Source organism: Elephas maximus, chromosome 1, assembly GCF_024166365.1.
Source record: "Elephas maximus indicus isolate mEleMax1 chromosome 1, mEleMax1 primary haplotype, whole genome shotgun sequence".
Taxonomy (NCBI): Eukaryota; Metazoa; Chordata; class Mammalia; order Proboscidea; family Elephantidae; genus Elephas; species Elephas maximus.
In genome coordinates this window covers 146,302,630-146,374,718 of record NC_064819.1, presented here as the reverse complement: position 1 = coordinate 146,374,718, position 72,089 = coordinate 146,302,630, and positions in this window count along the sequence as shown.

Genomic DNA, 72,089 nt, shown 5'->3' with positions numbered 1-72,089 from the left:
AGTGAAAGTTTACAAATCAAGTCAGTCTCTTGTACAAAAATTTATATGTACCATGCTATATACTCCTAGTCACTCTCCCCCTAATGAGACAGCACATTTCTTCTACCTACTCTCTATTTTTGTGGCCATTTGGCCAGCTCCGAACCCCTTTGCCCTCTCATCTCCCATCTAGACAGGAGCTGCCCACATAGTCTGATGTTTCTACTTGATCCAAGAAGCTCATTCCTCACCAGTATCATTTTCTGTCCCATAGTCCATTGTAACGCCTGTCTGAAGAGTTGGCTTTGGGAAGGGATCCTGTCTCTGGCTAACAGAAGGTCTGGGGACCATCACCTCCGGGGTCCTTCTAGTCTCATTCAGGCCATTAAGTCTGGTCTTTTTATGAGAATTTGCGGTCTGCATCCCACTGCTCTCCTGCTCCCTCAGAGGTTGTCTGTTGTGTTCCCTGTCAGGGCAGTCACCCATTGTACTCGGGCATGATCTAGTTCCTCTGGTCTCAGGCTGATGTAGTCTCTGGTTTATGTGGTCCTTTCTGTCTCTTGGGCTCATAATTACCTTGTGTCTTTGGTGTTCTTCATTTTCCTTTAGTCCAGATGGGTTGAGACCAATTGATGCATCTTAGTTGGCCATGTGCTAACGTTTAGGACCCCAGACACCACTGTCCAAAGTGGGATGCAGAATGTTTTCTTAATAGATTTTATTATGCCAGTTGACTTAGATGTCCCCTGAAACCATGGTTCCCAAACACCTGCCCCTGCTTATGCTGGCCTTTGAAGCGTTCAGTTTATTCAGGAAACTTCTTTGCTTTTGGTTTAGTCCAGTTGTGCTGACTTCTCCTGTATTGTGTGTCATCTTGCCCTTCACATAAAATAGTACTTGTCTATTTTTTTTTACTATCTAATTAGAGAATACCCCTCTCCTTCCCTCATCTCCACTCTCGTAACCATCAAAGAATATTTTCTTCTGTTTAAATTATTTCTTGAGTTCTTATAATAGTGGTCTCATACAATATTTGTCCTTTTGCAACTGATTAATTTCACTCAGTGTAATGCCTTCCAGATTCCTCCATGTTATGAAATGTTTCTTGGATTCATCATTCATCATCATTTATCGATGCATAGTATTCCATTGTGTGAATATACCATAATTTATTTATCCGTTCATCCGTTGATGGACATCTTGGTTGCTTCCATCTTTTTGCTATTGTAAACAGTGCCGCAGTGAACATGGATGTGCATATATCTATTCATGTAAGGGCTTTTAGTTCTCCAGGTTATATTCCAAGGAGTGAGATTGCTGGATCGTATGGTAGTTCTATTTCTAGCTTTTTAAGGAACCACCAAATCGATTTCCAAAGTGTTTGTACCATTTGACATTCCCACCAGCAGTGTAGAAGTGTTCCAGTCTCTCCACGGCCTCTCCAACATTTATTGTTTTGTGTTTTTTGGATTAATGCCAGCCTTGTTGGAGTGAGATGGAATCCCATTGTAGTTTTGATTTGCATTTCTCTAATGGCTAATGATTGGGAGCATTTCCTCATGTATCTGTTAGCAGCCTGAATGTCTTCTTTACTGAAAGGCTTGTTCATATCCTTTGCCCATTTTTTAATTGGGTTATTTGTCTTTTTGCAGTTGATTTTTTGCAGTATCAGATAGATTTTAGAGATCAGATGCTGATTGGAAATGTCATAGCTAAAAACTTTTTCCCAGTCTATATAGGTAATCGTTTTACTCTTTTGGTGAAGTCTTTGCATGACCACAGGTATTTAATTTTTAGGAGCTACCAGTTATCTAGTTTCTCTTCTGGTGTTACTGCATTGTTAGTAACGTTTTGTATACTGTTTATGCCATGTATTAGGGTTTCTAGCGTTGTTTATCTTTATATATTGTCTTTTCCTCTTATTCATTGTTGTTGGTATTGTTTCTTCTGAGTCTCTATTTTTTTCTTGTGTTTAATTTTGATGAGTAGGATTGTTAGCCTCCTTTGTGGTTACCTTAATATTTACCCCTCTTTTTCTAAGTTTAAACCTAATTTTCTTTATATTGCCTTGCCTTCCCCTCCATATGAAAGATCTATGACTACATTTCTTAGTCCCTGTTTATTGTTTTAATATTGTCTTCTTTTACAGAATGACATTGCTGTTTCCCTGTTTGGAGCATTTGTTTTTTTTATCTTGATTTATTTTTGTGACTTCGCTATCTGGGCTGACATCTGGTTGCCCTGTCCTGTGTTCTAGTCTTGGGTTGAAATCTGATAGTATTGATTTTCTAACCAGAGAACTCCCTTTAGTATTTCTTGTAGTTTTGCTTTTGTTTTTGTGAATTCCCTAAACTTCTGTTTATCTGGAAATGTCCTAATTTCACCTTCATATTTGAGAGGTAGTTTTGCTGGATATATGCTTCTTGGCTGGCAATTTTTTTCCTTCAGTCCTTTCTATAAGTCATCATATTGCCTTCTTGCTTACATGGTTTCTGCCAAGTAGTCCAAGCTTAGTCTTATTGGCTCTCCTTTTTAGGTGACTTTTCTAGATGCTCTTAAAATTCTGTCTTTGGTTTTGGCAAGTTTGATTATAATACGTCTTGGTGACTTTCTTTTAAGATCTACCTTATTTGTAGTTTGATGAGCATCTTGGATAGATATCTTCACATCTTTCATGATATCAGGGAAGGAATTTTTCTGCCAACAAATCTTCAACGATACTGTCTGTATTTTCTGTTATCCCTCCCTGTTCTGGTATTCCAGTCACTTGTAGGTTGTTTGTCTTGATAGAGTCCCACGTGATTATTAGATTTTCTTCATGTTTTGCAAAATTCTTTCATTTGACTTTTCTTCAAATATTTTGGTGCCAAGTGTTTTATCTTCAGTCTCAGTAATTCTGGCTTCCATTTCCACAGCTCTGCTCCTCTGACTTCCTGTTGAGTTGTTTAATTCTGTAATTTTATTGTTGATCTTCTGAATTTCTGATTGCTGTCTGTCTGTGGATTCTTGCAGCTTATTAAATTTTCATTATGTTCTTGAGTAACCTTTTTAATTTCTTCAGCTGCTTTTTCTGTGTGTTCCTTGGCTTGTTCTGTGTATTTCCTGATCTCCTTCCTGATGTCTTGAAGAGTTCTGTTTGTTAGTGTTTTGTATTCTGCATCTGGTAATTCCAGGAAGGCACCTTCATCCAGAAGGTCCCTTGATTATTTGTTTTGAGAGCTCATTGAAGCGATCATGGTCTGCTTCTTTATGTGATTTGATATTGATTGTTGTCTCCAAGCCATCTATAAGTTATTGTATTCATTTATTTTATGTTTGCCTACTGTATTCTAGCTTCTGTCTTTGTTAGGTTGTTTGAGTGAGCTTGCTTAATTATTTTCACCTTTGAAGTCCTAATGTTCTGTCACCAGATGACTAGAGCTGTTATCAGGTATATGAGCCTAGGAGTTCGTTCACTTTTCTTGTATGGATTCACCTCAGGTGTCCAGGTAGTTGGTCATTAAGTGTGTGGTACAGGTTCTGTCTTACAGGCTTGAGGGACAGGGGTGATTGGTGTAGGTATAGCTATCTGGTTACAGCAGGAGGTCACGGCTGACAGCCGTCCCCGAGTGTCTGTGAGGAAAGTGTGTCCCTGTTCCCTAGAGCACACAGGTGGGTGTGTTCTGTACATGGACCATGGGCATGCAGTGCTTTTGGTTGTAAGGACTGGGAGGCACTAGTTATCATTGAACCCGTGTTGCGGGTGGCTGGGTGGCATGCAGTGGAGCCACCAGTCCTTAGACTCCTGATGTGGGTAGGTGGGGACCCTGTTTAATATGCAAAGTGTTGTCCAACATTAAACACCCGCCTCTCTACCACACAGCTGAAACAGTTGCAGTCTGCCAACAAGGGCCTGTTTTCCTGAAATAGGCCCACACGTGTCCATGCAGGGGGGAAAGATGTTCAAAGTCCATGGACCATTTATGCCTGGACTGGGGCCGCTTCTGTCCTGACCTCCCCGGGTTAATGGAGCTGTTAAATTATTCTTTCCCCCAAATGTGAATTTATTCCTTCTGCAACGTTGGAGAGTGGCTCAGAACGCTCAGCAGAACCTACCTCAGGTGCAGGGAAATCAACAGCCCCTGAAGCTGGCTTGGGGGTGGGGGGCACGGTAAAATATACACAAGTACTTAGCTTTTGCCGAGAGCACCATCACTGTCTGGATCCAGAGGTGTGAGTAGGCTGGGAGGCTGGCTGTTTCTCCCAGAGGAAACTGAAGCCAAACACTACCACCAGCCCACCACAGTTGCTCCAGGAATGGTGTCTGAGGGTTACCGGTGATTCATTTCCGGGAACTCCTCTCTGCTTCTGAACCGTGTCTCGCTCCCTTGCTGCTCATTTCATTTTCTAACTTTGACTTTGATGTTCAGTACTGTTAGCTTGTCATAAATATAATTGTTTCACTTGATTTTTTCGTGGCTTTGTTGTAAGAGGGATCACCAGAAGCGTCTGAGTACTCCACCGTCTTGGCCCTGTCTCCTCAGTAAGATTAAATTTTAATGACATAGAAACTTATTAGCAATACAGTAAATCCACATCATATTAGTAATACAATGAATTTATATCGTAGGAAATCTTCCCAGTAAAGAAATCATTCATTTTAATTTAATCAAATTCCATTCAACCATTACTGACTGCAGGTTTGTCATGTGGAGGGTGCTGTGCTGGGTGGTATGGGAGATACCATGAGTAAAACCACTTCCTGCTCTCAAAGAGCAATAATTACACATAAAATAGGAGTAATTTAAATCAGGAGCTTCTCTTTCTGCTGTGGGGAGATTGGAACATAAGAAACTGTGACACTAAGCAAAAGATGGTGATATCAGTGAAAGAAAAGCAATCTGCCTTAGGAGTTCAAAGGACAAGACAGAGCTCTGAGTTGGTAGGATTGGGAATGACGTCATGGAGGTAGTAAGCATGACATGAGCCTTGAAGAATATATAGTGCTTAAAGAAGTCAAGAAGTTTAAAAATAGTAATGGGCAGAAACAAAAATATTTGAGTTGAAGATGTCTTCATGAGTTGAACTTTCTGTCAAAGGTATCTGTAAATCACCATTTTATCAGTGAATGACAAAGTAGACATTGCTGCTAAGTGAATGCATGAGAGTCATAAAACTATTGAAGCAGAAGAACTCTAGATTTTGAAGATCTGGCTTCCTTTAATTCTAAAGTATTATGATCTGGTGTATTTCATCCAATTTTCTTAGGAAACTCTGGTCTAGAGAAGTGCCAGTTCCTAAACCTTGACAGTTTGTGAGAGAAGTCAGACTCAAAGCATGTCTTTTTATTTCCAGGCGAGTGTTGAAATAAGTTTACAAAAAAAAACAAAACAAAAGCTGTCACTTGCAACCTTGCTTACAGTTCTAGGAAGGGTTCCAGAGCCTAAGATCACTGCCCTCCCCCTGCCAACAACTGCTTTTTGGCAGAGCTCCTCTGTTGGGTGACCTCAGTCATTCCTCCTTCACTAGTGGCACCGCTAGGCTTCCACATGGAGTCTGCTCCTGTATAGAGGCTACAAGTAAAGATACCTTTAAGTCTTTTAAGAAGCAATGGCATCACTCTATGGGGCAGTTCTATGCTGTCCTATAGGGTCGCTATGAGTCGGAATCAACTCAATGGCACTGGATTTTTACTGGGGCATCACTAGGGGGGTGCAAACCACACCAGGTGACACTGTCAGAGGAGGTGACACCAAAATGACTGTCTATAAAATTTTTGTGCAGTTTTTCAGCAGAAATTTATTATTTTTTATAAAAATATACCTGTAGTTACAACAATAAAAATGTTTTTGTAAGCCCAGCTTTCATGTGTCAGTGTACCTACAAGGCTAAATAAAACTCTATGGTAATTTACTTGAAAAGTCCGATGTGCTCCGGTCAGAGCTGTCATTATTATCCAATTATAATGATGCCTTGAATCACACAGTTTCATCTGCATGCGTTATAAGCAGGCGCTATTGTTTTTAAAAAAAAAAAAAAAATTTTATTGTCTTTGTTGCTGCTGGTTCTTTACAGTTACCGATTTTGCCAATTTTTCTGATGTTTTAGCAAAAATATTGTGGCAATTAGTGAGGGGAGAGTGACGCTATGAGTTAACTGCACTGGGTGACACCAACCCTAGTGATGCCACTGTTAAGAGGGGAACTTTACTGAAGACTGAATCTAAAAATATTTGCAAAAGAGGAGTCCATAGGAAGTGAAATTTTCAGTCACACATACAAACAGAGAAAAAAGCAAAATGGAGACTTCCAGAATAAGGTTTCAAATCTAATGACAAGTGTCCTGATAAAGATGGGAAATTTTCTCAGCATATTGCTCTCATTTTATTTTTAATTACAATAAGTTACAAGGTTAGTCCTGCTCTTTGGTTGCACTTTAATTATTCTTCCAATGCTGACTTTCTGTGTTATGATCCCTTTAACAAGCAGGATGAAATAGACATTTAATTAGCCAGATGTCACTCAATAAATCTTAAGTGTTATTCTCTGTGTTGGAAAACCAAATGCAGACCAGGAGAAAAAGGGCTTGGTTTTAAATTTATTAATTTGTTATAGTTTAGAGTTTTTATGATAATACTCTTGAAAGTAAAATCGAGAAAGCCTTTTAAAATGCGGGGTTCAAGAGTGTTTCCTTTGGGTCAGATGAGCGATACCATTAATGGAGAATTAAATCATTATAGTCTTTATCTTTCTATATATTCACCATTGACTTATTAGCTATAGTTTGTTCCTGACGCACCTGTTTCTTCTAATAAAGGAGACTGATTTCAGAAAAAGACTCAATGAGAATTGGTGGTAATTAGGAAGGAAAGGTGAGAGGTGGCAGGACACTTTATGTTTGAACAATCGCCATTGAAAATAGAACCTCGTTGAAGATAGAACTATAATTTTTATTCAGCCTCTGCCTGGGAGCCTTTACTTGGAGTATAGCTGAACTCTCCCCCAACCAAAGAGGTGAATTCTGAATACTTTAAACCAATCATAGTGGTCTCATTCAGTTTTCCAAGTGCTTGGTTGATACATGTTCATGTGAAAAAGTTCTGGCCAATGAGACATGAGGAAAAATCTACTTAGGGCTTCTGGGAACGTTTTTTTAATTACTGTTAAAAGGAAGAAAAGATAGGGTAGATGTGTGTAATGCCTCATAGAATTCTTGAAGCTGAACCAGACATCTTGGGGTTATGAGTTTGGGATGGAGCAGGGAGGAGGCACCCTAAAAAAGCAGCCAGTATTCTGGGGATCTGTGGATGGCAGAGCAGAAAATGAGAGCAACCTGTTTTTTTTTTTTTTTTAACATGTTATTGTTGAGTTACTGAACATACGTAGAATTGATATACCTCCAGACTTCTAGCTAATAGAGATGGAAGATGCTCTTATTTTATAAGAATTTTTGTCTGAGTTTTTTCTAGCTTTCAGGTGAAACACTCTAATTGATATGTCTCAACTTTTCTTTCTAAGATTTTCTGTGGCTGCTCCTCAATTTGAACTCATTCCCACCTTGATCCTATATTCTCTAAAATTCTCTTTCCTTGCTTCTCAGACCATCCCGTCTGGCATCTCATATTCTACTTGAAATCCTCCACAGAATTTCCTGTAGGGAGTCCCTTTTTCTGAATTTCTAGAGCAATGCTTCTCAAACTTTGATGTCCACAGCAGTTACTGGTAATCTTGAAAAAATGAAGGTTCTGATTTAGTAGGTCTGGAGTGGGGCCTGAGATTCTGCATTTCTAAAAAGCTCTCAGGAGTTGCAGTACTGTTGAACCATGGACCATACTTTGAGTGACTAAGGGCACTCCTAGCTATAACATTCATTTTGTACTCAGTCACACATAATTTTGCATGTTGTTTAACCTTTTTTGAGTCTATGTCTCATGTTTCCAACTAGATTTCAGACTTTTTGAGGTAGGGACCATGCCTTCTCCCCTCCCCCCCACACATTTTTTTTTTTTTTATTCTGTAACAGCGTACGACATAGTGCCTTACACAAAGTATATGTTAAGCAAATGAAGGAATGAATGAAAAGGAGATAAAGTTAATTGTAACAATGTTTTTGATAAAGAGGAATTTATTATCTCAAATGGCTGCTGAATTCAGTGAGATCAGTTGGTTCTGTCTCTGGTAATGGGCAAGTGCTACTACTAACAGCCACAGATAACCACAGATAACTAAAAATTCTGAACAAAATATAAAAAATAACTACCTGAAGGCATTAAAAAGTTATCAAAAGCAGACAAATACTGGAGGGTACCTGACGCTTGGAAGGAAGGAGTATCATTTGATGAGATTTTTTGCTTTTTTCCCTAGGGCAGGTCTCAGTTAGCCATACAGGTCCAAACATGCAAGTCCTATTTGAAATGAAACCCCACACAATTTGACTAGTTTAAAGAGGTAGAGGACAGACTTTGGAGGAACCATAGCCACTGCAAAATTAAGATGAAATCTTGTAGAGGAAAGAACCAGAGAGGCAGAGTCCAAAATTCTGTGTACAAACTGCCCAAATCTCTGGCTGATCCCAAATCATGTACAACTGGGGCAGATTCCAAACAGTCCAGTTACGGTTAAAGGAATTGAACTGATATTTGAGCTGCTACTCTGTCAGAAGAGATTTCCGTTTAACTGTTTTAACAACAAAAACATACACAATCAATACCCTTCAAAAGATTATACCTGAATCAAGTCTGTATATCATTCACAGTCTCAAGATACAGTCCAAAAGTACTTGACATACAAAAGAAACAAGAGAAGTTGACCATTTTTATGAAAAACAATCAACAGAGAATAAGTCTGATATAAGGCAGATGTTGGATCAACAGATAAGGATTTTAAAGAAGTAATAAGGAAAATATGCTCATTCATGAATTAAAAGGTAACAAATCTTAGCAGCAAAATATGACTATAAAAAAGAACCAGATAGATATTCTGGAACTGAAAAATACATTATCTGAAATTTAAAAATCCGTTGAATGGGTTTAACAGCAGAATGCAGATGATAGAAGAAAGAATATATTTTGAAAATAGATCATCCAAATTTAATGTATTGATTTGGCTTTATAGTTTCTAGGCTGAGTCTCAGAAACAGAGTTATGACTGGTCTGAAATACACTTGTGGAAGGCCTGTCTGTGGACATTACCATTTCAAACATCTCAGGAATCCACTATTGTTCTAGCCCAGTGGCCTTGAAACTCAGGGAAATTCAGAGATTTCATTGGCTGAAAATCATGAGTGAGCTCATAAAAGTCCCGCCAAGAAGGATTTTCTAGGTATCTGCTTGATGTCAGCCCAAGGTAGGGAAGCGCCAGAATGAATGACACCAACCTAATTAGATTGATTAGAATCTGATCAGTTCTGAGAATGCAGTTAACCAATACCACTGCTTGGTTAGTGTTATATCAATTCCAGAAAACAGAACTGTTTGATGTCACTGAAAGAAGAGGGCGAACTTGCTGTGTGCCGTGGAGTCAGTTACCACTTACTGTGACCCTATACAGTAGAACTGCCCCGTAGGGTTTCCTAGGCTGTAATGTTTACAGGAGCACTTAAAAGGCATCAAAAAATGGACAGATGACTGACAACCACCGTATTAATAATGGTTTCAGGCAAGAATTAAGAAAAAATGCTAAAACTAGTGGGTAAAAGTTTTATTACAAACAGCGTCAAAGTATCTCCTCAGAAGATATTAATTACAAAAGGGAAATGAGTTGTTTGACAATGGAGAAACCTGACAGACACTTAACTACTAATAACAATTAACATCTAAGAGTAGGACATAGAAATATTTTGTGCATCTTACTATTATACACTGGTAAGGATGAAATATGACTTCTGTGGTATTTCTTCCTAAAATTCATAACCTAAATCTATTCATGGGAAAACATCAGACAAACTCAAATTAAGGGCTGGTATACTTCTTGGAAACCCTGGTGGCGTATTGGTTAAGTGCTACAGCTACTAACCAAAATGTCAGTGGTTTGAATTCACCAGTGCTCCTTGGAAACTGTATGGGGCAGTTCTACTCTGTTCTGTAGGGTCGCTATGAGTCGGAATCGAGTCGATGGCAGTGGGGTTTTTTTTAGTATACTTCTTGAGTGTAAAGCTCACTGGAAGTCAAAGAAATGCTGAGAAACTGTAAGGAGACTAAAGAGATTTGGCCACTAAATGAAATGTATAATCCTGGGCCAGAAAAAAAAATAATAATTTTTTTCTTTCGCTGTCAATGACATTAGTGGAAAATTAGTGAAATTTGAATAGAGTGTGTAGATTATATAATAAAAAAGACCTGTTGCTGTTGAGTCGATTCCGACTCATAGTGACCCTGCAGGACAGAGTAGAACTGCCCCATAGGATTTCCAAGGAGCAGCTGATGGATCTGAACTTCAGACCTTTGGGTTAGCAGCTGTAGCTCTAGACCAGCTGTGCCACCAGGTCCCCAGATTAGATAATAGTACTGTATAAATGTTAAGTTTCTGATTTTGATAATTGGACTGTGTTTATGTAAAAGAATGTCTTGTTTTTAGGAAATACACATTGAAGTATTTGGTGGTAAAGAGGCATTGTGGCAATATAATCCTCCCTAGTTCAGGAAAATACATATATGTTGTAGGTACTAGGCACTTGTAAAGTAGTAGCTATTAGTAGTGATTCCACCTTTTTCCTAGCTTCATCTTCCCCCATCCTAATCTTCAAATTCTCTCCTTCTGTTTTATAACCAAAATAGCAAGGAGTAGTTATTATGGCCAGGGTTGGTGGGAAGAAGTGAGAGAAACACATTTCAATTCCATATGGTCTGACCATAAATCCTAGAAGAGGAGTTTTCAAACTTGTTTGCACATTGGAATCATCTGAGGGGTTTTAAAAAAAATGATAACAGGTCCATTACTAGGCATTATGTTTTAATTGGACTGGGCTATGATCTAGATTTTTAAAAGCTCTCCAGGTTATTTCAAAGTGCAGCCAAATTTGAAAACCACTACCTTGGAGTTAGCTTGTGATTTACATATGCAAAGAAAACATTGCGGCATGGAAATTGGGTCCCGGATTTATAAAATATTTAAATCCTAGATCAAATAAACCTGTAAAGGCAGGCATCTCTTGTTTTTGAGGAAGGCAAGCACAAAATGATTCTTAAACCTGGCCTGATGAGCAGGATCACATTGTTTGTTGTTGTTAGGTGCCGTCAAGTTGGTTCCGACTCATGGTATCCCCATGTACAACAGAACAAAACACTGCCGGCTCCTGTGCCATCCTCACAATCATTGCTATGTTTGATCCCATTGTTGCAGCCACTGTGTCAGTCCATCTCGTTGAAGGTCTTCCTCTTTTTTGGTGACCCTTTACTTTACCAAGCATGATGTCCTTCTCCAGGGACTGACTGGTCCCTTCTGATAATATGTCCAAAGTACCTGAGACAAAGTCTCACTGCCCTTGGTTCTAAGGAGCATTCTAGGTATACATCTTCCAAGACAGATTTGTTTGTTCTTCTGGCAGTCCATGGTGTATTCAATATTCTTCACCAGCACCGTCACTCAAAGGCATCAACTCTTCTTTGATCTTCATTATTCACTGTCCAGCTTTCAAATGCCTATGAGGTGATTGAAAATACCATGGCTTGGGTGAGGTGCACCTTAGTCCTAAAGTGACGTCTTTGCTTTTTAACGCTATAAAGAGGCCTTTGCAGCAGATTTGCACAACACAATGTATCATTTGATTTCTTGACTGCTGCTTCCATGGATGTTTACTGTGGATCCAAGTGAAGTGAAATCCTTAACAACTTTGATCTTTTCTCTGTTTATTATGATGTTGCTTACTGGTCCAGTTGTGAGGATTTTTGTTTTCTTTATGTTGAATTGTAATCCATACTGAAGGCTGTAGTCTTTGATCTTCATCAGTAAGTGCTTCAAGTCCTCTTCACTTTTAGCAAGCAAGGTTGTGTCCTCTGCGTATCACAAGTTGTTAATGTGTCTTCCTCCAATCCTGATGCAGCATTCTTCTTCATGTAGTCCATCTTCTCGGATTATTTGCTCATCATACAAATTGAATAAGTATGGTGAAAGCATACAACCCTGACGCACAGCTTTCCTGACTTGAAACCACACGGTATCTCCTTGTTCTGTTTGAATGACTGCTTCTTGTCTATGTACAGGTTTCGCATGAGGACATGAAGTGTTCTGAAGTTCTTATTCTTTGCAATATTATCCATAATTTATGGTCAATAAAACACAAGTAAACATCTTTCTGATACTCTCTGCCTTAAGCCAAGATCCATCTCACATCAGCAGTGATATCTGTCATTCTGCATCCTCTTCTGAATCCAGTTTGAATTCCTGGCAGTTCTCTGTTGTACTACTACAACTGTTTTTGAATTATCTCAGCAAAACTATTTGCCTGTGATATTAATGATATTGTTCAATAATTTTTGCAATTCTGTTGGATCACCTTTCATTGGAATGGGCATGAATATGGATCTCTTCCATTTGGTTGGCCAGGTAGCTGTCTTCCAAATTTCTTGGCATAGACGAGTGAACACTTCTGACATTGCATTTGTTTGTTGAAACATCTCAGTCGGTATTCCATCAATTCATGGAGCCTTGTTTCTCACCAATGCCTTCAGTGCATCTTGGTCTTCTTCCTTCAGTTCTATCAGTTCTTGATTATATGCTACCTCCTATAATGGTTAAACATTGACCTTTTTTTTGGTACAGTGACTTTGTGTATTCCTTCCGTCTTCTTTTGTTGCTTCCTGCGTCATTCAGTATCTTGCCCATAGAATCCTCAGTGTTGCAACCAGAGGCTTGAATTTTTTCTTCAGTTCTTTCAGCTTAAGAAATGCTGAGTGTGTTCTTCCTTTTTGGTTGTCTAACTCCAGGTCCCTGCACATTTCATTATAATGCATTGCTTTGTCTTCTTGAGCTACCCTTTGAAACCTTCTGTTTAGCTCTTTTATGTCATCATTTTCGAAGGGGTGGGGGTGGAGGATGGGGCAAGGCCTGATGGCTCAGTGTGTGTGGGGGGTTTCTTCCAGCTGATCCTGCTCACCAAGGGTGGGGGATGATATGTGTGTGTGATACCATGAATTATGGCACTGGGTGGCACCAACCCTAATGACACCACTGTTTTGAGAAACTCTTCCATGGGGGAACCATAGATCTACTTCAGAAAGTCTTCAAGTTTGCAGTTGTGTCCAAAATTTTGTGCGTGTGCCCATGTACATTTTTCTAGGATGAGAGGCCTTATCTGTTCATCGGATTCTCAAAGGGATCAGTGACGCACTGCTTTTGATAGATAATTTGAGTGTCGTGCAATATGTAAAGAGTTAACAATCTAATAGGGAATTGGGAGAAAATAAAAAAAGGTAATAAGCCATGATCTAAATGTAGTCATAGATACAAAATACCGAGGGGCTGAAAGAGGAATAAAATTAATTCAGTACTGACTGGATTACAGGTTCCACACAGGCTGCTTTACATATGCTGTCACATATTATTCTCACAACAACCCAATGTGGCAGGGTTTATTTTCCTCCTTTATAGATAAGGCTAAGTCATTTGCTCAAGGGCAATTATTGAAGTCTGTTTTATTCTATCTCAGTGGTTCTCAAAATGTGGCCATAGGCCCCTGGGACTCCCCAGGACCCTTTCAGGGGGTTTGTGAAGTCAAAATTATTTCAAAATAATACTAAGATGTTATTTTCTTCTTTCACTGTATTGACATTTGCAGTGATGGGGCAAAAGCGATGGTGAGGGAAACTGTGGGTATCTCAGCACAAATTAACACAGTGCCAGCCTGGTGGTATAGTGGTTAAATGCTGCAGTTGCTAACCAAAAGGTCAGCAGTTCAAATCCACGAGACGCTCCTTGGAAACTCAATGGGACAAGTTCTACTCTGTCCTGTAGAGTTGCTATGAGTCGGAATCGACTCAACGGCAGTGGGTCTGGTTTTTTTTTTTACCCATCTATACCAGAAAATATTGTATCCTTCACTGCCATACACTCATAGTGAAACAAGTGCCAGTGCCAGTTTTGCTTAAGAATGCCCTTGGCTAAGCAGTAAAAATTATTAACTTTATTAAATCTTGACTCTAGAGTATGTATCTTTTTTATTATTATTATTGTCGTCATTGAGAATATGACAGCAAAACATACACTAATTCAGGAGTTTCTTCACGTACAATTCAGTAACATTGATTACATTCTTTGAATTGTACAACCATTCTCACCTCCTGAGTTGTTTCTCCCCTATATTCTGTGTTTGGAATGAGAAGTTCATACAAAGCACTTTTGTGAAATACTGAAGTACAGTGGTCATCTTAAGGAAAAAGCATTTGTGTAGTTTTTTTTTTTTTTTTTATTGTGCTTTAAGTGAAAGTTTACGGTTCAGGTTAGCTTCTCACACACGTTGTTATGTGACCGTAGTTACTCTGCCTATAATGTGACAGCACACTCCTTTCCACCCTGTATTTGCCGTGTCCATTCAACCAGCTCCTGTCCTTCTCTGCCTTCTCATCTCATCTCTGGACTAGAGCTGCGTGTTTAGTCTCATATATCTACTTGAGCTAAGAAGCATACTCTTCACGAGTATCATTTTATGCCTTAGAGTCCGGTCTAATCTTTGTCTGAAGAGTTGGCTTTGGGAATGATTTTAGTTTTGGGCTAACACAGAATCCAGGGGCCATGTCTTCTGGGGTTCCTCCAGTTGCAGTGAGACCCCTAAGTCTGGTCTTTTTTTCTAGAATTTGAGTTCTGCACCCCACTTTTCTTCTGTTCCATTAGGGATTCTTTGTTGTGTTCCCTGTCAAGGTGGTCATTGGTGGTAGCTGGCTACCATCTAGCTCTCCTGGTCATAGGCTGGTGGAGTCTCTGGCTTATGTGGCCATTTCTATCTCTTGGGCTCATATTTTCCTTGTGTCTTTGGTGTTCTTCATTCTTCTTTGCTCCAGGTGAGTTGGGACCAATTGATGCATCTTAGATGACCACTTGCTAGCTTTTAAGACCCCAGACACCACTCATCAAAGTTGGGTGCAGAACATTTTCTTAATAAACTTTGTTATGCCAATTGACCTAGGCGTCCCCTGAAACTATGGCTCACAGACCCCCACCCCTGCTTCTCTGTCCCTCAAAGTGTTTGGTTGTACTCAGGAAACTTCTTAGATTTTGGTTTAGTCCAGTTGTGCTGACTTCCCCTGTATTGTGTGTTGTCCTTCCTTTCACCTAAGCTAATTCTTGTCTACTATCTAGTTAGTGAATACCCCTCACCCTCCCCTCCTCACCCTCATAACTATCAAAGAATGTTTTCTTCTGTGTTTAAACCTTTTCTTGAGTTCTTATAATAGTGGTCTTGTACAGTATTTGTCATTTTGTTCAGTTGTTTTTTTGTGAGCTAAGTTAGCTGTGTTTTTTGTGGCACATCATTTTTACTGGAAGAAATGACTAACAGATAAACTATGATTATTCAGACATGGGTTTAGACATTTTCTCAAAAATGAATTATTGCTTCAAATAAAACAGCTAACAGTATTTGTTGCCAATGATAAAACTCAAGCTTTCAAGTAAAAATTATAATTTTGAAAAACTATATTTTCCACCGTAAACTTGACAGCTTCTCAATAGTTGAAGACTTTTATGATGAGATAGGTGGTGATATTAATGCGATTTTTTAATATTGTATAATCAAATATGGCAACATTTGGAAGATCTGCATAATTAATATTTTCCAAATGGCCAATGCATGATTATTACAAAATTATGCATGGGTGAAAAGATTTATTCAAAGTACAAAGTAGAACAATAATTTCATGTAACCACAAAGTATGAAAAGTTACTTAATATTGCTTCATATTCCATATTGCAACTAAATTTAAGAAACTACTAACTTTAGAGGAAACCCTGGTGGCGTAGTGGTTAAGTGCTACGGCTACTACCCAAGAGGTCGGCAGTTTGAATCCGCCAGGCACTCCTTGGAAACTCTGTGGGACAGTTCTACTCTGTCCTGTAGGTCGCTATGAGTCGGAATCGACTCAACGGTAGTGGGTTTGGTGGGGACTGCCTCCAGATACTCTTTCCTTTTCCAACTACATATCATGTGATGCCAGGCTTCTGCCATGTCAACCAAAATGATATATTGCAACATATTGAGTACAGAAGCAGATATGAGAATCCAGCTGCCTGTTCTCGAAGAAGCCAGACATTAAAGAGATTTACAGAATGTAAAACAATACTGCTGTATTCACTGTTTTTTTTGGGAGGTGTGGAAAAAAAGAAAAAAATAGCTGTTTTTAATTAAAATGTTATTTATGCCAATATGTAATGAGTTTGTTGATTTTAAAATGAATTAATAAATTTTTCTTTCAGGTTTTCTAACATGGTAAAATATTTTTAAAAAATTTTTTGTTGAACTTAAGATGAAGGTTTTCAGAATAAACTAGCTTCTCATTAAACAGTATATATATTGTTTTATGACATTGGTTAACAACCCCACGACATGTCAGCACTCTCCCTTCTTGACCCTGGGTTCCGTATTACCAGCTTTGCTGTCCCCTCCTGCCTTCTAGTCCTTGCCCCTGGGCTGGTGTGCCCGTTTAGTCTCGTTTTGTTTTATGGGCCTGTCTAATGTTTGGCTGAAGAGTGAACCTCAGGAGTGACTTCATTAGTGAGCTAAAAGGGTGTCCAGAGGCCATAGTTTCAGGTTTCTCCAGTCTCTGTCAGGCCAGTAAATCTGGTCTTTTTTTGTGTTAGAGTTTTGTTCTGCATTGTTTTCCAGCCCTGTCCAGGACCCTCTGTTGTGATCCCTATCAAAGCAGTCAGTGGTGGTAGCCAGGCATCATCTAGTTGTACTGGACTCAGTCTGGTGGATAATATGGTAAAATATTGACAGGTATAATCCATATGAATAAATAAAACCTCTTTGGGATCTTCAGTAAGATTTAAGAGTGTGATGGGATTCTGAGACTATATGGGTCTATCAACATTCATGGGAAACCAAAAAAAAAAAAAACTTAAACCCATTGCTGTCAAGTCGATTCCGACTCATAGCAGCCCTATAGGACAGAGTAGAACCACCCCGTAGAGTTTCCAGGAGTGCCTGGTAAATTTGAACTGCCGACCTATTGGTTAGCAACCGTAGCACTTAACCACTACACCACCAGGGTTTCCATTCACCTGGGAGGAGTGGGAAGAACTTCTCAGTGTTTGATAGTGTACTTATGAATTGGCTTCAGTTTAACTATTGAAGGTTGGAGCTGGGTGCATGTGAGGACAGGCAGAGGGATCAGTGTGAGCTGAAGCCCAGATATGTGAAAGCTGAAGAATATCTAGGAAACAATGGATAGTCCATTTCATTTCAGCAAGTATCTGCAGAATGCCTTTTGTGTGACAGGCTTGAGCTGTGTGTGGAGTGCTGTGGAGTAAGACGTAGTCTCTGCCCTGAAGGATTACAGTTCATATCGGTGAGGGAATTGAATTTTGAGTGGGGAATCAGTGGATACACCAGGCCTGACCTCAGTATTATTTCCTGAGGTGCTTTCTTTTTTAGAACACCAATTTGCTTAATTTTATAATAATTCCTCATTTATTATTCTATGCAACAACTTATATTTAATTAACTAGAATGTCTCTAGGCTTTATTATCCAGGCAATCTTTAGCAGCAACCTCAGTTTTTCTTTATAGGCACCTTTTTCTTTTTGCAGCAGTTTTACACAGAAGCAGGTGAAATCCTTCAGCTGATATATGAGTAAGTTATGTCCATAAAATTAATGGGAGTTGAATATGTGCACCAGGGGAAGGATATACTTCAAAAAGTCAGTTTATGCAGTGTTCCGTGTTACATTCTCATTGCAGGGTTTCTATTTCAATTATATTTAATGAATTGTATTAGATGCCCCTGTCTCTAAGGTTAGTGACATTAAATATGCTTCTAGTTCTCTTTCTTGTCTTGAGCTGTCCAAAGCAATCTTTTAGAAGTGGAATTAACCTCACTGCCTGTAATGTTTAGACAAACTTAATGGTTTCCAATATAGTTCAGTGCCAAAGTCTGCACAGCAATAAAATATGATTAAGAGCCTAATAAAGGAGAAATAACAGATACCGTGTAAAACACATGAGTTTAAGAGATAATAAATGACACGTTATTCGTTGAAAGAGCATTCCTGATTAGAAAAATAAACAGAACAATTGTAGACAAGCATGGATATTTAGGGAAGGAAATGGGCCCTTTCTCCCAGGAATCCTTTGGTGGGTTTTGCACACTTTGTCAATAAAATGTGGTTTCATTAAGGATTGTTCGTCTCCTCACTGATAAATCAGATTCACCCAGAAACCCCAGAACAACATGATGGCAAGCATAAACCACACATTTATGTTATTGTCTACTTATTAGCTTTTGGATGTAATCTGACCCTCTGTTGGCTAGGCTGTCTCAAACTTTCTAACAGGCTCAGGAGCTGCCTGGGGCTTTCACTCCACAAGGAGCCGATGAATCTGGTCATCTTTGTGGTTGTTGTTGTTATTCTTAATAATCTTTCTTAACTTCTTCCAAGAAACACCTAATAAGTGCCCCGACTCTCCATCAGCATCACTGGCATTATTATTACAGGAAACTTTCACTGTCCCCTTGCTGTTCTGCTTCTAGTGACGTTGATAGGACCTTGGAGAGGACTGATGTAATGCTTTAGCACATCAAGAGGGTTCCTTGGATTGAGCGTCTATATGACTGACTCCACGGCACTGGGGTTTAATCTGAGTATTTGCTGTTGAGGGGTGGATATGGGAAAACCACAGGAGGCAGTCAACACAGCTTTACTTGATGGTTTTGTGCTTAGCGTTTTCTGCTGTTAAAGTCTCCTCCTTTTGAATGCTTATAATCTAGGACTGTGCATGGGGAGCTTTACAGGATTCTCCCATTTACAACTCTTTGAGGGAAATACTGTGATTGTTATCTTTTCCTTTTAAATATAAGAAAATTGAGATTGGGAGAAGCTAACAAATTGGGATGAAATTGCACAGGATTTGAATGCAGATGGATTTGACTTCTAGCTTGGGCATTTGGTGACTTACTACTTCATGGTACTAGGGGTGGGGTGGGGATTAAATCAGCACTAAGAAGGTTTAAGAAGGTTTACGGGGTCAGTGGTGATTCAGTGGTAAATTCTCACCTTCCGTGTGGGAGAGGTTTGATTACCAACTAATGCATCTAAGGTCCAGTCACCACCCATCTGTCAGTGGAGGTTTGCATGTTGCTATGATGCTGAACAAGTTTCAGTGGAGCTTCCAGACTAAGAAGGACTAGGAAGAAAGGCTTGGTGATCTACTTCTGAAAAATCAGCCAGTGAAAACCCTATGGATTATAACAGATCAGTCTGCAACTGATCATAGTGATGACATAGACTGGGCAGCATTTAGTTTTGTTGTGCATGGGTTTCCATAAGTTGGAGGCTGACCTCAATGGCACCTAACCACAAGAAGGCCTGTATCATTCACTGTGATTTGCTGTTTATGGTCATCCTCCAGCAAGGCCAGTTCTCATCAGCTTTAATACTATGTATGCTTCCCAGCCATTCACTGCAGAAGTTGATAGCTGTGATTAGATTTCTACATATGCTTGTGTATGTACATCCTATGCTAAGGAATTTGCCTCAAAGTCTTGTTGCAAGTAGAATAAATATAAATGACAAATAAATAAATGAGGAGCAACATGCAATGTCCAGAGTTTTCAACCCATCCTTTGTATGATAACATTTCTTATTTTCAAGTTTTTAGAAGCACTGTGGCTCAGGCTCAGACATTGGATAGACCTCAGTTGTAATCACAGCTCTGTCCTTAATGCTGCATGATATGGACAGGTAGCTTAACCTCTTTGAGGGTCATTGTGGGATTACATGAACTACTGCGTTAAACCTTTAGCACCATGCTGTCACAGAGTATGCACTGAATGGTTCTATTTATTGTTAGTTTTTACTTTCAGCCACCAAGTAGCAATCATTCTAGTTTTTGGAAAAGGTCATTCATGCCTTCATTCATTTGGCAGACGTGGTAGCAATCATTAACAGTCACTTTCCTTAAAGATCTTTTGCTTTAGTGATCTACTGAATACATACACTATTATTTTCAGTAAAAAATAGATTTAAGAGATTGACCCTGTGCACAGTGAGTGACATTTTGGTTTTCCTCACTCATACCAACATAGTATTAATAGAAATCCTTAGCCAAAAGATGGAAACCAAGATGATTTCTCATGAATTATATATTTGCTGTCTAACAGTCTCCTTTGAAAAGGTGTTTCACTTCTGAGGGTCTGCTAGCTGAAGTATTACTGTGCTGCTCTGGATACAGAATGTGGGTACCTTTGGTCCCTGTAAGGAGTAGTGACAGGCAAAACTTGCAGATTCCAAGCAGACTGTTAGGGCAGTGTCTAGCACACACTGCTGTTCCCTTTCCTTTAATCCTCCATTCTCTGTCCGAGATTCCTCATGGAGACTATAGGTTTTCCAGTCAAATTTAGTATTTTAGTACTTAATTTTATTTTGGGCTGTAACTTCCTTTTCCTGACACCTTAGAAGGCACCCTTGATCTCCAATATTTCTTGGTACCAATGTTTCTGAGGACATACTTTCTTCAGTTACAACAGGAAGACTTTATAGGGAAGGGTCCAAGCTACCTGCAAGTGTTTCTCTAACATTGCACAGAACAGAACCAGCTCCCAGACTGGATGCTGAGGCATTGCATGGGCTGAGGAGGTGGAAGCTTAATTTTAACTTGAAAGTTCAGGTTTGGGCTTGAGGTTTTTTTTTTTTTTTGGCGGGGGGAAGGGTATAGATCAATAGGTTTTGGCACAGCGGTGCCCAAATGATGACAGAAATGGTGATGGGGAAGGAAATCTACACATCAACATATTCTAAGATCTGAAGGTGCTAGAATAAAGAGAAGAGAAAGTAAAAGAAATGGAATCTACATGCAAAGTATAAACGCCGACAGCGCTGGGTTTGGTTTTGGTTTATTAAGATACAGTAAAATGTAAGAAAGAACTTGTAATGGAAACAGACTGAGAAGCATTATTTTAAAACAATCTGCCTCCCTGCTACCTTTTTTTTTTTTTTCAATAAACCCAGTCGAAATATCCTTGAGTAAATCCCAGGTTGATTGCATATGGAAAAGTTGATATAAAAGGAAAGTCCTGTGATAAGGACAAGCAATTAATGATGTCATTTCTTTATAGTTCAAATAGCATTTTTTTAAAAATAATTTTCATTGTGCTTTAAGTGAAAGTTTACAAATCAAGTCTGCCTCTCACATAAAAACTTATATATACCTTACTACATACTCCCAATTACTCTCCCCCTAGTAAGACAGCCCACTCCCTCCTTCCAGTCTCTTTTTTTGTGACCATTTTTTCAGCTTCTAACCCCCTCTACCCTCCCATCTCCCCTCCAGACAGGAGATGCCAACATAGTCTCAAGTGTCCACCTGGTGCAAGTAGCTCGCTCCTCATCAGCATCCCTCTGCAACCCATTGTCCAGCCCAGTCCATGTCTGACAAGTTAGCTTCGGGAATGGTTCCTGTCCTGGGCCAACAGAAGGTTTGGGGACCATGACCGCCAGGGTCCTTCTAGTCTCAGTCAGACCATTAAGTCTGGTCTTTTTATAAGAATTTGGGGTCTACATCCCACTGTTCTCCTGCTCCCTCAGGGGTTCTCTGTTGTGTTCCCTGTCAGGGCAGTCATCGGTTGTGGCCAGGCACTATCTAGTTCTTCAGGTCTCAGGATGATGTAGTCTCTGGTTCATGTAGACCTTTCTGAATCTTGGGCTCATAATTACCTTGTGTCCTTGGTGTTCTTCATTCTCCTTTGATCCAGGTGGGTTGAGACTCATGGCCGCTTGCTAGCGTTTAAGACCCCAGACGCCACTCTTCAAAGTGGGATGCAGAATGTTTTGTCAATAGATTTTATTATGCCAATTGACTTAGATGTCCCCTGAAACCATGGTCCCCAAACCCCCGCCCCTGCTTCACTGACCTTCAAAGCATTCAGTTTATTCAGGAAACTTCTTTGGTTTTGGTTTAGTCAGGTTGTGGTGACCTCCCCTGTATTGAGAGTTGTCCTTCCCTTCACCTAAAGTAGTTCTTATCTACTATCTAATTAGTAAATACCCCTTTCCCACTCTTCCTCCCTACCCCCTCTCATAACCACAAAAGAATTTGTTCGTCTCAGTTTAAACTGTGTCTCAAGATCTTATAATAGTGGTCTTACACAATATTTGTCCTTTTGCAACTGACTAATTTCACCCAGCATAATGCCTTCCAGATTCCTCCATGTTATGAAATGTTTCACAGATTCATCACTGTTCTTTATCGATGGGTACTATTCCATTGTGTGAATATACCATAATTTATCCATTCATCCATGGATGGGCACCTTGGTTGCATCCAGCTTTTTGCTATTGTAAACAGTGCTGCAATGAACATGGGTGTGCATATGTCTGTTCGTGTAGAGGCTCTTATTTCTCTAGGATATATTCCAAGGAGTGGGATTGCTAGATCGTATGGTAGTTCTATTTCTGGCTTTTGAAGGAAGCGCCATATCGATTTTCAAAGTGATTGTACTATTTTACATTCCCACCAGCAGTGTGTAAGTGTTCCAGTCTTTCCACGGCCTCTCCAACATTTGTTTTGTGTTTTTTGGATTAATGCCAGACTTGTTGGAGTAAGATGAAATCTCATTGTAGTTTTGATTTGCATTCCTCTAATGGCTAATGATTGTGAGCATTTCCTCATGTATCTAAAAAAAAAAAAAAAAAATTGTGCTTTAGGTGAAGGTTTACAGAGCAAAATAGTTTCCCACGCAACGATTTGTACACAGAATGTTCTAAGACATTGGTCACAGTCCCATCAATGTGTCAGCACTCTCCTCATTTACTCCTTGGGTTCCCCGTTATCTTTCATCTGTTTTTCCCACCCCTTCCTGCCTTCTTGTCTTTCCTTTTGGGCAGATTTTGCCCTTTTGGTCTCATATAATTAACTGTCCTAAGGAGCTCGTTCCTCTCGGGTGTTATTATTTTGTACACCTAATGTTTGGCTGAAAGATAGTCTCCAGAAATGGCTTTGGTTCCATGCTAGAAGGCTGTCTTAGGGCCATAGTCTTGGGGGTTCCTCCGGTCTCTGTCCAACCATGAGTCTGGTCTTTTTCACGGATTTGGTTTTTGTTCTACAGTTTTCTCCCACTCTGCCCGGAACCCTCTATTGTGATCCCAGTCGAAGGAGTTGATAATGGTAGCTGGGTATCTTCTAGTTCTTCTGGTCACAGTCATGTAGGCTGTGGTTCATGTGGTCCGTTAGTCCTTTAGACTAATTGCTTTCTTGAGTCTTGAGTTTTCTCCACTCTCCTTTGGCTGAGATGAGACCAATGGTTGTATCTTTTATCACCACTTACAAGTTTTTAAGACCCCAGACGCTATTCATAAAATAGGATGTAGAAGATTGTCTTTATGAACTATGTTATGGCAATTGACATAGATGTCCCCTGAGTTTATGGTCCTCAGCCTTCAAGCCTAGTAACTTAGCGCTGTCAAGTGTTTGGTTATGTCTAGGAAGTTTCCGTGACTATACTCCGGGTGTGTTGTATTGTCTATGTTAATATACATGCAGCATCTACAAGTGTGTATGTAGTAATATCTGCAACCCAACCTATATCTGCAGGTGGGAGTGTTGTGTCTTTAAAAATGGCACACCCTAGATTCAGTTCCTCACAGAAAAGTACAGTAGGTATTGCTTAGTTTGCCAGTCAGTAAAAATGTTGCTTCAAAATTTGGAACAGTTTACTCTTATTATAGGCAACCACAGGTATTTTGATAAAACAATACCATGTTGAACATTTATTGAGATTTGAGGTCCATTGTGATAGTGTAAATAAAGGACAGACAAATCAGTTCAGAGAATATAAAAATACTGTTTACATAGCATCATTTCAGTTACAATGTCTATGCTAAAGCCTGTTTGGCAATTTTATTTTTACGTTGCAGTTATAGCAGGAGGTAAAATTTAAACCTACCGGTATGTCTCCCTCCCCAGGGATGTGATACACAGAAATGGACTCCAATATAGGTCGTGTATCAAGGAAATTATTTGTTACATTTTATCAAGGCTTGCATTCAGAATTTTGGGGTCTCCTCAGCCATATTTTGTGTGTGTGTGTGTGTGTGTGTGTAAATACGCAGCTTTGACTTTTGTATGGAGTCTGCTGCATTTCTACCACGTTCTGAATAACACCCTCTCACGTGTTTTTACTTTTGTTCCTCTTTAGCCTTGCAATCAGTAATATTCATTATCATCATCATTGTGATTATTATTTTAATCATCTTCCTCTAAAAACTGCTGAGATGCTGGATCTGAGATTCATGTAAGAGAGCGTCATGTTCTAGTATTTTGGAAAGATGTTTAATTAAAAACCAGAGGCTTTTAAGCTTAGTCTGGTCTGTTCAATTAATCTTTTGGCCTTGGCATAAAATCCTGAAAATAAAAGCATGCTAGCTACTTTTCGTTCATAGGTTTTTACTTATTTGAATTGTAGATTTAAGATATTATCAAACATTTGTTACATTTCTTTAAACTTTGACATTCTGAAAGCTTTCCTGCACTGTGAAGTAAAATCAGCCTGACCACGCACGCATGTTATGAAGACTGCTTTTTTTCCCTCAGACGGACACGTTTGAAAAGTTTTAATGAAAAAAACAAGAGATTAAATACAGCGATTTACTTCAAAGGCAGCCTTTATATGGCTGCTTCTGTTTTGCCAAGTAGGAAAAATTAGTCTTACATTCAGGACCACCATTCCCATTTGCAGGGGATGATCGGGGTTGAAATTCAACCAGTGATCTAGCTTGTGGGAAGGGGCTCCTTTTTTCACTTGGCCTATCCAGTCAAGTGACTTTTTCTGATTCCTACAAAAGTCACTGCATGTGCAAGCAGTAGCTCTGAATATGATACTTTTCAAAGTAATTTTTAAAAAAATTTTAATAAGGTAAGAATTGTCCCTTATTTATCATTTTAAACAAATCCAACAATGAAGTCACTGCTAAGTAAGGCAACCATGGTGGAAAGTCCATGTATTTCTGGAAGCATTAAAATGTTTCTGTTCCTACATATATTTTTTTTTTTTTCTCTCTCTCTCTCTTCCTCTCTCTGCATATAAACAGAGAAAATTTCCAGTTTGGAAATTTAATGATGTATTATATTGATATCCCAGATCAACAATAACATTTCTGTTATATGTTCCCACTGTAAAAAATTAATCCTAGCAATTGTTAGGTAGTTATCCATAGTCACTGAGTTTAGAAAATAATTTTTCTAGAAAAAATTGCTGATGTCAGAAGAATGAAAATTAAACTTGTTCACCTGGAATCTAGAGTTAAAGTATTTGTAATGTTAATTTGCATAATCTATTCACTGTTTGGAAACCCTGGTGGCATAGTGGTTAAGTGCTATGGCTGTTAACCAAAAGGTCAGCAGTTCGAATCTGCCAGACGCTCCTTGGAAACTCTATGGGGCAGTTCTACTCTGTCCTGTAGGGTCGCTATGAGTCGGAATCGATTTGACGGCAGTGGGTTTATTCTCTGTTTTGATCAGAAAGAGACAATGGTAAGTAAACAGATTGATGTCAGGGAATTTTGAAAATCAGCATTCAGACTCTGCTATGGTTGGAGATCATAAAACTGATCCAGAAAACCTAGGCACTTTTGAGAATGAAAAGGAGAATTGTGTTGGGACAACAGGTGTTAACTAAGACTGTCTTGAGCAAATTGGAATGTGCGATGACTCTGGTTATAGATCACAGAATAATCCGTTTAATAATCTGAATTAATACTACGCTTAATAATTTCCTAAATGCTCACTGAACACTTTATGGTGTGCAAGTATACATCAGTGTGTATACTAAAATAAACCAACTACAGATTCTGGCTTGAAGGAGCTTACAATCTAGTAGGACATAAAAGACAGGTATATACAGCCTGGTTTGGCTCCTTTAAGATGCTGCTTCTGCCTGATGATACATGTCAGGACACAGAGAAATAAAAAGTTCACAGACTGAAGCGCTGAACCGCTTTGATTCCTATGCCTGAACCTCTGTCCTCACTGTGTTGTCTTAACCACCTTTGTTCTGACCTCCCACCTAGTCTCTCACACCTCTGCTTTCTCCTTCGCCCCACTTCCTGGCTTTGCTTCCATCCTTCCCCGCCCTCATCCAGCTTGCTGACTTTACCCTCCTCTCCTGTTCTTTCCCTCCTCACGCTCAACAAGACTGTTTCCCCTCTGCCTCTCTCCTCCAACCTTTCTGGAAACATGGAAGCTTATTACATGTTTTATGGATTTACAGCATAGATTAATTTTATTTGAATATGTAATACTGATTTGTTAGTGTGTAGTAGATTGTTTACTAGTCAATTTTCTCTTCAGTGATATACTTAAGGTTTTCAAACCGTGGCTACAACTTATTTTGCGTTTTATCATGTATTATAATTTTACTTTAAAATTGCGCGATGCATGTAGAGTTCTCTTCAGTTTTAACTTATTTTTATGTTGTCTCTCCCTGGCAAAAGTAGTGATCCTTTTTATTGTATTCTGCCTAATAGAGCAGAAAACAATAATAAAACAAACCAATTAAAAAGGAGATAAGTTATAAACTTCTCACTGAGCTGATAATACTCTGCCTACTGAAGAATATTCCTTGAATCTATTTCCATGAGACTCTTAAAATATTAGATAATCATAATTTATTTCTTAGCATAGAACATTTGGAAGATGGTGATTATAATTAAGAGAAAGAGACCTAATTGCAGAAAGTCCAATATGAAATCCAGTGATGACTGATTCTACATTGCCCCAAGGGAAGCAGACATTTAGCCATTATCTCTTTCATCTGATCAATACAGACATTCAAACTGGGTAATTTAGGCCCCAAATAAAGATCCCTCAGAGCATCTCTAGAGGGCCCACTTATGAACTCGATTCCATTCAAAGAGTTTGAAATTTCAAAAGAGAGAACAGAATTAATATTCGGGAAAATATGAAGTCTTCAGTATTTAACAACAGTCAATTCTTCCCTGTTTATTGTGTGCCCAGCAGTGAAGAGTGCTAGAGTTTTAATAGCAAATAAAATAGCCTTTGTTATTTGAAGTAGCCTTTGGATACCCTGGTGGCATAGTGGTTAGGAGCTCAGCTGCTAACCAAAAGGTTGGTAGTTCAAATCTATCAGGCATTCCTTGGAAACCCTGTGGGGGCAGTTCTTCTCTGTCTTATAGGGTTGCCGTGAGTTGGAATTGACTCAGTGACAGCGGGCTTGTTTTTTTTTTTTTTTGGCTACCTTCAAGGATTTGTACTGTAGCAGGGAAGAAAGAAAGTAAACATGAAATTTCACCAACATGAAATTATGAGTTTGGTGATTGTTTCTAAGGAGAAGTGCATGATTGCATGGGAGCTATGTAGATGAATCATAAACTGAGACACTCAGGTTTGGAAAGGGCATTTGCCTCTATTCATTACAGGTGCCAAAAAGGTTCTCGGGGGTGGGGGTAGGTGTGTTTCAACAGGTGGAGCTAGTATGGGCAGGAGGGCAGAGGGCATGGGCAAAGAAAGGAGGGAAGTACGCTTTAAAGCATTGCCTGGTTGGAACATGGACTGGCGGCATATTGAGACTGCGCTTGAAAACCTGGTTCAAGAGCGAATGCTTGAATTGATAGGTAACAGGGCTACTGAAGGTTTTTTAGCAGAGAAATGATTTCAGAACTGCAGTTAAAGGAAAATCTATCTGGCAGCAGTGAACTCAGTGGTTTGGAACAAGGGGAAGAATTTGGAGGGTTTTGCAGTGGTTCAAGGGAGAGGTAATGAGGCTGAACTGGGATGGTGATGGGGGGGATGCTGCGGAGGAGGGTCACAGGCAAGAGGCTCGGCAGAAAGAGTGTCCAAAGGGCCTGAATATTGGAGATTGAAAACAAGGGATCAAAGTTGGCATTATGATTTTGAGCTTAAGTGACTGAGAGAAAAATGCCAACAGTAATAGAGAAAAATTAGATGGAGAAAGTTGATTTGGAGTAGTGAGAGCAGAAAGGGAGGGACTGGTAGAAATGATGACTTTGATTTTAAAACGTTGACTTGGCGGTTCCAGTGTGACGTTCTGATGGAGGTGGATGGAGGGAGAAGAGCTAAAAAGAGGTTTACTTATCCCCGTCTTAGTTCATTAAAACTCACCTATCTTGTATATTGGAAAGCCTGGTGGTGTAGTGGTTAAGTGTTACGACTGCTAACCAAAGGGTCGGCAGTTCGAATCCTCCAGGCACTCCTTGGAAACTCTGTGGGGCAGTTCTAATCTGTCCTATAGGGTCCCTATGAGTTGAGATTGACTCGATGGCACTGGGTTATCTTGTATATTTGGTAAGTTTATGTATGACGATGGAGAAAAAAGGTGCATAGTGACTGCGTTATCCTTTCAAGGAAAAATTACCAGGGTTTTGTGATTATGTTGCCTTAACTTAAGAGTGACCCTAAAGGTAGGAGTTTCAGGAAAATTAGCAGGGGCATATGTTTTTGAGCAAAGCCATTTTCTTTTTCTTAAATGATTCTTAATGAATAGGAAGTAAGATCAAAGTCCAGCTTTATAACCAGAGTCAAATCACTTAGCCCAACTATGATCATTTTTGTCTCTTTTATATTCTAAATTATCTTCTTATTTCTACCTATTTTAAGTTATCTTCCTATTTATACTATCCACCTGATGTGACTAAAAAAGAAGCAATATTGGATTAAGCTCTTTGGATGTTTCTCAATGAAATGGGGGTGATAATAATTTGTTGTTGCTGTTAGTTAGCTGCCATCTAGTCAGCCCCCGACTCACGGCGACCATGTATTATAGAGTAGAACTGCTCCATAGGGTTTTCTTGGCTGTAATCTTTACAGAAGCAGACCGCCAGGGCTTTCTTCCATGGTGCTGCTGGGTGGGTTTGAACCACCAACCTTTCAGTTAGCAGCTAGTCACAAATTGCTCGCACCAATTATATAAATAATAATAATACTATATAAGCACAGTGACTATCTCCCTTTTGTTTGTCCCACTATGCCCCGAGGTCCTTAAGAGGAAGGACCACGTCTTACTCACTTTTGTATTTCTAATCACTGGTAAACTGTCTGGCGCACAGTGGGCATAAGTTCATGGCCCTTGAAAACAGAATCATGAAAAGCAAAAGTGGAAGAACCTGGAGGAACCATGCAGTCCCTCCCCTTTGCTGTCAAATGAAGAAATGAAACTCAAAGAGTTGGTCAGCTTACCTATGGAAGTATTAGATGGTGGGCTAGTCGGGACTAGAACCTGAATTTGCTGACTCTTAGTCCAGTTTTACTTCCACTATCATTTCAGGAAAGTTCCTTAAGCTCACAAACCTCCAGTTATATCTCACTGTACCATGCATATTGCCCAACACAGTGTTTTACACTTAATAGTTGTTGAAAAATATTTGCTGGATCATTTCCAAAGAAAGATGGGGAGGGGATGGGTAGGAGCCACAGCAAATGTGACATATGATACCTGAAGCAAGTTCTTACTTGAGTTGAATGATACCTGAAGCAAGTTCTTACTTGAGTTGATATTCTTAAACGAAGTATTTCTGTGCACTGGGTTGTTAAATCAAATTTAGGAATCCGTGACTAAAATGAAGTATTTTATGACAATCTTATTAGCTGTGTGTTATGAATTCACTAAGCCAGTCATTCACACAAAACTCTGCATAAGTACCAGGTTATAAAGAAAGCAGGTATCAGGTCAAATTCTTCCATATATACACATATTTATTTAACAAATATTAACTGGAAAGCCAGCACTAACTAATATATGAAGCCAGCTGTGTGAGCTTGATGACATCCCACTGTCTGTCCTTTAGTGTGTTCTGAGGCCTATCTTGTATGAAGTTTACTTGAGGCAAAGCAACAACATTTTAGAGGCAAGATTCTAGCCCATTATAGGCAGTATCAAAACCAGAACCCATTGCCAATGAGTCAATTCCAACTCATAGCGACCCTGTAGGACATAGTAGAACTGCCCCACAGGGTTTCCAAAGAGTGAATGGTGGATTTGAACTACCAACCTTTTGGTTAGCAGCCAAGCTCTTAACCATCGCGCCAGTCAGGCAGTAGAAGTCCTCCTATACCAATGGGTTGGAAAGAGAACCATTTAGGTAGGTGCCATCCTTAAAGACGAAGGCTTACACCTACTGGATTTTATTCCCTGTTCACGCAAAGGAGTTGATTATCTCCAGAATATCTTAAATAAATCCCTATTTAGAGTACCTTTATTTATTTATTTTTTTGTTTAATTTAAACAATAAAAGCCATTTCTAAAAGTTATCATGTTAGGCATCCATTGCTCATCTTCAGTAAGCTGATTATCAAAGTGTGGCTATTGATTGAGAGATGAATGAATGAAGTTATGGTAGCTGCTTTTGGTGATGGACTTCTGAGTGGAACCCTAGCAGAGCACCTTGGTGTGTGCATTTATGATCAATACCTGGGCTGAGTTTGCCTTAAGTAATATTCACATGCTATTATACTGTATATGCTGAGTATTGTAAAGTACTTCATAAGACAGCATAACACTATGCCAGTTTTCCTATTAACTAGGTCATTTTAGATGAATTGGCTGATTCAGGACCCAAAGTGGAATCCCAGGGCTTGTTTTAGTACCTTGTCTGGGTTGGATGTCTTTTTCTCATAAATGCCAGTGAATTGATGTGACAGATATGGAGACTCAGCCTCAGACTAGTTAAGTGACTTCTTTAAGACCAGAGAAAATAGTGTAGGGAAACAACCACAGAGAAATTCCGGAGTCCCTAATTTCTTTGCCATTGTGCATTCCATGGAGTTCTATAGTGTAAGCAAAGAAAGACATTTTTAGGGGAGAATTAAGTGAGACACTAAAATTAGTTCACCCCTAAAATCTTATTCCCTCAATATGGGACTTTAGACTGCACTTTGGGCAGATATTTGTCTGTTCTTTCCTCAAGGCCTGTTACAAATGCAGTTGCCCTCCCTGCCTCTGAGACCAGTGTCCTCATCACCCTCAGCTGAGAGGTCAAAGGGTATGGCCACTACGTGTGTGCCCTGAGCTGTTGGGTTGTGCTTTCTGGTCACATAACAAGGGGCAGCAGTGATGACAGTGGATGTGGCAACAGTAACCCGGTGATTGTGAACCAAACTGTCTGTCTGGGGGTAATTTCCTTTTATTTTGACTGGAGAATCCTATGCCAGCACTGTGCCTATCACTGGCCTTTTGGTGCTCCATATTCTCGTCGTAAGCATTGAACTAACACAAATCTTGGAATCTACTTTTGAAGAGTTTTATTCTAAAATCTTTATTTCTAAGATATCTACATCCTCAGAGTGACCCTTCTGTGTTTCTCCTCTTCTTTTTGCTTATCATCACCCTTACCCCAAATGCCTGGATCGTTGGAAATGTTGAGGCACATGAGAAAGTATGGACAGATGGAGAGTATTTTTAAAAAGTCATGTTTTCCTTCAAAGGGAAAGGATACCCAATCCTTCCCCAATCCAATTTCAAGTTTTTAAGACCAGATTGGAGCTCTGGTAGCTCAGTGGTTGAGAGCACGGCTGCTAACCAAAAGGTCAGCAGTTCAAATCCACCAGCTGCTCCATGGAAACCCTATGGGGCAGTTCAAGGTTGTGGAGAGGTTTATGCCTCTTTTTTGGACATTGTCTTTAGTGGGCAGACCTGGTCTGAGTTCCTTAGTTTTGATAGCTACCCCTTAGGCCATAGAAATATTTTGATAGCTCAGTATCCCAAAGCCATGGGAATGATTGTTTTAACCGAGGAATACCTTTGAGATCCTTCCAGGCCCTAGACACTATTTCAAACGTTGATGTCAGTAGTAGGACTATAATTTGCCATTATTTCAGTGTTTTCTGATTTAGTAGTAAGTTACTGGCAATTAAAAACTGAATTCTTGAATCTCATTCTGTGTTTGAACTTACATAAAACTTAAAGTTGTTTTATATATGTTCAAATTTATTATTCAAAATCTTGTTTATTTTTTTTTAATGTAATACAACACAGAGAACACAGTAAAGTCATAAATAACATTTAAAATACTAGGATATAAAGTATGACTTCATCTAATGAGTATTATGAACACCTTGTTTAATGGAATTTGTGGAGGTTTGGAATGTGTAATTAAGTTTCTGAAAAATGAAATTAGTCCTAACATTATATAAGATATAAATCTTTTTGATCCCAGAAAATGCAATAAAAAATTTGTTCAGGCTTTTAAACCATTGAACTTCCTGTTCGGGTAAGTTTTAGACTATACCTTCTGGTGTCCAAGAGTGGGCTCTTTCTTGTTCTTTGGTCCTGCATCTGCCAAGTCCCTCTCTTCTAGCAATGGTGATGATGGTAACTAACATCTCAACAACTCATCTCTGTACATATATGTGCTTATCATACAAACACTATGGTAAGCACTTTATACACATTATGTCCTTTAATGTGTGGAAAGGAGGAAACTGAGGCTTAGAGATGTTTAGTATCTTAACTCGGCTCTCCCAGTAAGGACATGGTGCAACAAGGATGCATAGATTAGCCATGCAACCTTTTGGGTTTCTCAATTTTGCAGTAATTACTGACTTTCAATTTCATGTCTGTCACTGGCATATGGGTCCTCACAGACTCCTTAGACATTCTGAAATAACCCCTTCTTGGCCCAGCCCTAGCCACTCCCAACCTGGGTAATTGTGTCCAAGGCAGATGCTGCTTTGGTTGAATCATAGAGACTTTTGAAAAGATATACAGAGTTGTGTAAGAGAATGTAATGGATTGTATTGTGTCCCCCAAAATATGTGTTGGAATCCTAACCCCTATACCTGTGGATGTAATCCCATTGGAGAATAGGGTTTTCTTTGTTATGTTAATGAGGCAATATCAGTGTAGGGTGTGTTTTAAACCTACTCACTTTTGAGGTATGAAAAGAGCAGATTGGGCAGAGAAAAAAAAAAAAAAACTATTGCCGTCAAGTCCATTCTAACTCATAGCAACCCTGCAGACAAAGAACCTAGTTGTATCTTAAAGATGTTCGGCATATATCCCTCCTTCCCTTTCTTTCTTCCTATCTTTTGTTTTACAAAAGACATGTCCCCCCACCCACCACCAAAAAAAAAGAAAGAAACACTATAATTTAGTTAGTCCTTGTATTGATCCTGTATAAAGGCAGAGGGACTAGGCAAATGACAGCATAGAGCACAGAATGGGTTATCTGAGAATCAGGTAATAGATACTGGCTTCCATGTGATTTATCATCATGTTAATTAGACTTTGACTTCATCAGTCTGCCAAAGAAAGTTAGACTCCCCTGAGCAGAGGACACACACTTTATCTTAGAATGAGAAGGGTAGATGAGTCATTTCTGTTATAAATTGATCATGACAGGCAATGTCAGAAGCTCAGGGCCAATAAGTCAGTGTCACTTACTGAGCCCTAACCTGGCCACTGTGTAATTACCCCTGGGCTTTTCCTCTTGAGTTCTTCTTATTTGACAAGGTATTAATTACTAGACTTGGGAAGTTCAGTGTGTCTGATTTCACTTAATCACTCAAACTCACGTCAGTCTTCATGCGTCTTACAGTTGGGCATGGGGAGTAAGGCTAGTGGAAAATAAGGAGTAACTTGATCTCTATAATTCCCCTAGGCAAACCTAAAATATATACATACTTGTTTTCAGAAACTTTTTAGTAATTCATGCCATTCTGTATTTTCATTGTAATTGTCACCACTGTTACTGTCATCACTAGAAACTGCCACATAGTAAAAAAATGTGAGTTTTTCTACGTTTCCTAACCACCTAGAGGGAAACTTGTGAGTAGCGGAGGAAAAAAAAAAAAAAAAGATACTGTGCAAGCTTCCCCCAAATTATATATTCTTAAAGGCCATATGTAAATTTTATATATACCTGAAGATTCATCTTAAAATCACTTCTCTGTCGAACTATATCTGGGGCTCACTTTTGCTCTTGGCAGAGTTAGAGCCCTGCCCTTTTTGTCCCCATTATACCTGAAGTTGGCCTCTTTTGACAGCGTAATTATTCTTTCTATATTTTTCCCTTTCCCCATTTCAAACAAGTAGCCAGAGCTCTTTGGCCTTCTTATCACAGGGATGGTTTATGTTTCTGGGCCAAATGCCAAAGTTTCATGCAATTAATACACCTTTCAGGTTTTTGAAAAGCCTAAACCATTGAAGAGATGTGCAAGGTGTCTTGGAGGCAAAGTGGAGTGAGAGAATTGGGCCTTTGAGAAGCTGCAAAAGAGGGGACAGGGCAGAGTAGAGCTGGTAGAATATGAAAAGGGGGTAAAGTGTATGGGTCCCAGAAACAGCAAAGACTTCTGCTCTGAGGCAGCACCTGACAGGTGTCATGACTCAGAAGGCAGGGTTGCATGTGCAGCTTGGGGGCTGGATGCTGCCAGGAGGTTCCCAATCTTATAAAGGACACCCTTTGCCTACATAGGGACAGAAGGAGTGGAGTGCTGGGTCTGATGGGACCATGCAGACTCTACAACGGACATATCAGTGCTAACCAGGTTGGGCTGTGTGACTGTAGTGGTCTCCTGATCCCAGGACCTTTGCCTGGCCCTGCTGGGTTACACCCAGCCATGGTTTCAGGTATTGCCATCTGTTTGCCAGTTTCAAGTAACCAACACCTTCCCAACAAAACTGACCACTGTTAATAAAAAAGCGAACTCTGTGTTCTTACAAATCACTGTCAAGAACTTTACCCTCTGATTTAAAACTCTTTGCTAGGTCCCAGGTCTAATGCATTCTTTTTCTTAACCTACATTTTCTCTTTGTAAAGTTTTTCAAACCCACTTTGTCTAACTGAGTCCTTCATTCTCTGGGGACCTCAGGACCCCTAATATTAAGTGGCTACCTTGGTGACCCCAGCTCTTTGGTTAACTATAGTTACCATGCACAGCTATCGCCTGTCTGAAATAGGTACATTTTTGGGAATGAGGCACAGCAGCCTGGGTTTTGTCCTTCCTGGGTGGGCAGATGATTCTAGGAAGGAAGCCTAGAAAAGACAGAACGCATACTAAATTTAAATCACCAGAGAAGACTAAAGCTGAGCAAGCAAAGACATACAGAATGCGGGCTGAGGTAGACCAGCTAAGGAAGGGCCCTGTGGTGAAGGAAGGGCCCTACAGATGGATATATATAGCAGGGCCTGCCTTAAAGTGTGTCTGCCTCTTCTGAGGAGCTCTCAGCAGAATGGGAGGTTAGGAATATATTGTCAGTTATCTGCTTTTATTGGGCTTAGCTAGCTCCTAAAGAGTGTACAGGATTGAAAAGATTAAAAAAATAGTCACCATGAACTTTATTAAACTTAACTCAGAGATTTTTAGAATCCCTAGGCAGGCTGGATGATCCTGTTGCTGTCAGTGGAGACCGAGTAACATTTACTGTTGAATTTTATCTGCATGGTTGTGTGGTACTCGATCATTTTCCTTTATGTCCTGAATTAGTTCCTCTGTTCCCACTAGAATCGTCTTCCTTACATCATAAATGCCCAGAGGTTAGGCACCGTGTCTGTTTAATTAGCTTTATAAAATGCCTAGCACAGCTCTATACACAGGAAATTATTAAATGTGCTTGGATAATGATACAATGTTTGAAAAGTGGAAAAGGGCTCTGAGTCAATTAAAATAAAGATCACATTTCATACGGCGCTTCACAGCCTCTTTTTAGGATCATGGGAGTTTACAGGGAGCATCTTATGCTCTAATAATTTGGCACTAATGCCAAATATGAAGAAATGGAAGATTTTTACCAACTTCTGCAGTCTGAAATTGATCAAACATGCAATCAAGATGCATTGATAATTACACGTGGTTGGAGTGCGAAAATTGGAAATGAAGAAGGATCAGTAGCTGGAAAATATGGCCTTGATGATAGAAATGACACCAGGGATTGCATGTTAGAATTTTGCAAGACAAATGATTTACTTACGGCAAATACCTTTTTTCAACAATATAAATGGTGACTATATACCTGGTCCTCGCTGGATGGAATACACAGGAATCAAATCAACTACCTCTGTGGAAAGAGACGATGGAGAAGCTCAGTATCATCAGTCAGAACAAGGTCAGGGGCTTACTGTGGAACAGAGTATCAGTTGCTCATATGCAACTTCAAGTTGAAGCTGAAGAAAATTAGAACAAGTCCACGAGAGCCAAAGTACGATCTTGAGTATATCCCACCTGACTATAGAGACCATCTCAAGAACAGATTTGATGCACTGAGCACTAATGACCAAAGACCAGACAAATTGTAGAATGACATCAAGAACATCATATGTGAAGAAAGCAAAAGGTCATTAAAACAGAGTAAAGAAAGAAAAGACCAAAGTGGGTGTCAGAAGAGACCCTAAGACTTTCTCTTGGACATAGAATAGCTAAAGCAAGTGGAAGAAATGATGAAGTAAAAGAACTGAACAGAAGATTTCAAAGGGTGGCTTGAGAAGATAAAGTAAAATATTTTAATGAAATATGCAAAGACCTGGAGTTAGAAAACCAAAGGGACATTTCTCAAGCTGGAAGAACTGAAGAAAAAATTCAAGGTTCAGGTTGCAATATTGAAATTCTATGGGCAAAATGTTAAATGACACAGGAAGTACCAAAAGAAGACGGAAGGAATACACAGTGTCACTGTACCAAAAAGAATTGGTTGACACTCAGCCATTTCAGGAGGTAGCATATGATCCAGAATCAATGGTATTGAAGGAAGAAGTCCAAGCTGCACTGAAGGCATTGGCAAAAAACAAGGTTCCAGGAATTGTGGAATATCAGATGAGATGTTTCAACAAACAGATGCAATGGTGGAAGCACTCACTCGTCTGTGCCAAGAAATTTGGAAGATAGCTACCTGGCCAGCTGAATAGAAGAGATCCATATTCGTGCCCATTCCAAAGAAAGGTGATCCAACAGAATGCAGAAATTATTGAACAATATCATTAATACACCACAGAAGTAAAATTTTGCTGAAGGTAAATAAAAAACGGTTGCAGCAGTACGTCAACAGGAACTGCCAGAAATTGAAGCTGGATTCAGAAAAGGATGTGGAACAAGGGATATCATTGCTTATGTGAGGTGGATCTTGGCTGAAAGCAGAGAATACCAGAAAGATGTTTACCTGTGTTTTATTCACTATGGAAAGGCATTTGCGTGGATCATATCACATTTATGGATACAACATTGTAAAAAGTGAGAATTCTAGAATGCTTAATTGTGCTCATGCTGAACATGTACATAGACCAAGAGACAGTCGTTTGAAAGAACAAGGAGCTACCGTGTGGTTTAAAATCAGGATAAGTGTGAGTCAAGGTTGTATCCTTTCACCATACTTAAATCTGTATGCTGTGCAAATAATCTGAGGAGTTGGACTATATGAAGAAGAATGTGACATCAGGATTGGAAGAGGAGTCGTTAACAACCTGAGATACACAGATGACACAGCCTCGCTGAAAACAAAGAAGACTTGAAACACTTACTGATGAAGATCAAAGACTACAGCCTTCAGTATGGATTACACCTTAACATAAAGAAAACACAAATCCTCACAACTGGACCAGTTAGCAACATCATGATAAACAGAGAAAAGATTGAAGTTGTAAAGGATTTCATTTTCCTTGGATCCACAATCAACATCCAGGGAAGCAGCAGCCAGGAAATCAAATGACATATTGCATTGGGAAAACCTGCTGCAAAAGACCTCTTTAAAGTGTTAAAAAAGCAAAGGTGTCACTTTGAGGACTAAGGTACACCTGATGCAGGTCGTGGTATTTTCATTCACCTCATATGCATGTGAAAGCTGGGGAATGAATAAGGAAGACTGAAGAATTGATGCCTTTGAATTATGGTATTGGCAAGGAGTATTGAATGGCCTGTGGACTGCAGGAAGAACCAACAAATCTGTCTTCGAAGAAGTACAGCCAGAATACTCCTTGCAAGTGACGATGGCGAGACTTCATCTCATGTACTTTAGACACGTTATCAGAGGAGACCTGTCCCTGGACAAGGACATCATGCTTGGTGACGTAGTTCGGCAGTGAAAAAGAGAAAGACCCTGAAGGAGATGGACTGACATAGTGGCTGCAACAATGGGCTGAAGCAACAATTGTGAGAATGGCACAGGACAGGGCAGTGTTTTATCCTGTTGTGCATAGGGTGGCTATGAGTTGGAACCAACTTGACAGCCCTAACAACAGCAACAACATCACGTGCTCAATTGCTAATTGAATGATTGGAGGTTCAAGTCTACTCAGAGGCACCTTTGAAGAAGGGTCTGGCAATCTACTTCTGAAAAATAAGCCATTGAAAACCCTGTGCAGCACAGTTCTACTCTGAAACACATGGGGTTGCCATGAGTCAGAGTTGACTCCCCAGCAACTGGTGGTAGTGGTGGTGGGTTTTATAGATGGGGTTTTGTTGGGGGTGCATAGGGATCTGGTGTCCATTTTTGAGGAAGGGAACATATTTTCTAAGTGCACAATCATAGACGTATACCGAACTAAGGCATCCTTATGGATACCTGGCTGAGTGTAAGAGAAGATGGGCATTAGGAGTGCTTGATTCTAGTCCTTCAGGGACATGCTATAAGCACCCCAGTCTGTGCCCTTCTTCGTGGAGGAGGCACAGGACAGGCTGACATCAAGACATGCTTGTAGTAGAAGTGAGCCTGTGCCCTCGCAGAATGAAACACATGGCTTGCTCCTGTCCTTTGCTCAGGGCAGGGGCCAAAACGACCGAAACAAATAAAAACTCCAAAACCGTGTTAGCTTAAAGAATGACTGTGAATTATCAAAGTTATAAAGAGCAAGCATCGTAATAAAAGAAAATTTAAGCTTCTCTCTGAGTGGTCCAATTTTATACATCCATTGTCCTTGAAATGTAAAGGACCATGAGGATGAATGTATCCATGACAGAAAACCTGAGATGCAGTTGGACCAGAGTACAGGGCTATTGTTGACTCTGACAATAGAGGAACTAATGAGGCTAGCAGTCCAGGAATTTTTTTTAAAAAAATCTTGAAAGGAACCTTGAAGCATTCGCTGTAATAGTTCTGGAGCAGTTATCACAAGCTGTCACGTCCTCAAGTCCTATTTCAATAACCGCTTTGTGTGCCCAGCTTGTTGGAAATTACACATTTGAAGACCTTCATTGACAGGCATTTACTGAAGATGACAGCTAATAAAATCTCCAAACAGGCTTGCTAAACTATTCAGTGGAGACTTTGGAGTTGTGGTTGGAGAGGAGAGATGGTTAGTACAGAAGAGCAAATCTCTGGAAGTTTTTGTCTCATTTGATGAATTGCCTTAGGTTTAAATTGAAGAAGGAAGATTTAAAAGGCAGCACTTGGAGGTGATGGATGTCTGGTGACTTTGCTCTATAGCCCACCGGCGATCTAGAGGGAGAGTGTGAGCACTGTAGGCAGAGATCGGCCGTAGAGGTGTGAATACCTGTTCTCTCCTTTTCTTTCCCCTCTGCTTCTGGACTTCATTGGTGTTTGTGTCTTCACCTACCAGCTTGAAAAAGATGGCTTCCAATTCTGTATTTCTGGCCTTAATCTCTCTTCTGAGTGCGTGTCAGACATATTAAATTGTCCACTGGATGTTTCCACTTGGAGACTAAAATTTTTTTAAAACCTAACTCACTTTCTTCCATCAAAAACCCTCCTAACTTGCCTGTTCCTTAGGGGTACAGCCTTTTCTTTTTCTTTCCCCTGTACCATCAATAGGAAATCCTGAGGTCACTGTTGACTTCACCCTGTTCCCAACTTCTCTGTAAGTAATTACTTACCAGAATAAGTTAACATGAGACCTGGCCCTGTGGTGTACATACTCATCCTGTCAAATACGAGGAGAATATGTTGAGGAGACCCATAGATACTGCCACACGATACGCTCACAAAAGGTTGGCATGAAGTAATAAAGAGAAGTTAATTTAAATAGCACAACTAGATGCCCCTTCCCAACAGGTAGGATCTGAGGAAACCGGAGAATGGAGTCAGTTTTTCTCCCAATATCCTTTCCCACAGCATGGGCATTCTGGGCTCTTTTTGTGGCAGGCTTGGATTATTTCACCCATCCTTGCAGTGTGCATGTTTATAGTTTTAACCTTCCATTGGAAAGGCGATTTGTATTACAGAGCACTTTCACATCCACTAACTAACTTGATCGTCATCATAATTCTTATAAGGACAAGGAAACTTGAGACTCAGCAAGTTAAGTGACTCACCAAGGGGGCAGCTATACAATAGTAGTCTAGGTCTCTTGACTCCAAATCCCCAGCTCTTTTTCATATAAGGAGTGTCCTTTCATGTCACCATAATTTAGGAGTTTAGTCTGTACCCTTGACAGCTCCTGCCCACTGCACCCCACTCTAGGCAGTGGTAGCAGGTGGACCATACCCTGAAGATGTGATTATGTCTTGGGTCTCATGGAATTTTTCCAGAACCCACCTTTCTCCTCATCTTTTTTGCTCTTACATGTCCAGTTTACCTCTCCACAGCCTTTTTAGCTTGACAGCATGACCTGATTGAATGATCTGCTCATTTTTGGTTCACAGTTCCATCTAAGATCCTTCTAGTCCAGTTTTCACATACAGTAGCCCAAGAAAGTTCCATTCTGGTGAATTAATTCAGTTTCCTCAGATCCTACCTTTTGGGAAGGGGCAGCTAGCTGTGTTGCTTGAATTAATTCCTCTTTTACTTCATGCCAACCTTTTGTGAGTGTATCTTGTGGGAGTATCTGTGGGTTTCAACATATCGTCCTAACATTTGACAGGATGAGTATGCCCACCACAGGGGCAGGTCTCATGTCACTTGGTCCCTGCACAGCGCCATGCACATGGTTGGAACCAAATGCATGTTTGTTTGAGAGTTAAATGAGCCCACTAGTACCTAGCTGGAGGAAGAGATTTTGTCTTTTATGTTTTAGCTTAGAAAAACAGACCAGTACTGAAGTCACTCTTGAGGCTTACCCTTCAGCCAAAGATTAGACAGGCCCCCAAACAAACAATAATACACGTAGCTCAACCATGTATTCAATACTAAATGGGCACACCACCCCAGGGTCAAGGAAGAGAAGGCAGGAGGGAACAGGAAAGCTGGGTGAATGGAAATGGGGAACCCAAGGTGGAGAAGGGGAGAGTGTTGACACGTCATGGGGTTGGCAACCAATGTCAGAAAACAATGCGTATTAATTGTTTAATGCGAAACTAGTTTGCTCTGTAAAGCTTCATTTCAAGTGCAGTAAAGAAAAAAGAAAAATAGAACAAAGATGAAAATTTTAAGAAGAAGAAAAGGAAATAGCTCTTTGGAATCAAAGCCCCTGGACATTAAAGACAAAAGAATATATCAATGTGTTGTACTAAAGAGGATATTGTATTTAGAGTTATAAGATCTAGACATGAATTCTAGCTTTGTCATCTTTGGCAATTTACTTTTTTTTTTCTCTAAGCTTTAAATACTTAACCTCCTGAAGTCATTGTGAGAATGCAATGACATATACAATGTTTTACAAATAAAATGAAACCTTTTTGTTAAATCTTCTTGTTAAATCTTCATTAAGCTTAGCGCCAAATATTCATTCACAGATAAATGTTTGAAAAACACTGGTTGAGCATATGTATACAAAAGAGAACAGCCTCTGACACTCAGTTCACTTTTTCATTTTTGTTTGGAGAAGAGGTGAATCCTACGATTTTACTGTTTTTTTCTTGGCTTACATAAGTTTCACATGGTGTTACCGGTTTGTAGAACTTGAGATTAATGCTGAATGAATATTTACAAAGACACATTTTTGGTGCTCAAATTCATGCTATGGGGCTTACACTGTCTGTCTAATATAAGCTCACTTTAGTTCACAGCTACTAATGTGTTTTTAATTAATGAATGTGTAATGGGAGCATTGAAAAATCTCCCCTTTCATCATGACGAAGTGAGGGCTGAAATTATTCTTTGGTTTTGTGTGCACCTTTTTTTGTTTGTTTATTTAAGGTTTATTGCCAAATGGAGATTTTATTCCCTATAATTCATCAACAGAACATATTTTTCCATAATAGAATTTCTGAAATATCACTTATGTACTGTATATGCATTTCGTAAAGTATAACTAATTTGCAAGAGGTCCTCATCTGGAACCTGAAACTGTTTAATTGCTATTAAAATTTTTTTAAAAACAAGTTCAACTAGGGCCTCAATGGGGAGAACACTTCTAGATTTGCAACTCACACTTGCCGTTGGTTCCTGCCTGTCTCTCACAGCAAAAATTACTAATTAATACCTTCCAATCCATGTGCAGTTTTCCCCAGTTGGCTCCAGTCAGGAACAAGTCTTGAACACGCAGTCAGATCCTCATCCAGTGGGGTTGGGAGTCAGTCATGTTGCTATAAACCTATGCCTGCAGCTGGCCGTAGATAGCCATTCTGACCAATCCATGCAAAAGAGCTTTTGCCTCAGCCTACTTGGGTGGTCCCTGGTACCTTGCCAAGCTCTAGCGTTCCCTTTTCTCACCAAAGAACAGCTATGTTTGGCCAATCACATAAATCCATAACTAATACCGGGCTTCCTTCTCAAGAAACTCAACCAGAGTGTTTGATTTCCTTGGAGATCTCTTTTCTCATGGCTCAATCTCTTGAAATCAGTTTTCTAGCCATACTAAGCTGCTTTCAGTTCTAAGGCCTCAGGCTCCTCTGGTATCTTAGTATTTTTATGTACACTGCACTGTGTGTAGAACAGTTTCCTGTCTCCCCTCTCTGACAGCTACTCCTTGCCCCACCTAATTCTACAGGTCTTTCAGCTTATCCTTCCATGATACCCCAGCTTGGTTGGGTATTTTTTCTTGTATTTCTGTCACATCTTGTTATTTACCCTATTATAGCATTTTGTAGCATTATTCCAAAAACTCAAACCAAATTCTTGCCATCAAGTTGATTCCAACTCATAGTGACCCTGTAGGACAGATTAGAACTACCCTATAGGGTTTCCAAGGCTGTAAATCTTAATGGAAGCAGAGTGCCACATCTTTCTCCTGTGGAGCAGCTGGTGGGTTCAAACCACCAACCTTTACGTTAGCAGCTGAGCGCTTACCCGCGGTACCACCAGGGCTCCTTGTAGCATTATTATACCAGATTATAATTACCTCTTTAATTTTGTGTTACCCGCTGCTGTGAGATTATAAGAAATCGTACCTGTCATGTTCACAGTTGCATTCCCCAAAGGGCCTGGCATATAATAAGCATTCGATAAATACTTGTTGAATGATTCCTACCCCAACCAAGTCTGAGTTTGTCGTACTCCTGAGGTTGAACATCTACCTGCCCTTAAGGAAACGAGCTCTATAACCTCTTTAATTCTTCCATGACCTTTACTTGTCAGGTTCAGAATCCTCCTTTTACCGGCCCGAAATGGTAGAATTTTGACATGCTCCTGAAGCCCTGCAGATGAGGGCTGAAGTAAGTATGTGGAAATGTGAGCCTTAGTTCACTGTGTTTCTCCTGTATCCTGTTAGTCCTCTGAAACCCTTCCTCCATTCTAAGGAGCTGTGCAATCATACCTTTATTCAGATTTTAAATAAACCCATAAGACCTTTCTGAAAGCCGTCATTCCCTTGTTTCTTAGCTGTGTCAGAAGTAGCGGTTTGCACCGACAGTAGAGAAGAGAAAGGAGACTCCCCGTACCTGCCCCACCCCCGATGCTGCCCTTAACATACATTTTTTTCTCAAGGCAGGAGAAAGTCATGTCACAGAGTCACCAGTGCCTCTGAGTCTCCCACAGGGACACCAGTGCAGGGATGTGTCCCTGGGTGTGTTCCACAAGGCTGGAAACTACCTATTGTGCATGTCTGATTGAAATAGATGGGTGGATGAGACTGAAATTATCAGGGTGCAGTGAACCTCAATCAGATTTTATGGTTTAAAGACTACCCAGTTTTCCCTTTCTCAGTTTGGCTCCTTCTATGAGGGCCCAGCCAATGTAGATACCTCAGAAATGGAGGCCCATGGGCTGAACTGAGCCCCCATATGATTTTATTTAGCCTAAACAGTGTTTCTTAAAAATTGCAATTAGGGAGGCGGGGCCAAGATGGCGGACTAGGTAGATACTACTTCAGATCCCTCTTGCAACAAAGACTCGGAAAAACAAGTGAATCGATCACATACATAACAATCTAGGAACCCTGAACAACAAACACAGATTTAGAGACGGAGAACGAACAAATACAGGGAAGAGGCGACTGTTTTTGGAGCCTGGAGACAGCGTCCTAGTCAGGTAACCTTGGTGCCGGGCTTAGGTCCGGGCCCAGGGGAGCTGAACACAAAATCTTGTGATGGCACAAACAAGGGGCGCAGCCCTACCCCCCTGAACTGACCCCGGGAGGGGGCCCAGCTGGTCCGCGCGGGCAGTGTGGCGACGCGGCTGGTGGGAGAAGTCCCTGGGAGGCAGTGACTGGTTTTGGAGCCGGCAGTGCAGCATCCCAGCAGGGGAACCTTGGCGCCGGGCTTTTGACTGGGCGCTGTCAAGGCGCAAGCACGGGGCGTAGCCCTACTCTCCTGAACTAACCCCAGGAGGGGGCCCAGCTGGTCCGCGGAGGTGGGGCGGCGACGTGGCTGGCGGGACGAGAAGTCCCCGGGAGGTAGCGACTGATTTTGGAGCCGGGCGTGCAGCGTCCCAGCAGGGGAACCTTGACGCTGGGCTTTGGATTGGCAGCGGAGGATCTGACCACGGCTTCAGCGGGCCAGACCCTCAGGGGCAATCTCCACACAGCCAGCACACATAGGCGACACGCCCCTTGGGAATCTCAGATAAAATAGTCATTCTAAGCAAGATAAGCAACTTTGGCTATATTCCAGGGTGCTACTCTCCTGTTTCTCTGAACCCTCCCCCACCCTTCCCAGGCAGCTTCATTAACATTGGAATTTCCTGAGCCAGAGGGAGAACGGCTCCGGCTCCATGGCGGCTTTGCTTTTCCCTTTTTTTTTTTTTTTTGGTCTTTTCCTAACCCATTCTTCCGGCCTGAGAGAAGGAACCACAAAAAACCCAGGGACCAAAAATCCATCCCTAATTGGACTAAAAACACAGAAACAGCTACAGCCAAGCATATATGATCCAGAACTCGGACTTTCATCCTTACAGGGAACAAGGTGGCGGTTATAATCCAAAGGCAGTTCTGATAGGGATCTGACTGCATTTTTTTCTTAGCGGATTTTCTGGAAAAACAAGTTTCCCAGGTCTGATACCTCTGCTTATTCAACAGAGCCCTCACTGACCCACAACAGGGAACTGAGGGCTGAAGCTCCCCCCAGACCACCTAGCCTCTTGCCTTAGGGGTCTAAGGAGGGTGACACCTACCAATCAGTAGAGGTACTTGCATTGGGGGCCTAAGGTACAGCTGCAGAGCCCTCCCACCAAGGTGCTACAGGAATAGAGACACACCTACCTCACTGACACTTGGGGGAAGCCTGTCAGCATCCTGCCCCCCCTGGAGGGTGAACCCCAGCTGCTAATAGAATATGGTGCACACAACTATCACCACTACTTCTCGAGGTGGATAGGTGTCAGGGTGCAGCACACACTTGATGACCCAAAATCAGATTCTACTCAAGAATAGTGAATAGACTCAGGCATATATATCTAACAACAGCCCAAAACAGCTGGTAATAGGTCATAAGTAAGTCAAGGGCTACAACAAACAAGACAGCACAATCTAGTAGCCCATCCACGTATATTGAAAGAAAACAAAACAAGATAAGACTCAGTGAGAAATTCCAGAATAAACCACTACTATATCTTATTTTATATCTTAGTGATGGCTTGGAGACAGCAGTCGATATCAAACCACATAAAGAAGCAGACCATGACAGCTTCTACAACCCTCCAAACAAAAGAATCAAAATCTTTCCCAAATGAAGATACAATTCTGGAATTATCAGATACAGAATATAAAAAACTAATTTACAGAATGCTTCAAGACATCAGGGATGACCTCAGAAACGAAATAAGGCAAACTGCAGAAAAAGCCAAGGAACACACTGATAAAACAGTTGAAGAACTCAAAAGGATTATTCAAGAACATAGTGGAAAAATTAATAAGTTGCAAGAATCCATAGAGAGACAGCATGCAGAAATCCAAAAGATTAACAATAAAATTACAGAATTAGACAATGCAATAGGAAGTCAGAGGAGCAGACTCGAGCAATTAGAATGCAGACTGGGACATCTGGAGGACCAGGGAATTAACACCAACATAGCTGAAAAAAAATCAGATAAAAGAATTAAAAAAAATGAAGAAACCCTAAGAATCATGTGGGACTCTATCAAGAAGGATAACTTGCGTGTAATTGGAGTCCCAGAACAGGGAGGGAGGACAGAAAACACAGAGATAATAGTTGAAGATCTGCTGACAGAAAACTTCTCTGACATCATGAAAGACGAAAGGATATCTATCCAAGATGCTCATCGAACCCCATTTAAGATTGACCCAAAAAGAAAAACACCAAGACATATTATCATCAAACTTGCCAAAACCAAAGATAAAGAGAAAATTTTAAAAGCAGCCAGGGAGAAAAGAAAGGTCTCCTTCAAGGGAGAATCAATAAGTTCAGACTACTCAGCAGAAACCATGCAGGCAAGAAGGCAATGGGATGACATATACAGAGCACTGAAGGAGAAAAACTGCCAGCCAAGGATCATATATCCAGCAAAACTCTCTCTGAAATATGAAGGCGAAATTAAGATATTTACAGATAAACACAAGCTTAGAGAATTTGCAAAAACCAAACCAAAAAAAAAAAAATTTTTTTTTTAATTAAAAAAAAAAAAAGCTACAAGAAATACTAAAGGAAATTGGTCAGAAAACCAATAATATCAGATACCAGCACAACACAAGGTCACAAAACAGAACGTCCTGATATCAACTCAAATAGGGAAATCACAAAAACAAATTAAGATTAATTAAAAAAAAAAATGCTCATAACGGAATCATTGAAGTCAATATGTAAAAAATCACAATAATCAAAAAGAGGGACTAAATACAGGTGGCATAGAACTGCCATATGGAGAGTGATACAAGGTGATATAGTACAATACAAGTTAGGTTTTTACTTAGAAAAATAGGGGTAAATATTACGGTAACCACAAAGAGGTATAACAACTCCATAACTCAAGATAAAAGCCAAGAAAAATGTAACGACTCAACAAACATAAAGTCAAACACTATGAAAATGAGGATCTCACAATTTGCTAAGAAAAACGTCTCAGCACAAAAAAGTGGAAAAATGAAATTGTCAACAACACACATAAAAAGGCATCAAAATGACAACACTAAACACTTATTTATCTATAATTACGCTGAATGTAAATGGACTAAATGCACCAATAAAGAGACAGAGAGTTTCGGACTGGATAAAGAAACACGATCCGTCTATATGCTGCCTACGAGAGACACACCTTAGACTTAGAGACACAAACAAACTAAAACTCAAACGATGGAAAAAAATATATCAAGCAAACAATAAGCAAAAAAGAAGAGGAGTAGCAATATTAATTTCTGACAAAATAGACTTTAGACTTAAATCCACCACAAAGGATAAAGAAGGACACTACATAATGATAAAAGGGACAATTGATCAGGAAGATATAACCATATTAAATATTTATGCACCCAATGACAGGGCTGCAGGATACATAAATCAAATTTTAACAGAACTGAAAAGTGAGATAGACACCTCCACAATTATGGTAGGAGACTTCAACACACCACTTTCGGAGAAGGACAGGACATCCAGTAAGAAGCTCAATAGAGACACGGAAGACCTAATTACAACAATCAACCAACTTGACCTCATTGACTTATACAGAACTCTCCACCCAACTGCTGCGAAGTATACTTTTTTTTCTAGCGCACATGGAACCTTCTCTAGAATAGACCACATATTAGGTCATAAAACAAACCTTTGCAGAATCCAAAACATCGAAATATTACAAAGCATCTTCTCAGACCACAAGGCAATAAAACTAGAAATCAATAACAGAAAAACTAGGGAAAAGAAATCAAATACTTGGAAACTGAACAATACCCTCCTGAAAAAAGACTGGGTTATAGAAGACATCAAGGAAAAGAGGGAATAAGGAAATTCATAGAATGCAACGAGAATGAAAATACTTCCTATCAAAACCTCTGGGACGCAACAAAAGCAGTGCTCAGAGGCCAATTTATATCGATAAATGCACGCATACAAAAAGAAAAAAAAAAAAAGAAAGAGCCAAAATCAGAGAACTGTCCCTACAACTTGAACAAATAGAAAGTGAGCAACAAAAGAATCCATCAGGCACCAGAAGAAAACAAATAATAAAAATTAGAGCTGAACTAAATGAATTAGAGAACAGAAAAACAACTGAAGGAATTAACAAAGCCAAAAGCTGGTTCTTTGACAAAATTAACAAAATTGATAAACCACTGGCTAGACTGACTAAAGAAATACAGGAAAGGAAACAAATAACCCAAATAAGAAACGAGAAGGGCCACATCACAACAGACCCAACTGAAATTAAAAGAATCATACCAGATTATTACAAAATATCGTACTCTAACAAATTTGCAAATCGAGAAGAAATGGATGAATTCCTAGAAAAACACTACCTACCTAAACTAGCACATTCAGAAGTAGAACAACTAAATAGACTCATAACAAAAAAAGAGATTGAAACGGTAATCAAAAAACTCCCAACAAAAAAAAGCCCTGGCCCGGACGGCTTCACTGCAGAGTTCTACCAAACTTTCAGAGAAGAGTTAACACCAATACTACTAAAGGTATTTCAAAGCATAGAAAATGACAGAATACTACCCAACTCATTCTATGAAGTCACCATCTCCCTGATGCCAAAACCAGGTAAAGACATTACAAAAAAAGAAAATTACAGACCTATATCCCTCATGAACATAGATGTAAAAATCCTCAACAAAATTCTAGCCAATAGAATTCAACAACACATCAAAAAAATAATTCACCATGACCAAGTGGGATTTATACCAGGTATGCAAGGCTGGTTTAATATCAGAAAAACCATTAATGTAATCCACCACATAAATAAAACAAAAGACAAAAACCACATGATCTTATCAATTGATGCAGAAAAGGCATTTGACAAAGTCCAACACCCATTTATGATAAAAACTCTCAGCAAAATAGGAATTGAAGGAAAATTCCTCAACATAATAAAGGGCATCTATGCAAAGCCAACAGCCAACATCACTCTAAATGGAGAGAACCTGAAAGCATTTCCCTTGAGAACGGGAACCAAACAAGGATGCCCTTTATCGCCGCTCTTATTCAACATTGTGCTAGAAGTCCTAGCCAGAGCAATTAGGCTAGACAAAGAAATAAAGGGCATCCGGATTGGCAAGGAGGAAGTAAAATTACCTCTATTTGCAGATGACATGTTCTTATACACAGAAAACCCCAACGAATCCACCAGAAAACTACTGAAACTAATAGAAGAGTTTGGCAGAGTCTCAGGTTATAAGATAAATATACAAAAATCACTTGGATTCCTCTACATCAACAAAAAGAACATCGAAGAGGAAATCACCAAATCAATACCGTTCACAGGAGCCCCCAAGAAGATAAAATAGTTAGGAATAAATCTTATCAAGGATGTAAAAGACCTATACAAAGAAAACTACAAAGCTCTACTACAAGAAATTCAAAAGGACTTACTTAAGTGGAAAAACATACCTTGCTCATGGATAGGAAGACTTAACATAGTAAAAATGTCTATTCTACCAAAAGCCATCTATACATACAATGCACTTCCGATCCAAATTCCAATGTCATTTTTTAAGGTGGTAGAGAAACAAATCACCAACTTCATATGGAAGGGAAAGAAGCCTCAGATAAGCAAAGCATTATTGAAAAAGAAGAAGAAAGTGGGAGGCCTCACTCTACCTGATTTCAGAAGCTATTATACAGCCACAGTAGTCAAAACAACCTGGTATTGGTACAACAACAGGCACATAGACCAATGGAACAGAATTGAGAACCCAGATATAAATCCATCCACGTATGAGCAGCTGATATTTGACAAAGGCTCAGAGTCGGTTAATTGGGGAAAAGAGTCCTTTTAACAAATGGTGCTGGCATAACTGGATATCCATTTACAAAAAAATGAAACAGGACCCATACCTCACACCATGCACAAAAACTAACTCCAAGTGGATGAAAGACCTAAACATAAAGACTAAAACGATAAAGATCATGGAAAAAAAAATAGGGACAACGTTAGGAGCCCTAATGCAAGGCATAAACAGAACACAAAACATTACCAAAAATGACGAAGAGAAACCAGATAACTGGGAGCTCCTAAAAATCAAACACCTATGCTCATCTAAAGACTTCACCAAAAGAATAACAAGACCACCTACAGACTGGGAAAGAATTTTCAGCTATGACATCTCCGACCAGCGCCTGATCTCTAAAATCTATATGATTCTGTCAAAACTCAACCACAAAAAGACAAACAACCCAATCAAGAAGTGGGCAAAGGATACGAACACACACTTCACTAAAGAAGATATTCAGGCAGCTAACAGATACATGAGAAAATGCTCTCGATCATTAGCCATTAGAGAAATGCAAATTAAAACTACGATGAGATTCCATCTCACTCCAACAAGCCTGGCATTAATCCAAAAAACACAAAAGAATAAATGTTGGAGAGGCTGCGGAGAGATTGGAACGCTTATACACTGCTGGTGGGAATATAAAATGGTACAACCACTTTGGAAATCTATCTGGCGTTATCTTAAACAGTTAGAAATAGAACTACCATACAACCCAGAAATCCCACTCCTCGGAATATACCCTAGAGAAATAAGAGCCTTCACACAAACAGATATATGCACACCCATGTTTATTGCAGCTCTCTTTACAATAGCAAAAAGCTGGAAGCAACCAAGGTGTCCATCAACGGGTGAATGGTTAAATAAATTGTGGTATATTCACACAATGGAATACTACGCATCGATAAAGAACAGTGACGAATCTCTGAAACATTTCATAACATGGAGGAATCTGGAAGGCATTATGCTGAGCGAAATGAGTCAGTTGCAAAAGGACAAATATTGTATAAGACCACTATTATAAGATCTTGAGAAATAGTATAAACTGAGAAGAACACATACTTTTGTGGTTACGAGGGGGGGAGGGAGGGGGGGGTGGGAGAGGGTTTTTTACTGATTAATTAGTAGATAAGAACTGCTTTAGGTGAAGGGAAGGATACTACTCAATACATGGAAGGTCAGCTCAACTGGACTAGACCAAAAGCAAAGAAGTTTCTGGGATAAAATGAATACTTCAAAGGTCAGCGGAGCAAGGGCGGGGGTTTGGGGACCATGGTTTAAGGGGACTTCTAAGTCAATTGGCAAAATAATTCTATTATGAAAACATTCTGCATCCCACTTTGAAATGTGGCGTCTGGGGTCTTAAATGCTATCAAGCGGCCATCTAAGATGCATCAATTGGTCTCAACGCACCTGGAGCAAAGGAGAATGAAGAACACCAAGGTCACACAACAACTAAGAGCCCAAGAGACAGAGAGGGCCACATGAACCAGAGACCTACATCATCCTGAGACCAGAAGAACTAGTTGGTGCCCGGCCACAATCGACGGCTGCCCTGACAGGGAGCACAACAGAGAACCCCTGAGGGAGCAGGAGATCAGTGGGATGCAGACCCCAAATTCTTATAAAAAGACCATACTTAATGGTCTGACTGAGACTAGAGGAATCCCGGCGGTCATGGTCCCTAAACCTTCTGTTGGCACAGGACAGGAACCATCCCCGAAGACAACTCATCAGACATGAAAGGGACTGGACAATGAGTAGGTAAGAGATGCTGATGAAGAGTGAGCTAATTATATCAAGTGGTCACTTGAGACTGTGTTGGCATCTCCTGTCTGGAGGGGGGATGGGAGGATAGAGAGAGTTGGAAGCTGGCAAAATTGTCACGAAAGGAGAGACTGGAAGGGCTGACTCATTAGGGGGAGAGCAAGTGGGAATACGGAGTAAGGTGTATATAAACTTATATGTGACAGTCTGACTTGATTTGTAAACGTTCACTTGAAGCTCAATAAAAGTTAATAAAAAAAATTGCAATTAGTTGTCAATTCTTTAAAATCAGAAGATTTCACATAAAAAAAAATTGGATTTCTGGCTCCTCTTGAAAAAATGAGATCTGGGCTTGTATTCATGTATAGCCACAATAGTCTTGAGCTGGGTGAGGCTGCCTTTTTAAAAAGGTCTGTGCTTTCTGGTTCACCACAGTCCTCACTAGGGCCTATTGTTGTCACTATGCCCAGACCAGGCCACATATCTATGTTACCTGCCAGGCCCTTATGACTGTTTGAGTTTATGATTCCTAGTTCATAGATCCAACGTCATCTAGTTTCCAACTCACTAGAGTTAGGCCATGGGTGATCTTGCCCAGAATAGTAGATATAGTCTACTTCCCCCTCCTATTGTGTATGTGACGCAGACTGTGGGCTTAAGAACACTTAACTTCCCATAAAGAGACTTGATTATGTTTGATGAGAAATAACCCCAACAGAGAGGCATGCTTAAATATGCCATATTTATCTGGTGGCATATAGGGAGCCATTAAGAATGTGTTTTTGTAAAGTTTTTAAGGAAAAGGAAAATAATCGCTATGTATTTATAAGTGGGGAGAAGCAGAATGTATCACTGTATATGCTATTATGCTAGTTTTGAAGGAAAAATATATATGTATCAAAATGTCTGAGATGAAGGGAAGACATTAAAGTGTAAAGATGGCAATCTCTGGCCGATGAGGTTAGAGGTGATTTTTCGGGCTTTTAAAAATATATTCTTATATTTTCCAATTTTTATAGTGGTTTCCTATCACCTTTATAATCAGAAAATAAGTAATTTTTTAAGTAAAAGAAAACACCATTATGCCAGCATTCTAAATGTATCGCTTCTATAAGATTTTTATGGTCCTAAAAAAAAAAAAATTTTTTTTTAATGAGAAATATTAGTATTTCCCAAGTTACCCAGTGTATAATTTTTTTTTTTTCTGTAAAGAACAACACTGAAGCGAACTTGAACTCCATTAGCAGAGCCAGAAGGACAGCTGGGGGATGACTGGAAGGAAATAGGTACCAATGACTCTTGCTACTGGCGTGCCTGCCCTACCACTGTCCCTATTGCTGTGCTTCTGGGCCTGTACAAAACAAACAACGAAGAAAGTCAAAGGACCAGTGTGAAAGACGTTAGAAATGGATGCAGTCACAGAGGTGAAAGTTAAAAGAGCAGAAATTGGGAGACTAAAGTGTAAAGGATAGAAAGAATAAAAGCAAAAATAAAGAATGCTTCAAGGTTGAGATATAAAAGAAAAAGCAGAAAAATATAGATGACAAAAAATGTTAGGGAAAAAACTCAAATTTAGAAATTAAAAGGGTTCAATAAAGAGAGATATAAAATATAAAATAAAAACAAAGTCTCAAGGAATAAAACTAACTCAAGAATTAAAATTAGCTACAATGATGAAATTTTAAAAATAAATGAAAAGAAGTAAAAAAAACCTTAGAATGCACAAAGTGAAAGGTTACAATGACATAAAAATTATAAATAAGAAAAAGTAAAACTCAGTTTAAAAGAAAATAAAATCAGGAAGTTTAAAAATTAAAGGAAATATGATAAAACAATTAAGAAAAAAAAAAAAAAACCTGTTACTGTCCAGTCGATTCCAACTCATGGAGACCCTATAGGACAGGGTAGACCTGTCCCATACGGTTTCCAAAGAACACCTGGTAGATTGTAACTGCCGACCTTTTGGTTAGCTCTTAACCACTATGCCACCAGGTGGAAATTAAGAAACAGAAAAAATGGCATTATAGTAGCCAGTTTCTGTTAGGAGCTTATTACATAGGGACTTTACAGTAATTCAGGTGATCTTATCAGTCATCCTATGAGGCCCATACTGTTACCATTCTGTTTTGAAGCAAGAGGAAAGTAAGGCACACAGGTGAGAAGAAGTTACTCTTCTGGGACAAGGTGGTACTGGGGCTTGAATTCAAGTCACCTGCCTCTAGATCCTGACGTTGTCTTGAGCACTTGACCTTACATATATATACTGGGGCTTAGTATAGATGAAATGGATAAACTCTGTTAAAATAATACTGTCTTGGAAATTGAAAGGCATTTAAAATGAATAAAATTCCAATGAAGAAGGCAAAGAAGGAGGAAAATGAAGATCCAGACAATGGCATTAGTAAAGGCTGCTCTGCAGGGTGGAAGCATTTCCTGGCTCAGAGGGTAGAGGCTTGGGCGAAGTTCTGTACTTTCTCTAAGGAGAGGATGCAGCCTCGTGAAATCTCCGAAGAATACCCACACCCCAAACCCTGCAGTTCTGTGCTGCCTGCGTTGCACAGTCAGCAGTGTTAGCTGCCCAAAATATGTGAGGCAGGGTAACATTGAACTATCTTTACTTATTTAATGGAATAGGAAGTTTAGAATAGGTAGAAAGTTACAGGAAAGCCTCACATCTTTCTTTTCCATTAGATCTTTCTTACAGAGTGTTGAGATATACGAGCCTCATGATAATACACTTTTCTTTTAAAAAGGATTTTGATTACTGTTTTCATTCTTCAAGGATCTTTAACAAATTAATTCTTTAAACAAATCACCAACTTCCTGCAGTGAGTTCAGCACATTGTTGTTTTCTGAGTTCTCTGATTCAGGGTATACCAAATAGGCATATGTGAAAGAAAATAAATGGTGTAACAAGTAAAAATTTTGGGCAAGTTTTGAGGGCGATATCAAATGTACTATGTTCAACAAAATTAGAAAAGTCAAATTCAATGAGTATCTGAAGCTCAATACCTCACATGTAATAGGTATAAATAAATCAATGGCAGGGACAGATTATCCAGGAGGCAAGGTGAGAATAAGTAAGGCCATGCTTACCTTGCTTACCAGATTGTCTGTAGTGAACAATTTCACATTTTTTCACCACATCAAAGATTCTGCTTCTAGGTATGTCTGGCATCTGTCTTCCAAACCGAGAGCACCTTCCTACAGAATCAAAGCCTCTCTTCAAATTTACAGTCCCTGACAGGGACGAATGACCCAGTAAGCAAGGTAAGCACGGGCTTACTTATTCTTACTGCCTAAATGTAGTGAACAATGTTGTTAAGCCCCTGCTTGCTGGTAAAGTACTACTTTGGACAATGCAAACACTTAAATATAGGCAATGTTATTGCAAAGTCTAGGCAGAAGCTGAGAAAATCAGGTGTCATTTTATGTCAGGAATTTCTTGTTGCTAACCTGAAGCTTGGAAAAATCTTACAAGGAACATGGACTGATTCAATCTTTCATTTCAGCAGTTGCTGTTATACTAAAATTGTATATAGGACATTACTATTCTGACTGCTTTAAAGTTCAAAAAGGTGCCAAAAAACACCATTGCAATCTGCTTGGTCTTAAAATGTAAAATTAATACAAGATAGTGGGAAGGAGGGGAAAGAAGTGCTGAGCGTTGCAGTTAACTTTGTTTTAATGCTTCTTCTTTGAAACTAATTTTGGACTTTCTGGTTAAAGATACTGTAATAGAGATCTCTCTGCTCCTCTTTCCATGCAGAAAACAACTTTAAAAAAAAGCAAAGAGAAATAGTTGACACTAGAAAAATAAAGCTATAAAAACAGGTTCAAATTTTTAAATGACAATCCACATCTCTGACATTACTTATTGTCTTTGTATCATTCGGTAAAAATGGTGTGGGGTGGTGTCTGACCTCCTCCAACCCCGCAAGGAGGAAGGAGAACCAAGATTAACTGCATAAGGCTGATTCCCATGAGGCGGAGCCCAGACAAGCCTCCTGCCTCCTGAATCTTTACCAGTTCTGACACCAATCATCTCTTCCACAGCACTCTCTACTTCTCTGCTGGGTTAGATTAATTCATTGCAGTTGCCACACAGAGCTATACTCACAATTACGGGGTTATTAGGGAAGTAACAGGTTACAGTTCAGGCTCAGGAACAGATACAGTTGTTTCATTAGGACAGCCTCTTCCCAACCGTGCTCGCAGGCACACCTCTCCTTGGCCCTAGGCCACTACCCAAAAGCACTCAGCTTTATCTCTCTGTGGGCTGGGAAGTCCAATGTGCCATCTCCTGCTGCCAGGTCTCTACTGCCACCACTTCTCACTGTCTTCAGAGTTACAGCTCACTCTCTGTCCATGTCCTGCTTTCAGGAGCTTCTCAGTGCGGGAATCTCAGGTCCAAATCTCAGGTCCTTGGTGGTGGTAGTATCTTCCCTTTCCCTCCTCTGGCGTGGCTCATTTCAAGCCCAGTGGGATGGCAAAACTGACCAATCCCTTTGGTGAGCCATAGTTACCCTGTCACACAAGCCCACCCAGTCACCTGGGTGGGAGTTACAAGACTGTGGTGGAAAGGCCGCACAAAAGCAATCCATTACACTGCACATTCGTTCATAAATCAAACAACCACTTTGGGAAACAGGAGACCCACTCAGATACTCTTAATGAAGTTTGAAGTTAAAAATTCTGAATTCTTTGATACTTTTAAATTTTTCTATGTTTATTAATGGAAAAGAAAAGCAGTGATTTTTCCAAAACAGGAATGAGCCTTAAATGTCTTGGGCCCCTTTAATTGCCTCTTTTTCCCTTCTATTTCACTTCCTAAAACTACTAAACTAAATGTTAATAAAGGTTAAAATCTACGTTCATAAACATACCACTTGGACTTCAGGGAGTTACAGTTTTGACTTGAGGCAAATAAACCCTGTTGCCTGTTGAGCCAATTTCAGCTCATTGAGACCCTATAGGACAGAGTAGAACTGCCCCTTTGGGTTTCCAAGGCTGTAATCTTTACAGAAGCAGACTGCCACATCTTTCTCTCAGACAACTATAGCAAAAAGAATTCCAGAACTTTCTGTGTTATTACTATTGTCATTCTAGTGCAGGAGCTGTCTCCTAGTACCTGGAGTTTTGCAATTATCTCCTGACTGGTATCCATTCTTCTTATTTAATACCTATAAAAAACCCATTACTGTCGAGTTGATCCTGACTCATAGTGACCCTAATATACATGTGCAATATTTTGCTGATAATTGTACCAGTCACTTCTGAGGATTCTGTTTTACTTTTTGAGAGGGAAACATAGACCTAGTCTCACATCTCATGGAAAGAACTTGGGATTTGAAGTCAGATAGCCCAGGTCTGGAATCCTATCTGCTCTACTGGTTAAATCTGAGCAAGCTGTTTAACGGCTCTAAGCTTTAGTTTCTTATTCTTTGAGGGAACTTTGAAAGATTGCCATAAGAATTAAATGATAAAGAATGTAAATAAGTCTTAGTTTTAATTCCCTTTCTACAAATGGACCCCAAGGGACTTTACAGCTTTGTTTCCCAAACCACAAACAAGGAATTATTTTTCAAACAAGTTTTTCCTTTCCTCGGTTCTGTACATTTTGTTATGAGTTCTCTCTGACTAGAATGTCCTTCTTTTCATATTTCTGTCTGCCACAGTGTCAGTGCTTTTCTTCAGCCTAGCCGTGGACATGGAGGATCTTCTGAGGGCTTAAGCCCACTATTTCCTAAGCTAAGATCCTAGTCAGGGTGCATCATAAATTAGTACATTCTACCCACCTTGGTGGTATATGTTTGGTAACTTATGGGCATACATATCCACTAAGCCACAGACTTCTCTTGACTCCTACTGTATTTCTGTAGTATGTAAAATTGGGATTCCCTCTAAGTTTCTTCGTAGCGCTATAGTTGCCCTATGCTAGGGTTGCATGTAAGCCCTGGGCTTTGGCCCTCTAGACTGGGATTCTGATGCTTCCAATTTTTTTTTTTTTTAATTGTGTTTTAGGTGAAAGTTTATAGCACAGATTAGTTTCTCGTTCAAAAATTTATACACAAATTGTTTTGTGACATTGGCTGCAATCCCTGCAATATGTCAGCACTTTTCCACTTTTCTTTTATACCATGGGTTCCCTGTGTCCATTCGTCCAGGTTTCCTGTCCCATTCTGCCTTTTCATCTTTGCTTTGGGGCAGATGTTGCCCGTTTGGTTTCATATACTTGATTGAACTAAGAAACACATTCCTCACATGTGTTATTTTTGTATTATAGGCCTGTCTAATCTTTGGCTGAAAGGTGGACTTTGGGAGTGGCTTCAGTTCTAAGTTAGCAGGGTATCCAGGGGCCATAGTCTTGTGGGTTCTTCCAGTCTCTGTCAGACCAGTAAGTCTGGTCTTTTTGTAAATTTGAATTTTGTTGTACATTTTTCTCCTGCTCTGTCTGGAACCTTCTATTGTGATTCCTGTCAAAGCAGTCAGTGGTAGTAGCCAGGCACCATGTAGTTCTTCTGGGCTCAGGCTGGTGGAGGCTGTGGTTCATGTGGCCCATTAGTTCTTTGGACTGATATTTGGATCTTTGGTTTTCTTCATTTTCCTTTGCTCCGAGTGGGATGGGACCAAAGATGTATTTTAGTTGGCCACTCTCAAGCTTTAAAGACCTCAGATGCTACTCACCAAAGTAGAATGCAGAACATTTTCTTTGTGAACTATGTTATGCCAATTGACTTAGATGTCCCCCAAAGCCATGGTCCCCAGCCTTCAGCCCTAGTAACTCAGTCCCTCAAGGTGTTTGGATGTGTCTAGGAAGCTTCTATGGCTTTGCCTTGATCAAGTTGTGCTGACTTCCCTTATATTGTGTGTTGTGTTTCACCAAAGCTAACACTTGTTGATGCTTCCAAATTCTTGATAGCTCCTCCAGAGGGGTCTGATTGGGGTCTTCAACTGCAAAGATAAACCTACACATGATACTACACATAACTCATCTTAGTATCTTTACTTGAAAGCCTCATACCACAGACTGCCTACAGGATAATTTTAATTTAATTAAATTTACATTTCTGATTTCTGCCAAATCTCTCTGGGAGTTATAATTTAGACTTCTGGCCTATAGCAAATTCAGTTTCCCTACCTGCCTAGATCTTCCTATTCATTCTCCTTAGCCTGGGCACTGAGAAATGAAAGATTCTCTCTTGCCTCATGGCCATATTATGATGCAATGGGAAACTCATCAGTGAAGGCTAGCTCAAATGCTTCCTCTTCTGGAACTTTCCAGACTCCTCTCACACATACCCACTGGACTCCCTGTGAACTCCCAGATCATTCACTCAACAAATACGTAGTGAGCAACTAGTATGTGCCAGACACTTGGAATGTAACATATCCTTGGGATGTAACAGGAAAAAGAAACAAAAAAATAAGAAAAAAGTTAAAAACCCATACTTACATAGCTTATATAGTTTTTATTACACAGCTGTTATTATACTTTATATACTGCCTTATATTAGTAATTTGTAAATACTATTTATGATACAAGAGCAGGAGACTTTAAAATTGTCTGGTCACACTTGTAGTGAGTTGAATGAATAGGCCCTTGTCTTAACCCCTGGAACCTGTGGCTATGACTTTATTTGAGAAAAGAGTCTTTGCAGATTTAAGTAATTAAAGATCTTGAGATAAGGTCATCTTGGATATTGCAGGCGGGCCCTGAATCCAATGATGAGTATCCTCATAAGAGACAGAAGAGAAGAAGACACAGACACAGAGAAGTCCAAGTGAAGATGGAGGCAAAGATTGGAGTGATGCAGCCATAAGCCAAGGAATGGATGGAACAGATAGAAGCTGGAAAAGGCAAGGAGGGATTCTCTCCTAGAGCCTTCAGAAGGAGTGTGGCCCTGCCAACACCTTGATTTCAGACTTCTGGCTTCCAGAATTGTGAGAGAAGACATTCTTACTGTTTTAAGCTTCCAAGTTTGTGGTAATTTGTTATGGTAGTCACAGGAAACTAATACATCACCATACTTTGCAGATGATCAAGGCTGGATAAGATCTTTAGAAACCATAATACTAAAAGGCTTGTAGTCCTCCCCCCTCTCCTTATGCCACAACATGTAATTTAAAATAAGAACAATTACAAACTAAAAAAAAAGTATGCAAAAATTAAAATAGTTCCCTTTCAGCTTTTCTAATTACAAAACTCCAAAAAGTTCATAAAGTATGAATTATTCTTTTGATGTTTTAGTCTGCAGATCAGAAATAACAAGCCATCCTATAGGGTTATTTTGGGCATTAAATGATACATGTAAAAATGCCTTGCGTGGATGGTGCCTGCCACTTGGTAAATGTGCCTCTATATTGAGTCTGGTGGTAGGGTGGTGATGGGTGTAATGAACACATGAGAGACATACTTTGTTTTGTTTCTTGTCTCTATCTATTGAGTCAGTGGTTCCACATTCTTGAAGTAGAGAAATGAGGAAATTATCTAGGTAATCTGAATTAACCCAGCTCAAGAGACAATTGTTCAGATAATCACTCTATTCTACAGCTAGCACTAAGCATATTTTCCAGCACTTCATTTCTGCACTATCATTTTTCCACTAATGAAATGAGATCATTTGTGCCTTTCTTAATGGGATGTTCTAGAATCATGAGGCAATATGTAGCTGAATGTGACTCCCAAGGAAAAAATCCTAAAATCATTTTCCTTGAGAGGATGAGAAAAAGATAAACAAGAGCTTTCTCCTTGAGATGTTCCTGGGTTTGTAAGTGGCTGATTGAGTAGCTGTGAGTCATACTTGAGCCTTAGCATTTCTTCCAAATGGGAGTGAAAATCACATAATATCTTTGGGAAGTTTTTCATGCTGTCAATTATATCTTGCCTCCTGGTGAGATTAGCCAAACAGAGTCCACTGAAGATATGTAAAAGAAGCATCTTATGCGCCACTGTATTGTCCCCCAGAGCTTTGGTCTCTCTTTAAGACTATAAAAAATGCCAAAGATTATTTTAACCTTTTTTTTTTTTTTTTTTAGTTAAAGGAATTCTTTAACCTTTCTCAAAAAGCTGCCCCTTTTAGCTGAAGCCATACTTTACTCTGGTCTTCTGAACCAGCTAATTTCTGTGCAAACAGGTTTCTTTATATTCATCTGAAAATGGGGAAATAATGGGTTTTCTTGAGCCATAAAGTTATTTTCTGTGTTGACTTCCAGTTGAGTTAGATCAATGAAAGACTAGGACTGTGATCATTAAAGTGAGTTCACATATCTACCTTGTTGTTGTTAGATGCCATTGAGTTAGTTCCAACTCATAGTGACCCTGTGCACAACAGAACGAAACACTACCCAGCCCTGAGCCATCCTTACAGTTGTTATGCTTGAGTTCACTGTTGCAGCCACTGTGTCAATCTACCTCATTGAAAGTCTTCCTCTTTTCCGCTGACCCTGTACTCTGCCAAGCATTATGTCCTTCTCCAGGGTCTAATCCCTCCTGACAACATGTCCAAAGTATGTAAAAAACAGTCTCACCATCCTTGCTTTCAGGGAGCATTTTGGTTGTACTTCTAAGAAAGATTTGTTTGTTTGGCAGCCCGTGGTATATTCAATATTCTTCGCCAGCACCACAAATTAAAGGCGTCAATTCTTCTTCGGTCTTCCTTACTCGTTGTCCAGCTTTCACACACATATGATGCAATTGAAAATACCATGGCCTGGGTCAAGCACACCTTATTCTTCAAGGTAACATCTTTGCTCTTCAACACTTTGAAGAGGTCCTTTGCAGCAGATTTACCTGATGCAATGCATCTTTTGGATTTCTTGACTGCTGCTTCCATGGCTGTTGATTGTGGATCCAAGTAAAATGAAATCCTTGACAACTTCAGTCTTTTCTCCATTTATCTTGATGTTGCTCATTGGTCCAGTTGTGAGGATTTTTGTTTTCTTTATGTTGAGGTGCAATCCATACTGAAGGCTGTGGTCTTTGATCTTCATTAGTAAGTGCTTCAAGTCCTCCTCACTTTCAGCAAGCAAGGTTGTGTCATCTGCATAACACAGGTTGTTAATGAGTCTTCCTCCAATCCTGATGCCTTATTCTTCTTCATATAGTCCAGCTTCTCAGATTATTTGCTCAGCATATAGATTGAATAGGTATGGGGAAAGAATACCACTCTGATGCACACCTTTCCTGACTTTAAACCACTCAGTATCCCCAGTTGTCCAAACAACTGCCTCTTGATCTATGTAAAGGTTCCTCATGAGCACAGTTTAGTGTTCTGGAATTCCCATTCTTCACAATGTTATCCATAATTTGTTATGATCCACACAGTCGAATGTCTTTGCATAGCCAATAAAACACAGGTAAACATCCTTCTGGTATTCTCTGCTTTCAGCCAGGATCAATGAGACATCAGCAGTGATATCCCTGGTTCCACGTCCTCTTCTGAAAGCGGCCTAAATTTCTGGCAGTTCCCTGTCAATATACTGCTGCAGCCATTTTTGAATGATCTTCAGCAAAATTTTGCTTGTGTGTGATATTAATGATATTGTTCTATAATTTCCACATTCAGTTGGATCACCTTTCTTGGGAATAGGCATAAATATGAATCTCTTCCAGTCAGTTGGCCAGGAAGCTCTCTTCCATGTTTCTTGGCATAGATGAGTGAGCACCTCCAGCATTGCATCAGTTTCTTGAAACATCTCTGTTGATGTTCCATCAATTCCTGGAGCCTTGTTTTTCACCAGTGCCTTCAGAGCAGCTTGGACTTCTTCCTTCAGTACCATCAGTTCCTGATCATATGCCACCTCTTGAAATGGTTGAACATCGACTAATTGTTTTTGGTATAATGACTCTGTGTATTCCTTCCATCTTCTTTTGATGCTTCCTGCATCATTTAATATTTTCGCCAAAGAATCCTTCACTATTGCAACCCGAGGCTTGAATTTTTTCTTCAGTTCTTTCAGCTTGAGAAATGCCGAGCGTGTTCTTCCCTTTTGGTTTTTCCATCTCCAGGTCTTTGCACATGTCATTATAATACTTTACTTTGTCTTCTCGAGCCACCCTTTGAAATCTTCTGTTCAGTTCTTTTACTTCATCAATTCTTCCTTTTGCTTTAGCTGCTTGATATTTGAGAGCAAGTTTCAGAATCTCCTCTGACATCAATCTTGGTCTTTTCTTTCTTTTCAGTGACCTCTTCCTTTCTTCATGTATCATGTCCTTGATGTCATTCCCCAACTCCTCTGGTCTTCGGTCACTAGTATTCAGTGCCTCAAATCTCTTCTTCAGGTGGTCTCTAAATTCAGGTGGGACATTCTCAAGGTTATATTTTGGCTCTTATGGACTTGCTCTGATTTTCTTCAGTTTCAGCTTGAACTTGCATATGAGCAATTGATGGTCTGTTCCACAGTCAGCCCCTGGCCTCGTTCTGACTGATGATATTGAGCTATTCCATCGTCTCTTTCCACAGATGCAGTCAATTTGATTTCTGTGTGTTCCATCTGGCGAGGTTCTTGTGTATAGTCGCCGTTTATGTTGGTGAAAGAAGGTATTTGCAATGAAGAAGTCGTTGGTCTTGCAAAATTCTATCATTTGATCTCCGGCATTGTTTCTGTCACCAAGGCCAGATTTTCCAACTACTGATCCGTCTTCTTTGTTTCCAGCTTTTGCATTCCAATCACCAGTAATTATCAATGCATCTTGATTGCATGTTTGATCAATTTCAGACTGCAGCAGCTGATAAAAATCTTCAATTTCTTCATCTTTGGCCCTAGTGGTTGGTACATAAATTTGAATAATAGTCGTATTAACTGGTCTTCCTTGTGGGCGTATGGATATTATCCTATCACTGGCAGCGTTACACTTCAGGATATATCTTGAAATGTTCTTTTTGACGATGAATGCAGCACCATTCCTCTTCAAGTTGTCATTCCCAGCATAGTAGATTATGTGATTGTCCGATTCAGAATGGCCAATACCAGTCCATTTGAGCTCACTAATGCTTAGGTTATCGATGTTTATGCATTCAATTTCATTTTTGATGATTTCTGGTTTTCCTAGATTTATACTTCATACATCCCGGGTTCCAATTATTAATGGATGTTTGCAGCTGTTTCTTCTCAGTTTGAGTTATGCCACATCAGCAGATGAAGGTCCTGAAAGCTTTACTCCATCCATTGACTCTACTTTGAGGAGGCAGGTCTTCCCCAGTCATCTTTTGAGTGCCTTCCAACCCAGGGGGCTCATATTCCAGCACTATATCAAACAGTGTTCCACTGCTATTCATAAGGTTTTCACTGGCTAATGCTTTTCAGAAGCATTCATCACCCCTGGGAAAATGATACGTATTTTACATATACTCCAGAAAATTCTTAGTATTCAACTTCCTGTATCCTAAGTAGAACTGTGCTCAGTAGGGTTTTTAATGGCTGATTTTTTGGATGTAGATTGCCAGGACTTTTTTCTGAGGCTCCTCTGGGTGGATTCAAACCAGCAGCTTTTTGGCTAGTAGCCGAGTATATTAACTATTTGTAGCACTAAGTCTCCAAGTTTATCTTTAGCTTAGTCTTATGAGAACTTAGTGGCCAGTACAACCATACAACATACTTGTTGTTCGTAGCCATATTCTGTTCTGATCAGTACCTAGTGTTTAGAAAATGTTTAACATAGTGAGTCACGTCTTAGTCTGTGGAAGGAATAGGAAAGCTGATGGGCAGTATTATACCATTTAACCACTTAGGTTTGTTTTCCTCTCCAAGCATTTAACCAATTTATTTGGGATCATAGTTGTTGGGAGAGGCAGTCTGCCATGGGACCTGCTGTACGTTCTTGCTGGGTATGCCAAGAATACAAGGCCCGGACCACTCTTTACCTGGCTATTTCTCAGAGTTGTGTGTGAAGTGTGAAACTTCAAAAGACAAAGTCATGTCTGTCCCTAGACAAATAGCAGGCTTGCTTCTGGTTACTGTAAAACCAGTGGATTCCCCAAAATCAGTGTTCCTTTCCTATAATGCAACCCTCTTTGTAGGCATTCACCATGGGTTCTTTGCATTGCTTCCATGAAATTTGGGGAGCATGGAAACCTGAAGCTCTGGCCACTGGTTTTTCTGTGAGTAATAAAGTCCTTTGTCTCTGACCCAGGAGTCTCATGCCTTTTGTCAGCATCCATGAAATAGTAACAGGCAACTTGTTAGTTTGTAAGTAGGGTAAAGCCTCAGACCCTGTACAGTTCCTGAAAATTTGTAAATATTTATGTTTATTCCCATAAAATAGCTCCTATGATTACTTACATTACTTCAAACAATTAGAAACCACAACTAGTGTAGAATCTTGGTTTTTAGTCTTCACTCTATTACTAAGTAAATGATCTTAAATAAGTTTTTTATTCCTCTGAGCCTGTTCCTTCATTTGTAAAATAAGAGGGTTCAACTAAATCAGTGGCTTTCAAACTGGCTTTGGGGAGCCCATGACTCCTGGGTAGAGTTAGAGCAATCATATAGCTTTGTTAGCTGGCCTAGTCACCTATCCTCAGCAGGACCATTTTCTTCACAGTTCTCCTCATACTTCCTAACTTTCTCATTTCATATTTTCCAACAGAAAAAAAAAATGCAAATAATCAGGATTTTGTCCTATCTTGACACATTGGCTGCTTTCTACATACCATCCAGGAAAGAGGCACAGGTTCTCTCCTGTTTAATTCTGTAATCTATCTGGGCCATCCTATCAGTCCTTCCAGGACATGACTCCTGGCAAGGCCCAACGCCCTACCTTGGGACTCTTGCTTTCCAAAACTCCTTCACTCCAAGGTATGGGACAGGGAGCAAGAGAAACTGACTCTTGCTGTGGTGACCATCCATCCTGATTTACCTAGGACTAAGAGTGTTCTTGGAACATGGGGCTTTCATGTTTTAAAACTGGGATAGTCCTGGGTAAATGGAAATAAATTGGTCACCCTATTAACTTACTTTTCTACATCTGTACCTTATAGTCTAAGTGTTATGTCATGAGATCGTCAAGAATTAGGGTCTTGAAGCTCAAAAATCAAGAATTTAACACATGGTTCCTATATTTTGTTATAACAACCATATCCCAAGGCAATAAATGGGGGAAAAAAGTAAAATATACTAGAAAATGTTGATTAACATAAGTACTACCCACCTGTAACTATCTTTAATAGTTTATAAACCAAGCCAAACTCATTGTCATCAAGTCGATTCCAACTTATAGCAACCCTATAGGACAGAGTAGAACTGCTCAATAGGGTTTCCGAGGCTGTAACCTTTATGGAAGCGGACTGCCACATTATCTTCCCATGGAGCAGTTGGTGGATTCGAGCCTCCAGCCTTTAAGGTAGCAGCTGAACATTTAACCATTTGTGCCACCAGGGCTCCTTGCATTGGGCATATCTGCTGCAAATGACCTCTTTAAAGTGTTAAAAAGCAAAGATGTCACTTTGAGGCCTAAGGTGCACCTGACCCAAGCCATGGTATTTTCAATCACCTCATATGCATAGGAAAGCTGGACAATGAATAAGGAAGGCCAAAGGAGAATTAATGTCTTTGAATTGTGGTATTGGTGAAGAAGATTGAATATTCCATGGACTGCCAGAATAACAAACAAATCTGTCTTGGAAGAAGTACATCCAAAATGCTCCTTAGAAGCAAGGATGGCAAGACTTTGTCTCATGTACTTTGGACATGTTATCAGGAAGGACTAGCCCTGGAGAAGGGCATCATGCTTGATAAAGTAGAGGGTCAGGGAAAAAGAGGAAGACCCTCAATGAGATGGATTGACACAGTGGCTGCAGCAATTGTGAGGATTTTGCAGAACCAGGCATTGTTTTGCCCAGTTGTACATAGGGTCACTGTCATGGATTTAATTATGTCCCCCCAAAAATGTGTGTATCAATTTGGCTGGGCCGTGATTCCTGATATTGTGTGATTTTCCTATATGTTGTAAATCTGCCTCTATGATGTTAATGAGGGGAATGGGCAGCAGTTGCATTCATGAGGCAGGACTTAGTCTATAGGACTGAATTGTGTTTTAAGGCAATCTCTTGACATATAAAAGAGAGAAGCGAGCAGAGAAACAGAGGGACCTCATACCACCAACAAAGCAGTGCCAGGAGCAGAGTGCATAAACTCCAAGTCAGGGGGAAGATTGATGAGAAGGCCGACAGAGGGTTAAGGCCCTGAATTTGGACTTTAAGCTGTGAGGAAATAAACTTCTCCTTGTTAAAGCCATCCACTTCTGGTATTTCTGTTATAGCAGCACTAGATAACTAAGACAGTCACTAGGAGTTGGAACTGACTGGACGATACCTAGTGGCAACAGAATGGTCTTAAATTTTCTAATGGATTCCTAAGTAGTGGGGCTTAAAATACACATAATAATGTGCTTAGAGTAAAGGCCTGATATAGAAAAGAACAAAGAAAGAGAGGAGGGTGAAAAGCCTCTGGTTGGAAGTAAAATTAAATTTGAAGAATGGTTGGTTTTCTGGGTATTTCTTTTTATTTAAATTTCTATATTTTTTCATAATTTTCAATTTGTCTGCAATAACTAGATACTACTTTTATAATCAGAAAAAAGTTCATCAAACAAAGCTTAAAAAAATGAGAAAGAAAGAAATATATATGAAAACCAAAGTGTGAAAGAACATGTTAAGAGATGTTAGGATCCCATCTTAGAGGCAATGGCAATCCACTGGTGATTTGTAACAGGAGAATAACTTATTATACTTGACCAGAGTGAGTTTTAGATCAGATTTTCAAAGGATCCTAGTAGTATGCACAGAGATATTGCCCTGGCTGGGATATTTGCTTTCAAATTCCAAGGTAGCAGAAGTGCAGGGCCTCTGACAGGTAACTTGAGATTTATTTGTGCCAGTCCAGCACCTGCCAAATGTTTTTTGACTTAGGTGAGCACTTTTTTTTTCCTACTCAAGTGAACTGCCGTTTTCTTCATCAAAATCATTTAAAGGTCAGCTAGAGAGCTTGTTGAATTCATCAGCCTTCACTGCCTCAGAATTTCAGGTAATCAGAGGGTTTCTGGGTCAAGTAGTCTTCTAACAACTGAGTTTTTATGAGTTTGATATCATATGATTGAACTAATTTGTATAGTGGTATACTACTATAGTGCAATTAGGAATATGCAAATAAGCTCAGGGATTTTTTTTCCTAGATACATTTGTTGAAGTTCTGGGCTTTCTGTAATTCTGTAATCACTTACCAAAGAGAGAATTTGAATAAAAAGAATATGAAGGAGCTGATAGACACATTAATTAATTACTATGACTGGTAACACCAGAATACAAAGGAAATCATGGGTCAGACTAGGAAGCGCTTCTTAGTTTTAGTTTCTTCTAGGCACAATATTTATTTTTTTATTTTTGGTGGTGCCATGGTTAAGTTCTTGGCTGCTAACTGAAAGGTCAGTGGTTTGAAACCACCGGCCACTCCTTGGGAGAAAGATGTGGCAGTATGGTTCTGTAAAGGGTACAGCCTTGGAAACCGTATGGGGCAATTGTGTTCTGTCCTGTAGGGTCACTATGAGTCAGAATTGACTTGACGGTAGTGAATGAGTAGGCAATATTTAGAGGATTTAGGGTATGTGCTGAGGTAGTATATTCTTAGCAACACTATGAAACTGTGAATCACTAAGTTTCCCTGAGAGTGCCTGTGGCTTTTATCTTCAGGATTTACAGCACACAACTGTATTTCATGGTTCCTTGCTGTCCTGCATTATCAAGAGCATTGTCTAAAAGGGATTTCTTTCCAGTGTGCTACTTGAATGCCATGTTGTCATCTAACTAAAACATGAAATGATTTAAGCTTCACAGATGTTACTGTTTTCAATGAAACCACTGCCCAGCACTTCCAGGGACAATGTCAGGTGCACAAAGACGCTATCTGTGCCAATTGAAGTGAGAAGTTGAACAATCTGGGTTTAACCAATGCAGACAACCAGTCTAAATAACTTAGAGGCAGATAGGCAAAAGTTATTTTCACTGGCCAGAGTAACATAGCAAATTGCTTTAGTTCCTTTACCTAATTTATGTGATTTTGGACTTAGCCTAAGTGAATGACTTAATAACCAACTTCATAAGATACTGATGTATGAACTTAAATGCAAATTTAGTAATTTACAATGGTAACCATAGTTTATTCCAGTGTGATTCTCTTGGAAAGATCTATGTGAGAAGCCAAATACTATTATCAGATTTGTTTACTGTAAAGGGTTAACTCAGCAGGCTTGGAAGTATCAAACCCTGCACATTTCAAAGAAAGAACTAGCCCCTTGACCCATTTCTGGGTCAAGAGATAACCTCTATGGCCTTAGAATACCCTGCTTGATAAGACAGTCTTTGTAAACCTGGGACTTTGGACCATGCCCTATAGTTCATGCTAACAATGTAAGGTGCTTATACAGTGAGGGCATGAGCCACACTGTTCCAGTGTAACTTCTGGAGGGGTTGGACATTGAGTAACCTTGATCTTTCATGTAGTTTCTCCATGCCTATGTGAGTGACCACCAGTAGAACCCTGGACAATATGTATAACAATACTCCATACATATTGTCACACATCTTTGCTGGGAGAACTTAGCACTGTCCGTATGACTCCAACTGAGAAAGAACACCTGGAAGCTTCTACCTGGTCTCTCCTGGAATCCACACTATGTGCCTTTTGCCTTTGCTGATTTTAATCTAGATCCTTTCACTATGTAAACAACCACGAGTACAACAGCTTTTCTGAGTTCTGTAAGTCCTGCGGGCCTTGGGGATCCCAGACACACTTATAATAGCACCCTGAGCAAGAGAAGTCAGATCTTTTAATCAATAGTGATCTCAGCTATGTGAATAAAACTTCCCAGTGATAGATTCAGGATTTCAACCCATATAACATGACTCTAAGCCTCCTAACCATTATACCATGCTATCTTGAGCATTTTTTCTTGCTGGTTTTAGTCTTGTTTCCAGAATTCTGTGTACCTTAACTGACTTGAATGTTCACTACATCTGTCTATCAGATTTGTACATATTTATAAAATCCTGAATCCTGTTTTCACACAGCAGTTCTATCCAATATGAGTGATTTTCCTACATTCCAATTCTCAGTCATTAAGGCTGTTTGTAAGGTCTGGGGCCTTTTACTTTGATCCTTGGCACTAAGAACAGGAGACATGTGAGTTTCAGAGTACAGACAATAAAGACTCAGAGAGATCAATGAAGAAACAAATCACTGCAGGCTGGGACATGGAAGAATGAGGAAATGACCTGGATTTTCAAAACTGGTATTCTGAAATGCCAGAGGAGAGTTCTGGAGACATGACTAAATCAATTTGCCTAGGAGAATTTAGAGACCATCTTAAGAATAGATTTGACTCATCAAACACAACCGACGGAAGACCAGATGAGTTGTGGAATGACATCAAGGACATCATACATGAAATCAGGAGGCCATTAAAAAGACAGGAAAGAAATAAAAAACCAAAATGGAGAATAGAAGAGACTCTGAAGTTACTCTTGGATGTGAAATAACTACAGCAAAAGGAAGAATGCTGAAGTAAGAGAGCTGAACAAAGGGTTTCAAAGGGTGGCTCAAGAAGACAAAGTTAAGTATTATAATGAACTGTGCAAAGACTTGGAGTTAGAAAACCAAAAGGGAAGAACATGCTTGGCATTTCTCAAGCTAAAAGAACTGAAGAGAAAATTCAAGCCTCAGGTTGCAATATTGAAGGATTCTGCAGGGAAAATATTGCATGACGCAGGAAGCATCAAAAGAAGATGGAAGGAATACACAGAGTCACTGTACCAAAAAGAATTGATTGATGTGCAACCATTTCAGGAGGTAGATATGATCAAGAACCAATGGTATTGAAGGAAGAGGTCCAAGCTACACTGAAGGCATTGGTGAAAAACAAGTCTCCAGGAATTGACAGAATACCAAATGAGATGTTTTAACAAACGGATGCAGTGCTGGAAGTGCTCATTTGTCTGTGCCAAGAAATTTGGAAGACAGCTACCTGGTCAGCCAACTGGAAGAGATCCACGTTTCTGCCCATTCCAAAGAAAGGTGATCCAACAGAATGCAGAAATTATCGAACAATATCATTAATATCACATGCAGGGTAAATTTTGCTGAAGATTGTTGAAAGGCGGTTGTAGCAGTACATCGACAGGGAACGGCCAGAAATTCAGGCCGAATTCAGAAGAGGACGTAGAATGAGGGATGTCATTGCTGATGTGAGATGGACCTTGGCTGAAAGCAGAGAATACCAGAAGATGCTTACATGTGTTTTATTGACTATGCAAAGGCATTCGATTGTGTGGATCATAACAAGTTATGGATAACATTATGAAGAATAGGAATTCCAGAACACTGAATTGTGCTCATGTGGAACCTGTCCATAGACCAAGAACCAGTCGTTCAAACATAACAAGGGGATACTGTGTGGTTTACAGTCAGGATATGTGTGTGTCTTTGTCTCTCAATGACCTTGACACTTTCAAAGAGTAAAAAAAAGTACTGGACAGTTATTTTGTAGAATGTTCCTTAATCTGTTTGTCTGTTTTCTCCTGATTAGATTTAGGTTTTGCATTTATGGCAAGAATATCTGAGGGGATATGCCCTTCTCAGTGCATATTATGTCTCATTACAGATGATATAAACCGTAGTCAGTAGTTTAAAACGGGTCTTCTCAGACTTCTATTGCTCTTAACATATTTAGTCTTGAATTCTATATATTTTTTGCCATAATGTTTTAGAACTGGAAAGGATCAAAGAAATTATTTTTGATAACATTAAAAGTAGCATAGTATTAGCTAATATATGCTAAAGATTTATTATTATATGTTCAAAATTACAGTTTGTTCATTTAATCTTTCAAATAGTTCTATAAAATAGCATTTTTATCAACTTCGTTTTACCTCTTTGAGTGGTAGTTCCTGGTTCACAAGTGACTGCCTCAAGATGAGGAAACAGTGCTTACTCATTTTTTAATCACATTTAAGAGCCTAGTACAGTGCTTTACACTAAGTAAGGAGAAGTAAATATTTGTTAAGTTGACTTAAATTGGAATTAAATGGAAGGCAGAGTTCACATTGTGTAACTGATTAAGTA